Genomic DNA, 64,761 nt, shown 5'->3' with positions numbered 1-64,761 from the left:
AGAGTGTGTTCTTAAGGATAAAAATATTTGATGGCACTCATTCTTGTGTTTTGAGTCTTTTATTTCTGAAACAAACACCTTACAAAAGTGCTGAGTAGGTGACAGTGATCCAACTTGTTTGCTAAATAACTTTAAATCTGTACAGTTTCAAGTGTTTACTTATACAAAGAGTGTACATACTTTCAAATAATTTAAAATGCTTTATATTATTTGGCTAGAATTTGCTGTTTTTAATAAATGAATTTTTAAAAAATAAAGATTTTTGCTTCCTACTTTTTGTCCTCACGGGTCTGTTATGTGTGTGGATTCTTTAAAATTTTTTTAAGTTGAAATTAAAGATAACTTGTAGATTCACATGCAGTTGTGAGAAATAATACAGAGCGATCCTGTGTACCTTTACCCGATTTCTCCCAGTGGTGTCATCTTGCAGAACAATAACGTGTCCCAAGCAGGATCTTGACAGTGTTACCCTCCACCAACGTTATTCCGATTTCCCCAGTTTTACTTGTACTGTGCGGATTCTTTTGGCAAGATGATTATTGTGGAAAGACATTTTGAAGCATCTTAATGCTTCATTAGGTGACAGATAATTTTTCTTTATCTGCCAGTTTCCTGAGTACTATCAGCACAAATAGTTGTGCTGAAATTTATTGAAGTCACAATAAAAACAAATTTGTATTTTCACAACCCCATATCTTTATTTTTTATTTTTTTTGTAAAATGCTTGGCTTATTTATTTATTTTTGCTGTGTTGGGTCTTCGTTTCTGTGCGAGGGCTTTCTCAGTCATCCAATAAATACATATTGGGGGGGGTCTTAAAAACATTTTTTCCTGGTTATCAAAATATGTTCACTATTAGACATTTCTGTAGTGTTTGAATTTCAACATAAAATGTGAAAGTCTCATAAATGAACCTTGAAAGGTAAACGGCTGTTAAATGTTTGGCATATAACTTCTAGATTTTTTTCTATGTATATTCTAAAGTAACTTTTCTTACAAGATTGGGCTCTTTTACACTTTTCTTAATCAGGTGAGTTCATTTATTTATTTATTTATTTATTTATTTATTTAATTTATTTATTTTTTGGCTGTGCCGCACGGCTTGCAGGATCTTGCAGTTCCCCTACCAGGAATTGAACCTGGGCCCCGGCAGTAAAACCGAGTCCTAACCACTGGACCACCAGGGAATTCCCAGTCAGGTGAGTTTTAATTATCATTGCTTAGACACACACTCATTTGCTGAGCTATTTGAAGTAAGTTGCAGGCATCATGACATTTTACTCCTAAATACTTCAGCATCCATCTCCAAACAATAAGGACATTTTCCTACATAACCCTAATACCATTATCACACCTAAAAGAAAAAAAAGTCAGTAATATCTATTATGTAGCCCATATGCCACTTTCCTCGATTGTTCCCCAAAATGTTTCATAGCTTTTTCTTTTCCAGGTTCATACATGTTAACTTGATTGTTACATCTCTTTAGTCTCTTTTAATTTAGACAATTCATAAAGTTTTTGTTTGCTTGTTTTCATGGCAATGACTTTTTTTTTTTTTTTAAATAATGTATGGATTCCTTATAGAATGGGCCAGTCTACAGAATGCATTCTTTTCAAGTACATGGAACGTTTGCCAAGACAGATATATGCTGGGCCATAAAACAACAAAACAACCCAAATGTGATCTACAACAGTAGTTCTCAACAAGGGATGACCCCTGCCCCCTGCCACGAAAGGCGCATTTGGCAAGGCCTGTAGACATTTTTGGTTGTCATTACTGGTGTGTGGGGGGTATTACTGGCTTCTAGTTGGTAGAAGCAACTAGAACTGCCAAATATCTTATGCACAGGCCAGCCTCCCACTACACGTAATTATCCAGTCCAAAATGTGGATGGTGGCAAGGTTGCAGAACCCTGTGACATATACAGCAACCCCCAATTCCTAGCACTTGCCATCCCCTCACCTGGCTTAGGTGTGTTCATACCAACAAATGATGTCTTTTACTTATTTGGGTTTTTTTTTTTTTTTTTGGCAGCTCCGGGTCTTAGTTGCGGCATGCAAACTCTTGGTTCCCTGACCAGGGATCGAACCCGGGCCCCCTGCATTGGGAGTGAAGAGTCTTAGCCACCTGGCTACCAGGGAAGTCCCTACTTGTTTTATTTTTCTGCCTCCCCCAGTCTGGATTGTAAGCTGCCTGAGGGAGGAGCTTTGCTGTGTTTACAGCTGTATACCTAGTGCGTAGAACAGTGCCTGAGGTAGATGTTCAGTATCTGTTGAAAGAATCCACTTGGGCCCAAGTCACACAGCCTTCCCTTCCCCATCCCATTCCTACCAAGTCCTGCCTGTTCTCTACCTCCTCCTGCCCTCCTCTATTTCCTCCCCTCCGCTATTTCCAATGCCATTGCCCTGGGTCAAGACCCTCGTTTTCAATATTCCTTGCTGGGAATATTGAAGTATCTTTACTAAAAGAACCTCGTCTTTTTAAAAAAATATTTATTTATTTATTTATTTGGCTGCATCAGGTCTTAGTTGCGGCATGCAGGATCTCTGTTGCCGTGTGCGGGATCTTTAGTTGCAGCATGTGAACTCTTAGTTGCAGCATATGGGATCTAATGCCCTGACTAGGGATCGAACCCAGGCCCCCTGCATTGGGAGCATGGAGTCTTCGCCTCTGGACCACCAGGGAAGTACCCAGGAACCTAGTCTTATTAACACTCTCCTTCCCCTTTGCTAAAACTTTCAAACCCTGATGCACACGGGCTCTTCAGGCCCCTGCATATCTATCTGCCCACACTTGTCTCCTTACTACTCATCCTCTGTATCTCTCAGGGTCCTTGAGTGTAAGCAACAGAAGACATCATGTCTAACTTGAGCAGAAAAGGCTTTATTGGAAGGAAATGGGAGTGCCGGGGACAGACCAGAAACAGGAAGACCAGAGGAAGGAGAACAGGAAGCATTACAGGTGCAGGTTTTTACTTTTTCAAAGCAGAAAGTGTCGGTCCACTGCTGTGGCAGTGTCTTAGACTTGGCATCACTGCAACTGCTCTCATCTTGGCCAAGCTGACTTCGTGTGTGTGTGTGTGTGTGATTTTTCTGTGCTTCCCTGAGTGCTGGGGCAGGGAGGAGGAAGATTCTCTGTGCCAGTTAGCGATATAGTGCCCCTCAGCTCCAAATCCACATTTTGGGGCCCTGCTTTGAGATTCTGGAGCTGGACCCTGAGAACATTTCTCCATTGCCAGCTGGTGCAAAGTTCAGCTCTGTAGGGTGCTGGTGCTACACTGCAAGGCACAGGGGAAGGGCGTCTCTTTCCGTTTCTGGTGTGGGTTTTGCTTTCTACACTGCGCTGGCAGCCGTATGTGTGCCGGGGGGTGTCTGGTGGCACTTGCTCTCTAGTGAGTTTTCCTGGTATCCAAGCAGGAAGCGTCTTGTGAACCAGCTTGTTGTTGCAGGTGCAATTGGTTAAGATACTGGGGTTGGGTGGGCCCCTCATCCAGTATGACTGGTGTCCTTATAAAAAGGGCAAATTTGATACAGAGACATGCACACAGGGAGAGCACCATGTGAAAACTGCCAAAGACAAAGGAACTACTAGAATCTGGGAGATGGGCCTGGGCCACAACCTTCCCACGCTCTTGATCTTGGACTTAGGGCTTCCAGAATTGTGAGATGATAAATTTTTGTTGTGTAAGCCACCCAGTGTGTGGTCCTTTTTGTTACAGCAGCTCTACCAACCTAATACAGAGGATGGGGGCTGGATTTTTATAGTTCCCTGTCATCTGGCTACTTTCACTACTTCCTTCACAATCTGTGAGGTGACTCCCTTTTCCTTATGAAATAGTCCCTGGGTGCTGGGTAATTCTGTCCGGCCGGTGATAACACTCGAACAGAGAGCAGCAGCTACAAGAGAGGCTGGAAATGCCTAAAATCTACGTGAAATACTGTGTCTATGTAGACGTTGGCAATAGAATATTTAAACAGGGAGCTGACCAACCACAATGCCTCTGCGAGGCCACCTGCTGACAATCTCTGTGTTAACGGGGTGCAGGTTTCGTGGAAGGAGAAAGACCAGGGAGAGGCACGGGCGGATGATAATAAAGTGCCTACATCTGTGAAGCGCCACGCTGAGCACTTCACTGATGCCACCTGCCTTCATTCTCACTCTAACTCGGCGAGGTGTGTTGGTGATTGCCCTCCCGTTACAGAGGAGGAAACGGGGTCCCAGAGGAGCTCACTGCCGTGGCCAAGGTCGCACAGCTTAGCGGGTGGTGGCGCCAAGACCCCCACCAGGGCTGTCTGCTTCCAGGGCCCACGTGGGAGGAACGTCAGGTCTCTGAGATGCACGCAGGCTCGGGAGGATTTGTTTGCTGCGAGACGCGACTCCGGAGCTTCTTGTCTCCAGGGCCTGGTAAGAGAAGGGAGCTCTGCCCACACCAGCGGAGGGGTAAACTAACAAGGTCCCTAGAATGGCTGTGTCCTGGGTCAGCCAAAGCACTGTGTGGCCTGTGACGGTCTGCTCCCCAGCGGTCGCTACCTGGCCACAAAGTAACTGTTGTTTTAGCTGATGATGCTACTTGCCAACAAGGTGTGATAGTCACACAGGGCAAGTGACCGTGCCACACCCCGCTACTGCCAGCGTGACTGCCCTGGTCCCACCCCAGGCGCGCAGTTGTCGGGATTTGGGGTGAGCACGGGACTTGGGTGAGGGCGGTGTGGGATCGGCCGGAGAGCGGGGCCGCGAAGGTGGGGCTGGGCTGTCTGTTCACAGCCAGGATCAGCTGGTTAATTGCTAGGCTGAGCCGGGAAGGAGGCGTTTCCTATCCTCTTCTGGTTCGGGCTGCAGTTGAGGCCATCCTGGGAAGTTTGCAGTGTCCCAGGGACACTGGGCTATCGGGGATTGCCCAGCTCCTGAGTCCCCCTTTTCTAGAAACTACTGCCCCTCTCCATGCTTGACATCGACTAGGAGCCAAGGCATAACCCCACCCTCCCTTACCACCCTGGATCACACCAAGGGTGGCCTCCTGATCAAGCCAGGCCAATAGAGACCACTGGGATCTTTTGAGAAAGACCAGGAGACAAAGCCATGTGAACTGAGATGCATGGAAAACACGTCTTTGGAACAAGACTAGTGTCGCAGAGCTGAGAACGAGAGTCCTCCTGGCTCCCGGAGGCCTCCCACGTGCCAGTCCTTTCTGAGACCCATTGCATCTTCCATCCAGATTACACGTTTCCCACTTTACTCTACCTATTTGAGTTGGTGACTGTAACCAGTGACCAAAAGGGGCCCAGCTATCGAAGAGAGTTTAAGTGTGGGTCCTTTGGGGCTCCTGGTTTGGGGGACTGGCTGCAGGCTGGTGCTGCTTTGCTGACTGGGCGTCCCTCTGTCTTGGCGGGGGTGGAAGAGGGGGTGTTTGTGAAGCTACTATTTCTAGACCCATTTTACAGATGAGGAAACTGAGGCAGAGAGCTACTTGCCCAAGGTCACACAGCCAACAGTGGGCAGAGCTAAGCTTTGAGATAGTCTGTGTCCTGAGTCAACCCAAGCATGGGAAAGTCACAAAAGAACATCTGCATTCAGGTGATCAGTAGAAGCAAGCGGGACAGGTGTTGACATGTATTGTCTGCTGAAACAATTTGCTTCTAATGCTGGCAGGGCGCATGATTAAGTCTTTTCTGTGCCCAGCCACAGACTCTGTCAGCCCCTCTCTGCCCCTGAAAAACTTTTTTTTTTTTCCCTCCAAATCAAGGAGCTGTGATAGGTCCCAAATTACAAACCAGCTCTCACAAGATATTAACTAGGGCTTTGGGGGTTTCCTCGGGGCTTTGGACACCTCCACCTCCCCGAAACATTCAGCACGTGCCGAAGCAGCACAGTTTGGTGACTGCCCCAGCTTGGAAGATGAGAGTTCCTTCTCCAACTCATACTGTCTTGTTGGCAAGATCTTGATGCCCTGTATGAAGCATTCCAAATCAGAGGTGGTCAGTATATTCAGGATCTTACTCATTTTTCCCAGAAGGATCTGGATCTTCTGAGCTGTTGAACTGAATTCCATCTCCAGGACTGCTTTCTTCTTCATTTTGCTCAGCACCGCCGGGGTGATGTACTGTGGGAATTCACAGGCGGCTCTTGAGGATTAATGCTACCTGGGCACCAAGCTCCCCCCACGTCAGGATTAGGACCCTGTGGCCAGGACCGAGTCTTCCCTGGAAACATCACTCTCCAGGGCGAATCTGTGAACCCAGCCCTACCACCAGCAACCTTTCTGTTGCTTCCCCAAGACACTCACTTGGCCTGTGCCCGTGGCCACATCCCAACCTGACCCCAAACCAAAGGGTGGCCAGCTGCTGGGCCCTGTGGTGTGAACTGCCTTCCAAAGGCTGTGCCCTCCTGGGGGCGTCCAGCTTCTCCCTTTGGATTCCCTAGCACGGCAGGAGAGTGAGGCCCTCACGGTGTCTGCCTATGAGCCCCACATCTGTCTGGCGCACCCTTGGAGCATGTCTGGGTCTTGCTGGGATGAGAATGTCAGTTTCCTCAGCTCCGAATCTTACGTTAAATGATACGTGTTCGGAAGTTAAATGATTGCTTTGTATATGGTCAAGCATCGGGTCAGGGAAGGGGGCCTCGTTTCCCTAGGAGTTGGAGTGTTGAGGAACCTGGCCTGGAGGCCTGGGCACGGGCCAGTTCAAGCCAGCAGTGGCCTGTGTGTGGGTAGTTCCCCACCTGGCAGAAGATGTGGGGAGTTGAGACCTTACCTTGTACTTGGTGCCTAGGTTTAAGCAAATGTGCTTCTTTTTGTGGATGAAGCGGAAGATGATCTTATCCTGGCTCCTTATTTGTACCTTGATGTACTGGTTGATTTTCAAGGAGATGGGCTGGACGGGGGGTGCGTGGATGTGGAGGTTCAGATCCCACCAGTTCCAGGCCTTCTGGTACTTGTCTCTGGCGAAGTAGTATCCCAGGTTTTGGCTCAGGTTCAACCTAGACCAAGAAGGCATCAGGCAGCCACAGCACTGGGCCCCGGGGGCGAGGGCACAGCCTCTCCCAGGGGTGCAAGCCCGCCCCTCCTTCCTCCCCTCCCACCCTTGCTCCTTCCCCCCAACATGGGGCCTTGGCAGGTGGGAGAAATGCCAACAAGGAGGTGAACCCATCTAGGCGCAGCCCTTCGGCCCTGGCCTGTCCACGTTCAGTCGCCTCTGGTGCCCCTGGCCCCTCACACCCAATTGCTCCTTTCAGTTCCCGGGTCACGCATGCTCCTGAACTCCTCATGGCTTTGCCGTGCTGTTCCCTCTGGCTGAAGAGGTCTCCCCACCCTGCTTGGCGTGGTCGACTCCTGCTTATGCTTTAAGTCCCAGCTTAAATGTCACCTCCTCAGAGAGGCCCTTCCCGAAGCCCCCTGAGTCCCCTATATGACTATCTCCATCTCTTTGTTAATTTCTTTCCTATGATTTACTAATACACATTGATTCTCATTATTTGGTGTAGTTGGGTTCTATAAAGTTGCCTCAAACACAGAGTTAACGAATACTGAACCACTGCTCCCTGGGGAAATAGGTGTGTTTGTATATCACACATAGATAACCGTACATACTAGAAACAACCCATCCTGGTAGATTGCAGCCGGCGGCCCCAGAACTGAAGCTCCTGGCACCACGTGCCCTGCTCCTCCTGGCTCCATCCTCTGGTTCCCTCGTCAAAGCTGAATTAAGAAGGCAAAGCAGCTGGGAATGTGCCCATAAGGCAACTCACATCCTTCAGTGCTCTGTGCGTGTTTGTGACGCTATGTGAAATGTGTGCATTTGCTTCTTTCCCCTGGGAGCAATGGTTCAGGGTTTGCTAGTTTATGTTCTGGAGACCTTATAGAACAAAACTATCTCGAATAATGAGGATCGACTGGGCTTGCTTATCATCCGTCCGTCCCACTAAAATGGAAATGGAACCTGTGGTCTGGAGGGAAGGGTCCACCTCTGTCTGGCTCCCGGGTGGACCCTGCCCCACACCGCGCCTGGCGCCCGCGTAAACAGCTGTGGGTGAGGGAGGGGTGGTGGGCTCCTCCCTCATCCAGCCCAGGCCCCGCTCTCCGTTGAGCCGTCCTTTCCTGGCATTTCAAGCCCACCATACCCCTCTGCCCTGGCTTCTGCTTTTTGAATCCCACCAGTGCTGTCTTGAGAATTGGTGCTGAAGGGCAGCAACTTCTCTCAGGAACCAAATGCAGAAGGGAAGAGACTCTGGGACCTGGGTTGGTCAGGAGAAGGTAGGGTTTGGGGGAGCCTGGATTACTCAGACCACCTGCCAGGCCTCGTCTGGGGGTGTTCAGGGGCCTTGTAGGACGCTGGCAGGGAGAGGCCGGCTCAGGCCTGCTAACGGCTGCCTTGTTCACTTCCAATAAGGAGAACTTCTGGTCACTCCCCAACGCTAGGTCCTCCTGTTGCTTTCCACTGCCCACCGAGCCAAGTGTAAACGATTAAGTCCCTTCACCATGGGGCCCAGCCTGTCCAACCACATCCCTCTTTACCTAGACAAGAGGCTGTGATGCATGTAATGAATTAAAAACCTGGGCTCTGGAGCCAGACTTTCTACGTTCATAGCCTGGCTCTGCCACTTGCAAGCTGTGTGACCTTGGGCCAGTTACTTAACCTCTCTGTGCCTCAGTAAAATGCAGATAATAACAGTGCTTTACTCATAGGGTATTTGTGAGGATTAAGTGCCTGTACAAAGCAGTAAGTCAGTGAACATTAGGATCTCCTTATTATCACTGATGGAGAGGAGGGCAAAGAGGAGTCTTCTTTCACTCTGCAGGGGAGCGGATCCCCGCTAGCTTGTAACCCTTTAAATGGCTCCCATCAGAGTTTTTGCACGAGGCCCTCTCCACTTCCCAGGGTTAGGATCTGTCTCAGCCTGGAGGTATCCAGTTCTGGGCTAAGGCTCCCTCAAGAAATTGGGGTCTAGAACACCCAGAAATGGTGTGAAATTGAAGGCTTCTTCTAAGGGGGTGTAAAGATGCAAACTGTGGAGGTGGTGGGTCCCCGAGTTTAGGCAGGTCTGGGGCCCTTGCTGTGTGGGACCCTGAGCTCCAGAGGGAGGCCTGGTCTGCGGTTCCTCAAGCGTGGGCCTGGCGGGTGGAGGTGATGCTTAGTTTCCACACAGCCGGCAAACTTCAGCCTTGCCTTCTGCCTTCCCTGAGGAGATGGAATCAAAAAATGACCCAAGAAATAGTCAGTCCTCCAATCAGCTCGGGGCTCCATCCTTCCCAGGGCCTGTGATGCGAAGGAGGAGTGGGGGCGGGGCTGGACCAGGGGAGCCGTGGGATTCCCGGAAGTGACGAGGGTCTGCGGGGCGGGGGGGGGGGGGGGCCTGGTGCAGCAGCTGAATGTTCCCAAATGGCTAGGAGGGCGTTTGCCACAGGATCTCTCTCCCAGTGATGAGGGGCCTGCAGTTCTGACCGTGAAGCCCGTCAGGGGCCGAGTCCTTCTGCGGTGGGAGCTGTCTTCTCGGGTGCCGCCACCCGTGAGGGTGGAAGCAGCCTGGGGCGCTCTGCCCCGGGGTGTGAACTTTCAGGTGTGATGGGTGTGAGGCTTTACACAGGGACAGCCCCTCTCCCATCCAGGTCTCTGATGCCTGAAATGCGATCCGTGGCGCCACTTTGGTTGAAGTCAAATGAGATGAGAGCTGGACCCAGAGAGAGAAGATGCAGCTGCCCTTGGGAGAGGCAGTAAGAAAGCCTTGGCAATGAACTGCTTACAGCTGAGCGTGGAGGGGCTGCCTGGGGCCTCCCAGCCTGTGCGCAGAGCGGCCGGGCCCTGCCGGGGAAGCCGGGGCGGGAGCACTTCTCTTCGCCCACTCCGTCTGCTCGGCCAGCAGCAAGAAGGAAGGGCAACAAAAAGCAACAGCGACACGTCTGTGGAGGCTCTCCTGCCACGGGGGCCCCCGACAGGCGGTGGGTGAGAGCAGAGGCCCTCGGGGGGCCCGGGCCCTGGCCTGTGGCCCTGGGGGCAGGATGCTGCCCGGGCCCCTTGCCTAGACTTTCGGGGCCCGGTCTGAGCAGAACCGATTCTCTTTCAACATCCCACAGCCTCTTGGTTGCAAGCGGCCCAGTTTCTCCGTGAAGGAGGAGTCCAGGGTTCGAAAGGGAGGTATGTCTCCCGCTCTGGAGAATCGGGAGCTGTGGTCAGCAGAGTCTCCGAAAAACTTCCAAGGCAAGAGGTCTGCAGGTCCCAAGGAAAGAGACGGGAGATGAGAAGTTAGGGGCTCCTGGGCCAGGAGGGGACCACGAGGCGAGTGCCTGGGCCTGGAAGCTGGGCTGCCCAGAGGAAGAGAGGTTGAACCACTGGCCACTGCTCTCCCCCAGGACAGGACCTCTGGGCCCATTTCCTCATGGAGTTGAGGCTTTCCTGGAGTCCCAGGAACGGTCTGTGGTGTCACACAGCAGCCGCCTCCTGGAGGGGATGGGATGTATTGCCTCGGAGTCCCCTGTCTTTATCTTACAGCCCCGAGTGGGTGCCACAGCCCTGGGAGACGGGTGGGCACACCGGCCTGGGCTCCAGCACCAGCCAACCCCTACAATCCCCTGGGAAGCTTTTAAAGAATGCAGATCTCCAGGCCCCGCCCCAGACCTACAGAATCAGAATCTCGAGGCGGGGGACAGCCTTTCCCCACCTCTGAGCACCATCCTTCCCCTTGGTTTTTTTTTTTTGTTTGTTTGTTTGTTTTTTAACAGATTTTATTTATTTATGTTTTGGCTGCGTTAGGTCTTTCGTTGCTGTGTGCGGGCTTTCTCTAGCTGCGGCGAGTGGGGGCTTCTCATTGCGGTGGCTTCTCTTGTTGCGGAGCACAGGCTGTAGAGCACAGGATTCAGTAGTTGTGGCGCATGGGTTTAGTTGCTCTGCAGCAATGTGGGACCTTCCCGGACCAGGACTCGAACCCGTGTCCCCTGCATTGGCGGGCAGATTCCTAACCACTGCGCCACCAGGGAAGCCCCTCCCCTTGGGTTTTGATGCGCTAGGATAAGATGTTGTTTGTCTCGCAAACTTTATTTGATAATTTAAAAGAAAGCTTTACTTCAGGCTGAGTCAAAATTCCATAAAACTGCTCGCCTGTGATTTTACTATGGCTTGGGGCGAACGACCCATCATTTTCTCTGCACCTAAGTTTCCTCAACAAGAATATGAAAGTAGATTTTCCCTAGGTCTCTTGTGGCCGTAAAGTTTAAGTGTCATTAGGGAGAAGAGGCCCTACTGTATGTAGCAGATGCTATTAGAGGTAATTGACTGAGTTTCTGGTCCCCACTCCCAGATGCTTCTTGTATCCAGTACTTCCCCCCTTTAGACATCAATTTCCTTCTTTAAAAAACATTTTTTTTTAATTGACATACAGTTGATTTACAATATTGTGTTAGTTTCGGGTGTATAGCAAAGTGATTCCATTTTATATATTTTTTTCAGATTCTTTTCCATTATAGTTTATTACAAGATACTGAATATAGTTCCTTGGGCTATACAGTAAATCCTTGTTGTTTATCTATTTTATATATAGTAGTGTGTATCTGTTAATACAGTACTCCTAATTTGCCCCTGCCGCTACCCTTTCCCCTTTGGTAACCATAAGTTTGTTTTTTTGGTCTGTTTCTGTCTTGTAAATAAATTCATTTGTATTATTTTTTAGACTCCATATATAAGTGATATCATATAATATTTGTCTTTCTCTGACTTACTTCACTTGGTATGATAATCTCTAGGTCCATCCATGTTGCTGCAGATGGAATTATTTCATTCTTTTCTATGTCTAAGTAATATTCCATTGTATAAATGTGCCACATCTTCTTTATCCATTCTTCTGTTGATGGGCACTTGGTTTGCTTCCATGTCTTGGCTGTTGTAAACAGTGCTGCTATGAACATTGGGGTACATATTTCTTTTCGGATTAGAGTTTTCGTCTTTTCTGGATATATGCCCAGGAGTGGGATTGCTGAGTCATATGGTACCTCTATTTTTAGTTAGTTTTTTTGTCTTTAAGATGTTGGGGGTAGGAGCTTATTAATTAATTAATTAATTTATGGCTGTGTTGGGTCTTCGTTTCTGTGCGAGGGCTTTCTCTAGTTGTGGCAAGCAGGGGCCACTCTTCATCGCGGTGCGCGGGCCTCTCACTATCGCGGCCTCTCTTGTTGCGGAGCACAGGCTCCAGACGCGCAGGCTCAGTAGTTGTGGCTCATGGGCCTAGTTGCTCTGCAGCATGTGGGATCCTACCAGACCAGGGCTCGAACCCGTGTCCCCTGCATTAGCAGGCAGATTCTCAACCACTGCGCCACCAGGGAAGCACTATTTTTAGTTTTTTAAGGAACCTCCATACTGTTCTCCATAGTGGCTGCACCAGTGTACATTCCCACCAACAGTGCAGGAGAGTTCCCTTTTCTCCACACCCTCTCCAGTATTTACTGTTTGTAGGTTTTTAAATGATGGCCATTCTGATTGGTGTGAGGTGATACCTCATTGTAGTTTTGATTTTCATTTCTCTAATAATTAGTGATGTCGAGCATCTTTTCATGTGCCTGTTGGCCATCTGCATGTCTTCTTTAGAGAAATGTCTATTTAAGTCTTCTTCTTTTGATTGGGTTGTTTAATTTTTTGATATTGAGCTGTATGAGCTGTTTGTATATTTAAGATATTAAGCCCTTGTCGGCTGCATCGTTTGCAAGTATTTTCTCCCAGTCTGTAGGCTGTCATTTCATTTTGTTTATGGTTTCCTTTGCTGTGCAAAGGCTTATAGTTTGATTAGGTCCCTTTTGTTTATTTTGGCTTTTATTTCTTTTGCCTTGAGAGACTGATCTAAGAAAATATTGCTATGATTTATGTCAGAGAATGTTTTGCCTATGTTCTCTTCTAGGAGTTTTGTGGTGTCATGTCTTATATATAGGTCTTCAAGCCATTTTGAGTTTATTTTTGTGTATGGTGTGAAGGTGTGTTCTAACTTCATTGATTTACATGAGGCTCTCCAGCTTTCCCAACACCACTTGCTGAAGAGACTGTCTTTTCTCCATTGTATATTCTTGCCTCCTTTGTTGAAGATTAATTGACCATAGGTGTGTGGGTTTATTTCTGGGCTCTCTGTTCTGTTCCATTGATCCATACATCTGCTTATGTGCCAGTACCACACTGTTTTGATTACTGTAGCTTTGTAGTATTTCCAGACATCAATTTCTATACAAAGTGCCCTCCAGGAAGGGCAGATACCCCTGAGAACAAAGTAGTCAACCAGGAAATGGTGTTGAAGACCTCATAGCAGAGAAAATATTCTAAAAACCAAGGCCTGGAGAATGAAAATCTTTTTTGGAATTAAAAAAAATATATCAAGAAGTATAAAGTTGGTTCAAGACAATATGCATTTCCCACTCCATGACCATTTAGAACAGAAGGCAAGGGAGAAATCCTGAAAAGACAGAGTTCTTACACCAAAGAGGTGGAGAAAAATTCTGAAGCGACTGAATTACCTCGAATTGGTAAGATGAGGTTTCCCACCATTACCAGAAATGGGAACATAACAACTAAGTTAGTTACAATGAAATATTTAGAAGTTATATTTTTAAAGTACGATACATGCCCCTCCAAATCAATCACCATACCCTCCTCTCTGAGGAACCTGAAACACAGGGTCACTAGGTCTTTCTAAGGTAGTTCTGATGAAGTTTGATTCTTAAATGATATAGAGAGCTGAAACCAAAAGGGTCCCACCTTACTCCAGCTTTGAGTCCGTGATTGCTATTTCCTGGCGGGGAAGCAATGGTGCAAAAAGGATAGTGTGCCATCTGAGGTCAGGGACCTGTCTTACTGTTCCATCGTGATACCATCTCCCCAGGTGTGAGTCGGATGAATGAATTCATAAGTGAATGAGAGAGAGAGGGGGGGTGCTTAGCCAGAGAGAGGACAGCTGTGCAGACTGGGAATCAAAACCTTAATCACACTGCTTTTCCTCTGAAAGGGTTGTTTGAGACTCATGACCCAAGCTTACCAGATGTTTCCATTTTCATCATAGAAGGTGGCATGGCCAGAGTTGTTGATAAGCGCCCGGACACACATATTTTCACTGTCTTCCAGAATGATGTATGTGAACTTTCCCTCTTTTATACTGAGGATGAGCATAGCCAGGTGTCCTGATGGATAACTGGGAGATGGTTAAGGCTCAAGTCCCCTGGAGAGGGCAGAGCCCTGCGGAGGACGCAGGCCCCAGTAAAACCCATGCCCGGCCCCGAATCACAGACTTTTCAGGCATCATATGTGTCCCTGTGCTCCAGTGGATACTATATCTGGCCTGATCCATCGGGAAAGAGAATTTGGAAGACAGTCTCACTGGGGTAGAGAATGATTTTTCCATCACCTTGATGTACCTAGGAAGAAGAGACAAGCCTGTGAAAAGTTCGCAGGGGCTGATTGTCCTTAATCAGAGCATGGTGTTGTCACTAGAAGGTTTGAGATCAGTCTACTTACTCTGATTCCCGCATGCCACCCACCCATCACTCCCCCACCCATAACCACCACCAACTTGCTGTGGATTCCAGGTGGGAATCTTCTCAGGGCCTCAGTTTACCTGTCTATGTGACAAGCAGGCTGAAATGGATCTCTCTGTGCATGTGTGCGCGCAGATTTTATTTTATTTTAAAAAATTTATTTATTCATTATTTATTTTTGGCTGTGTTGGGTCTTTGTTGTTGCGTGCAGACTTTCTCTAGTTGCGGCGAGTGGGGGCTACTCTTCGTTGCGGTGTGCGGGTTTCTCATTGCGGTGGCTTCTCTTATTGTGGAGTGTGGGTGCTAGGCACGCGGGCTTCAGTAGCTGTGGTACGTGGGCTCAGTAGTTGTGGCATGAGGGCTCTAGAGCGCAGGCTCAGTAGTTGTGGTGCAGGGGCTTAGTTGCTCTGCGGCATGTGGGATCTTCCCGGACCAGGGCTCAAACCCGTGTCCCCTGCATTGGCAGGTGGATTCTTAACCACTGTGCCACCAGGGAAGTTCCGATATAAAGTTTTAAAAAAACCTCTACTGTCTCTTAGTCATGTCTTTGTCTTCATTCTTCATAGTATTTATACCTTTTCTTTTTTGTTTTTCTGGATCAACCTTGCCTGGAGATTTGCCTGTTTTACTAGTCTTTTTAAAGAGCCAGCTTTTTGGTTTGCTTATTCTATTTCTTTGTTTTCTGGTGTATCAATTTCTGTTCCTATCATTATTTTCTACACACGTCTTCTTTCTGTGAGTTTTCTGTATTAGTCTATTTTTCTACTAATTCCTTAAATTGAACATTGAGCTCATCGATTTCCATCTTTCTTCTTCTTCACAATCCTCTTCCTCCTCTTCTTTAATATAAGCATTTAAAGCTATAACATTTCTCTCAAAATACTGTTTTAGCTCTTTCTTCCAAGTGTAGATATTTACCTTTCATTTCATTCTGACTCCTTTCACATTTTCGATATGATTTCTCCTTTGACACACAGGTTATTTACAAGAGTGTTTTAAAATTTGGGGCTTCCTTGGTGGCGCAGTGGTTGAGAGTCCGCCTGCCAATGCAGAGGGCGCGGGTTCGTGCCCTGGTCCGGGAGGATCCCACGTGCCACGGAGCGGCTGGGCCCGTGAGGCATGGCCGCTGAGCCTGTGCGTCTGGAGCCTGTGCTCCGGCAGCGGGAGAGGCCACAACAGTGAAGGCCCGCGTACCACACACACACAAAAATAAATAAAATAAAAAATAAAACAAAATAAAATTTGCACATGTGCAAGTTCCTTTTGGCTATGTTATTATTATTACCAATTAAAATCCACAGGGTTAAGAGAGCAGAGTCTATATGGTATCAGCTCTTTAGTATTTTCTGTGACTTGTTTTGTGGCCGAGTGTGTTGTCACTTATTGTAGCTGTTTCACTTGTGCTTGAGAAGGACGCCTGTCCTCCAACTCCCTCGTGTCCCCATCAGGCATTAAAACCCAAGCCCTTGGGTTATCAGGACAGTTCTTCTCCTGCTTCCCACCCCTCCCCTCCACCAGGACACACCCACCTCACCCACACTTCTCGCTCTCACTCTTCTCTTTTTCCAGTTTCTATTTCTGGTATTACCTCCCGCACTTTCTTATACACTCTGCATTTCAAAGGATGCTTTTTACGTTTTGTCTAAATTTCCCAGGTGTTTGTAGCAGGACACCTTTTGAAATCATCTTGTGTCCCGTGTTACTCTAACTAGATGTCAGGTCAGTGGTTTTTGAGCTCTTATTTATTATTATTATTGTTATTTGTTTTCTGCGTTATGCGGACCTCTCCTGCTGCGGAGCACAGGCTCCGGACGCGCAGGCTCAGCGGCCATGGCTCACGGGCCCAGCCGCTCCGCGGCACGTGGGATCTTCCCGGACCGGGGCACGAACCCGCGTCCCCTGCATCGGCAGGTGGACTCCCAACCACTGCGCCACCAGGGAAGCCCTCTCTCTTTTTTTAAACCTAAAAAAAAAGTGCTTTATAAGGACATCCGTGGTTGGTTTCTTCCTTATCGATAGCTCGTAAGAAGCTTCTAGATAATGTTCACGGGAGAGGATTTTGCATTTTAGGTCTTATTTTCAAAAGCCACCTGAAAGCCAGAATTTCTCAAGATGCTTCCTTCTTGTCAAATTCACTCGTCATGGGATGACATTTTCCTAATGATAAGGACCCCACGGGCAAAGAAAAATCTCTGACACAGAGGTAGATTTGTCACATTTTCTCTCACTGGGAAATATATCACAAATAGCACATCTAAAAGCCCAAATCTCATCACTGTTGGCTTGCGGACAAAGTGTGAGGTTAAGAGCTAAAAGTTAAGAGAGAAGAGACTACATCTCTGGCCTTCCTTCACTTCTACTAGAGGGAAAACAGTGCCTTATAGGCAGGACCCTGAGCTATGAGAGAGCTGCTGTCTGTCTGTGATTTCTCCCTGTTGCTGTCTCTCTGTCTGCCCCTGAGCTCTCCCTGGCTCCTGTCTGTCTGTGATCTCTCCCTGACTGCTGCGGAGATGCTGGCTGGGCTGGATTTTGCCTGAACACGAGCACACACTTATAAACAATGCTACCTGACTCAGCAAACTACTTGGAATTTATCGCCCATTTGTAAAAACAAAAAACAACCAAATGTCCCACTCCTCATGGGCCTTTTGGGCAGTCTATGTGAATGGTGGGTTAGGCAGGATCCTTTGCTTAGAGATCTTGGGGAGAACCTTCCCCCTGGCTGCAGGAAGGACATTTAAGATTGGTTAGGAGACAGATGCTCCAGGAACAAAAGCTCTAGGGCAGGACAGGGTGGGGAATGGGGCTCTAGGCGCATGGGTTTCAGTACTTGTGGCACGCAGGCACACAGGCTTAGTTGCTCCGTGGCATATGGGATCTTCCCGGACCAGGGCTCGAACCTGTGACCCCTGCATTGGCAGGCGGATTCTTAACCACTGCGCCACCAGAGAAGTCCCTATGTGATTGCTTTTCCATATAGATTTTAAATTTGTTAGGGGAGGGACCTATATATTATAATATATATCTCCTTTACTCCCAACCCCACCCAATTGCTTAATGTAGGCCCTACAAGAAGAGTCTCAACGACCCCTAGTACAAGTCCTAGTCAGTCTGTGATAACCCACACACTCAGGTGTGCCTCTATACATGGGACATATTTTTCTTGTTTGTATTCATGTTGTGTATTGGTCCTGACAGCTCCCTGATGGTGTGTGTATATGTCTTACCTGGGCCAAAAAAAAAAAAAAAAAAGCAGCCCCGCGCAAAGTGCAAACACCAACTGCCACACTTACCTTAATCTTGTTCTTTATCCAGTCTGTGTGTATTTCTAACGTCTTCTTACGGCGAACAAGACGACGAGATTGTTTGACTACTTCTTTCTCAGACTCCTCATCTTGTGGTGGTAGATTACATAAGTGGAATGTGAAAGTAGTCTCTGTAGCCCTTTGGTTAAGTAAGTCTTTGGTAGAAAAGAGAAAGAAAACTTAGATCTGTTTCTCTCAGGGCACCAAAGAGAGCCTGAGGATTTGGGATATTGGCCCAAGCCAATATGAGAGCCCAAGCGCTCTCATTTTTTTCCATTCATTCATTCAGCAGACATTTATTAGGGGCCTATGATGTGCCAGCTTAGTGCCAGATGCCAGACACCACGGTGAAGGCCACCCGGTCCAGACTTGGGGATGTGAGGGGTGACACACCAGCCACATGCCAGTAACAAGTGTGGCTGCTGATTCTGTTAATGGGAAAAAAATAGGCTAAAGTGGGGCGTCATTAAAAAAAAGGAAACATGCCTTAAACATGCTTGTTTTAACTTAAAACAGAAATGTGTACTAACACATCATTTTTAAGTGCAGGGCTCTGTGATCATTTTTTGCTTAAACCCCATTCATAATTTATTATCTATAACTTTCAGTTTTGGCAATTTCTGCATAGTCTGAGTGCAGAATTGTAGATTTTGAAAGAATTTCTGTATATGCCCCAATCTTCTGTGTATGTTTGGTCCACATCTTGTTCAAAGCAGTTTTTTTAAAAGCTGTTTACTTATTGAGTCATCTTAAAAGCATTGCACTTAGTTTTCACAGCAACAGCAAGTTTCTTTTTATCTTCATTTTGGTCCATTTTTATAACAATTGAATTTGGGGAGTAAACCCGTAAGGACCAACCAGGGAACGATCCCCGCTCCCAGGGACCCTTGGCGGGTGTCCGACCACCAGGGGGCGCAGCGGTAGGAGGAGCTTCCGGCGCGGTCGGTATCAGCCAGGTTGCTCTTCCCGGAAGAGGGCCCGGTTCCTTCCGCAGCTAGGTTTGGGGGAGGTCAGTTAAGAAAGGTTGGTTGTCCCACCACTGGGGCCAGCACAGTGTTGGAGGAGGTCTCGGAGAGAACGTGACCGCCTCTTGACCAGCGAGCTGGACCGGGCAATGGAAGGCTTCCCACCCCCTCCCCGTCCTTGGAATGTACGTTCTGCCCATGGTTCCCACAGTGCGAGCCCTTTTCAAGGACGCAGCTTTGCGAGCAGTGTGCTGTTGAGCCCATCTGGAGGGATACGTGCCTGAAGCCAGGTAAGGCCTCCATGGAAACTTTTAAGGTTCTCGTGGGCGGGGGTGGAAATCTGCAAGTCTTGCGCCGCCCAAGACAAGCGTCGAATGTTAAGTTCTCTTGCTTATTAAACCTGCCACCTCCCAGTCTGGAGCGGGCTGCCTCTTTCTTCGGTCTCTCCTTGCCCTCTGCTTACGGGGGCTAATTTCGAATTTCACCCGGGGAACCCCGAGGTTGCGAACCAACACAGAGGGTGCCACGAGAGCTCACGGGGACCGTATCCAGGCCTGGCGGTTGAGGACACTCCTGGTGGAAGTTTCTAGTTTCTAGTTTCTCTAGTACGCCGGGCAGAATTCCTAGCAGAAGCACGACATGGTTGAAGGCTAGTCTGGGACCGGCTTAGTGATGACAGGCGACTCAGGAGAGGCAGGCAGGGCTAGAGCATTCCTTTATTCACTCACTCAGTAAATATCTATTGTGTACTTGTGTGCCAGAAACTGTCCTAGGTATCAGGGACGCCACATTCCCTGCTGCCTGTTCTAGTAGGGGAGATGTTGTTAAACAAGTGAACAGATAAAAACTTCACGTGCCAGTGGCTAGGAGTGCCCTGAAGAAACATTAAGCAGGTGAGAAGGATGGAAAATTATGTGTCTGTGTGTGTGTGTGTGTGCACTGGTTTGTAAAGGGTAGCCAAGGAAACTTTCTGAGAAGGTGACATTTAAGCAGAGACCTGAATAAAGTGAGGGAGCAAATCACAAGTATATTGGAATGAATAGTGCTCTAGGCAGAGGACAGCACGTCCAAAGGCCCTGTGGCAGGGATGCCTGGCCCTGATGAATAACCAAAAAGCCAGTGTGTCTGGAGAGGAAAAAGTGAGGGCCTTCTAAGCCACATGGGGAATGTGGGATTTTCCTGGAGCCAATGGAGGGCCAGTGAAGAGTTTTTAAAAAGATTTTGCTGGCAACAATATGAAGAAAGGACTGAGAAAGGAGAGGATGGGAGTCAGGGACACTAGGAAGGTGTCTGAGGTGGTGTCAGTGAGGATGGAGAGGTGGGGGTGGAAGGAGAACCACGCCTGTGCGCACCTGAGGAACTAAAGGGGCCGCTTATTAGAGCTCACAGGGGGAGCTTTTCCTCAGGAAAGTGAGAGAGAGGTGGGCAGGGGCAGAGTCAATAAAAGACCTTTGTGAGAAGCTTGGAAGGGGGCCTCAGTCTCCCTCCGAGGAGTCCTCCTCCAGTGCTTGCTTCCAGAGTGGAAATGATTTGTCCAGGGGAAAAAGCTGATGTGAGCCCAGTTGCTGTTCCTGAGTATCAATTAGAAATTAATATAAGGCATTTCTGAACTGGTAATGATAAAAGAGAACGTGAATGTGCTCATGGTTTTCTCCTGTCAGAATGCTAAACTCATGGATTTTCTGGTTTGTGCTGTTTATCCAGCTCAGTCTTTATTAGCGGGGAGGCTTTAGACTACCTTTCGGAGCCTCAGTTTTCTTAAAGTGGGATCATGCTGCCTGCAGAGACCCATCAGGTTACTCTGAAATGATGCTGCACGGAGCCCGCTGCCCCATAGAAGGGCAACAGACCTGTGTCCTCCACCCGGGGAGCTTTGGATTCTGCTGGCTCATGACACGAGCTGTGTAGTGATGGCCCACTTCTTTGCACCAGGCGAGCCGTCTCTGAATAGGAGAGGCTACGTAATCTGAGGGTCTCCGTGCAAAATGAAAGTGCAGGGGTCCTTGTTCGAAAATTGTTAAGGATTTCAAGATAGTGACAGCGGAGCATTAAAAGCAAGCGCAGGGCCCTAAGTGTGAGGACCTGTGTGCCTGCAGGTCATGTGCCTGCGACGCCAGCCTTGGCTTGGAAATCGCAGAGGTCAGAGACGTGGGGCTGTGTGCCTGGGGTGTCAGATAGTGGTCTGGATCCTGGAAGTAAATGAGTTTGTAGCTCAAAGGAGGCTGGGGGATTTCTTTGGGATTGGCTACAACCTGAACACGGAGGGGATGCCTCCTATCAGTTAGAAGTGTGTTGCTTTTCTGCATAAAAAGCTCAAACCTTGTAGGCCTCAGGTGTTCAGAGGAGCAGGGAGTGGGCAGGGGTGATGGTGAGGCACAAATGGGGAATCCGGTCATGTCAAATCTCACTCTCCAGTTAGAAGTCCTACCCGGGGCATGTGACGTAGAGTATCCTGAAAGGCCTTTATTTCCCAGAAGGAGCAAAAACTCATGCATACCTGCATCCATTTAAAAAACACTTATTGAGTGCCTACTGTGCGCCTTGCCAGGGAATGAAAGACACAGGTGTCTTTGGCCCAAAGGGAACAGAAATAACATAATAACAGGCATCTGTTGTGTTTCTGGCTGTTGAACATCTGAAACCCCCTCCTTGTTTGGGGGGTACCTCATTGTGTGGGTCTTGGTGGGAGGTAGGCCTGCCCTCTCTAGAAACCGAAGGTGGTAATTCCTTCTGCCTGCCTGCCTTCTAACTCCAGTGGGGACATGAGACTCAGGCTTAGAAGGCCCTTTACTTCCCCAGACACGCTTGCCTTTTGTTGCTCATTGAACATGTCATGGGGCTGAGCCCTGGGTCTGACCTGAGGGTCTTGAGCCTGAGTGTGGTTCACGCCCACACAATGGCTGGGTGATCTCAGGGAAGTCACTTATTCTCTTGGCCTAAGTTTCTTTACCCAACTTCACATGGTTTTGAAGCTGAATTTGAATCTGATAACTGGCCTGCAGCAGTTATTCCATAGGAGTTAGGTCAGGGGCCTGCACTGGTATGGGGACAGGAGCTCTTCCTTGAGAGGGAATCTGGGGCTGTGTCCTGGCTCAGCAAGAAAAAGCACCATGATTGATTAGGTGTGTCTGCCATGGGTATTGCTGCCATTTCTACGTTAGTTGGATCTGGTCGTCTGAAAGACGTTCCATATGGTGGTTTTGAGTTTCTGAATTAAGTAGCCTGATGGCTTAGGCTCTTGGCTCAAACTTTTTTGATTAGACGCAAAAAACTGGCAGCCTCCATGATTGGCACATCTTAACAGCTGGACCTCAAATGCCTTCCGTATCTGGTAAAGGGGCTCTTTCTTAAACTTTGTGTTAATGACTTCTTGGACACCCCCCACCCCCCGCAGGCAAATCTAGGTCAGATGCCTTCTTGTGTGGTCCTCCCACAGTATCCCCTTCCCACCATACTATTAACCGTTTTGTTTGTTTGTTTGTTTTTGGTACGCGGGCCTCTCTCACTGTTGTGGACTCTCCCGTTGCGGAGCACAGGCTCCGGACGCGCAGGCCCAGCGGCCATGGCTCACGGGCTTAGTTGCTCTGCCGCATGTGGGATCTTCCCGGACCAGGGCACGAACCCGCGTCTCCTGCATCGGCAGGCGGACTCTCAACCACTGCGCCACCAGGGAAGCCCCCATTAACCGTTTTATGTGCAAATTCCCTGATTTCTTGGCTGTCTTCACCTCTTGCCCTCCCTCTCACCTCCAGCACAAACAAAGGATGAACCCCTCGAGGTTTATCCTTTGTCTGGCTTGCTCTGTATTTTATCCCCAGCAGCTGAGACCGTACTAGCCCAGTAGATGCTCAGGTGAAGAAACAAGCATTTCTCCCTCCATTATGGACATGGCAGAAGGTGGGAGACACAGAGACGCACCCAGGAGAGCCGGGCAATGGGGGTGGAAGGTGGGAGAGGGTTCTTACTTTCATGTTTCTTCATAATCCAGAGGATTGCTTCCTTATATTTTGCAAAATTTTTCTTCAGCCTAAAAGGAATGTGACGCATCTTTAGTAGCTGAGACTAAATTCATGTTTCCAAGTCATGCTGCACAGTAGACAGTGCTAGAGCCTACTCAGCCTTTTCATAGGTGGAGGGCTGGCTGGCTGGCCGTGCTTTTGGACCCAGCTTTCGGACCCAGCTTTCTTCCAGTCTGTACTCAGGAATAAAGGGCCAGCACATGGGGTTGTGTGTCCCTCCTGGCCTCTAACTGGCCTTCAACTTGGGCACCTGGGCTGACCCCCAGACCTTTCAAAATGAATTCAGTGGGGGTCCTCCTGGGAGCGAGGCCAGGGCTGGGAGGTCCAAATGCACGGCTGGCTCTGTGAGTTAGGCTCGTGCAGCTTGCTTTCTCTGCGGCTTGTGCCTCTTTCAGCGAAGGCTATTTGGAAATAGCTTAGAGAAACAGCATTGTCTGCGAACCGGACAGAGCCACCTGAAACCCCTTTGCATTGAGTAGGAAAATTTCAAATAAACTCACTCAAAAATGACTTATCATGAAAGCCACATTAAGGCACAGCTCTTCAAAATGATCAAGCCCTCAACCCCCCTCTCATGTCAATATACAAAGGGAGTCATCCTGGCATTAAAGTGGCTTGGACTGTTTTACTTCCAAATAAGTGTGGTCTCCAGAGGCAGCTGCCTTTCCTGGTTCAAAGATCAGAGCCCTTTTGGAAGGGAATCTGCCGGAAGGAGTGAGCTTCCCAGGCTTAACTGGATCAGAGAAGAAGGCCTTTGACAAGACAGATTTTAAGTTCTCAGTTCAGTGTCCTTGAAGAGAGCATAATAATTTAACCCCAAGCAACCTTAGGAAGCACATACCCTTTGCTGGAAAGGGCTGGACTGTTTTGTCTGGTGGAAAATAGAGGTTTGCTCTTTGTACTTTAGGAGCAATTGCCGAACTGGAGAATGAGCTCTTCATGGCCCATTTGTACCAAGTGATATTTATTTGCAAGCACTTTGAATGGAATTGAAGCAGTTACCTTGCCTACCATCACCTGTGAAACAGTAAGGACCGAGGGGGGGTGAGGTGAAGCCTGTCCGGCCGGCTGAGAGCAGGATGCCACGTGTATACAAGAGTTAAATTCCAGTGAGGGGATCCAGCCAGAGGCATCCAGGGCCCTTTGGGGAAGTTTCCTCCCTTGGCTCTTTGCCCACCTTTGCAAGCTAGTGGAATCCTTACTAGCTAGCTCCTCAATGGTAGAGACTGGGTTACACACCACTGTACAGACCGGCACACAGGAGGTGCTCATGAGCTATTCATTGAGTGCAATTAGGTTAGAATGAGCCTCAGTTAATAGGCTTAAATGGGAAAGAAGGGGAGAAAATGTAACATATGAGAGAGGGTAACTTACAGGGATGTTATCTGGGATTTGTTTTTTGCTGCTGTATGAGGATCTGAAAGCTTGGATGTTCTTTGTGATTGGCATTGTGTATTTTGCCTTCCCTTTTCCTAGAGGAGCCTTAGGGGTCTCTGGCCCTAGGACTCTACTGAGCCCAGAGCAGAAGTTGCTGGCAGTCAATCTCTCCCTGATTTTTGTGGGAGTCTCCATTCACCAAGGAGGTTATGCAGGGCACCCCATCCTCGCAGCCTCTTCCTTGGTGCCACTGCTGGAGAGTCTGCCATAGACCCACTGGATGTCTGGCCATGTACCTTGTTCACCAAGGTTTCTGACAGCTGGATAAGTGAAAGTCCAGGCTTCCATGTACCCCAGTCTGGATGTACAAATGGGGTTCTGGAACATTTTGAGACCTGGAGTCATGCCAGCTAGAAAGATTGGGTGCCAGCAGCAGTCTGCAATAAACTTATCATTCCCCTTTCCCAATGGGGGCTCTTGCCGTGAATCCCAGGGCAGTGAAGCTCAGGGCTTTTCCCCCTCAAGAAGCATGATCTTGAGCCTCCGTTGTCCCCTCACTTCAAAGGCCCAGGGGTCTGAGCCTTGCTTCCCAGACTTTTGTACAATTCACAGTCCCTTCAAGGCTTTTCCTGTCCTGGATTTCCAACCCCTGTCACTGCCATCTTTGATCCTATCCTGCACATCCCCTGCTCACAGATTTCTTTGTTCTTGAGTTTTGGCAGGCAGCTGGGTCATCCTGTCCCCATGACCGCTAATCTTACCCTTGTCCTTGTGCCTGGCTTGTGCCTGCTCTTTGTCTCAGGGGACCAGTCCAACGCTGGCCTGACTCTATTCTCTGATGACCCAGTTTACACTTTCCCTGCTGCTACCACTGGCCTACCTGCACCTACTGACCAATAGCTCCATCTCTCCAGTCACTTACAGAATTCCCAGTTTCATTCTGGTCTCACTCTCCAGATGACCAGTCAGGGGAATGTTAATATCGTCCTCCAGTTCATCGTGAGCTGCCATTTCTTTGAGCACGGTCCTGAGCACTGACTGATACGACCTGGTCGCAACCTGCAAAAGGACCACAGAATGAAAGAGCCAGAAAATGGGAATCAACAGTTAGTTCATCATCACTTTTCTGACTCTCTGAGCTGCCGGAGGAGATTGCAAGACGTTATTCGAAAAAGACAAGCAATGGAACAGTAGGAAGGCTGTGGCAAGATCTGTTCCAAAGACTATGTCCGGGGCTTCCCTGGTGGCGCAGTGGTTGAGAGTCCGCCTGCCGATGCAGGGGACGCAGGTTCGTGCCCCGGTCCGGGAGGATCCCACATGCCGCGGAGCAGCTGGGCCCGTGAGCTATGGCTGCTGGACCTGCGCGTCCGGAGCCTGTGCTCCGCAACGGGAGAGGCCACAACAGTGAGAGGCCCGCGTACTACACACACACAAAAAAAACCCCCAAAAAAACAAAGACTATGTCCGCTACGGTCACACCCCCTTCTCATTCTCCAATTCCCTCAAGAACTTTTTTTAAATAGTAGCACACCAAGAAGTCGTTTGAGAGCATAAAATTACCCTCTTCTTCCAAATGTAGAGATGGCTCTAGAACGTAATAGTGCTTCCATGCCTTAAGAGCATCACAGCCTTTCTGAGTTCCAGGAATGGCCAAGCTCTCAGTGGTTGGTTATTTATTCATTGTGAAGGATAACAGTCTTGAGGAAAGCAGGGTAGCACCTAGCACGTTCTTGTAGAGGATGATGATTCTACCTTTCAAGACTCTTCCAAAGTAATGACATTGTAAGTTCCTTTTTTATTTTGTAGATTTGATCATTCTATCCCAAGTCCATGATGCTAACCAGCACTGACCCGTGGGTGGGTCCTCGCAAGAGTTTCTTCTTTTGGCTCCCTTTTGGTAGAAGGGGAAGTTTGACTTGCTGTCCAGGAGAACCATGGGTCTGGCCTGTTGCCCTGCTCACCTACAGGTCGAGGTTGTTATGGAGGTGGTTCTGCATCTGATAATTTACAGTCTCCCATTCCCTTACAAGCTTCTATCGTAAGTGGAAGACCCACAGATCCGAAGTTGCATGTGACCTGGGGCAGATACAAGAACGGAGCCTGTGATTGGCTGGTTTTTCTAGGTTGCGGAAAAGCTGGGGTGTCTCAGGTCTGCCTTGTCTGATTCCCAGCCTCTGCAACGCTCCTTTCCGCCTTGCTGGTCTTCAGTTAATTAAACCCGGAGACCATGGGACTGAGGAGGCTGTGAGGCCCTGATGCCCTAAGTAAGCAAACCAAAGCCTAAGGCCATAAATGCCTCAAGGTTAGGAAATCAAAACCCGAGGGCAATCAATCACAAGCAGCCAACTAGGCTTTAAGCTACGGCCAATCAATAATTTCCTTGCTTTGCTTCTGCTTTTTCCCTGTAAGTCTCTCCCGAGCTCCTGTTGGTGGAGGGCTCTTAACCACTTCCGGTTTGGTGCTGCCCGATTTGAATCCACACAGGCTCAGATAAACTCTTCGAATTTTTAATAGGCTTCAGTTTATCTTTTCATGCGGGGAATGAGTCAGGGCTTCAGGGCAGGCGGAGGCGGAGGCTCTGGTGCGGCCACCCCTGCCTCTAAGCTCTTCATTGTTGACCATCCCCGCCTTGAGGTGGAGTGATGGCCCGCTCACCCAGGCCAGTGGTCTCTCAACAGCCCCGTTGGATTCCATGGTCTCTTCACCAGGAGATATGGTTCCCGCTATGGTCCACCAGACAGCAGACCCGCTGGCGGGGCCTGGTCGAAGTGCTCGTCCCAACCGGGCTGAGCTACCCCACTCCAGCACATGTGCCCTCCTAGAAGGCCCCTCCCGTGTGCTTCTCCAGCCTCTGGAGAGCTATCCACATGGTCATGGTAGGGGTATTGGGCCCCCGAGTGATGAGTTCTCCCATGCCCTGTGACTGCTCCTGGGTGGGTCTTTGGTTTTTCCAACCAAGAGAGTTTGCACAGCAGGTGTGTGATGCACGCGTGTATCCTACAAACAATTCAGACATGTATAGGGAACTCAAAGCAGCCAAGAGATTGAATTGTCAGAATAACCAAAGTCTAGGTTGATAGCCCCATCCGAGTTCAAGGGCCTCAGCTGCCTCTCTCAGTGGTTTGCGGTGTTCCCCCTCCCAGCTGCGGGTACCATGTGGCATTGACTCCATTCCTTCTGTCCTGCCCTCTGGCTCCACTTGTCCACATCTGCCACCTATGGCATTGCTTAGAGAAGCAGTGCCTCCCAAGCTGGACAGCTGCCTATCCGCAGATTGCCACTAGCTGGGCCGCGGGTGCTGCCTCATTATCCTCCCAAGCATCCGAGCCTTGGAAGCAGAGTGGTATAGACAGCAAGGGGGAAAGTATCCCCCAACTCTTTGCCCTACTTTGTCACCTGGGCAAAGCCCCTGAGATGGCAAGGAACGGTGCTTGTGACCACGGCTCACCTGCACAGGCTGCCTGTCACACGGAACCCTCCCAGCGTCTGGTCTCATCCAGAACCTTGCACAGCTCCGTGGGAGATGTGCCCTCTGCCTGTGGCTGCAGCTCCGCCAGACACAGCAGAACCTCAGTTGACAGGCGCGCTGAAGGTTTCCGAATAATGTAAGTGTCTAATTAAAACAATTCCTTTCCATTTCAACTCTTGCTGAAAAATCTTTCTAAAATGCCTGAGCTTACTTTCCTGTCTCAGTAAATCCAGCGTGGTGAATCAAAGTTCAATAATCTTTTTTCCTCCCTTTGACATGGTATTTCAATATTTGAAAAGCAGTTCTTATTAACGTGTATAGGGGCATGTCTGGGAAGTAAGGAATTTAGGGCTAAATAGTAACTGAGACCAGAGAATTTTTCCAATTAAAATAAAAGCAAAAACTGTATAAATGCCTAGGGTTTTTTCCCCCCCTTTTCTTTTGTAAGTTTAGAAAAATGTATCTGCTTAATCTTGAGTTCCAGGGACCCAAGTTTTCACTCTTGCGATTGTAGTTAATACCTACAGTCCTGAGAAAGTTTGTTAGTTGTAGGGGAAAGGATGTATAACCAAAATCAACATGCACTGGAAGTCTTAGAGGTAAGTTGACACAGGAAATTAGAGCCACAAGCCTGTACAGGCAGGCAAAAAAAAATTGTGCAGTAAAGACAGTGCAACATTCTGTAGATGTAAGGCTTATTCAAACAATTGGGACTTCCCGTGGTGTCTCTGGTTATTGGATACAGCTGGGAAAGGACAGCCATTAAACTTCCAGGGCTGGTTCTGTGCCCCTCTGAAGAGTGTGGGAGCAGGACTCAGATTTGGGGGAGATGCTCCACTGCTCTTTGTTGCGGTGTTTGCACTGCAGACGCTGTTGTCCAAAGTTTCCGTCCTGCTGGGCTGCCCCGTGCCTGGTCCTTTAGTTGGAGACAGCAGGCTTTTCTTGGGGCTTTTGTTTGTGCCTGTTGGGGTTTCTGGTCGCTGTCTTTTCCAGCACCCAGTCAGGGGTAAATGAAGCAAAAAGAAAACTCATCGCCATGTCGTTCCTTGGGTCCCAAAGTCCCTAGCCAGTCTGCCTTCTTCTCTCCGTCTTTTAGAAGCTTCTTGTGTTTGTTTTATATATAATGTATAGGGTTTTAAGCTGTACTTAGTGGGAAACTTACATTTAGTCCACCTTTCCAGAATCCATTTTTTTTTTTTTTTTTGGCTGTGTTGGGTCTGCGCTGCCGCATATGGGCTCTCTCTAGTTGCGGTGCGCGGGCTTCTCTTGTTGTTGCGGAGCACGGGCTCTAGGCATGCTGGCTCAGTAGTTGTGGCTTGTGGGCTCAGTAGTTGTGGCTCATGGGCTCAGTAGTTGTGGCTCATGGGCTTAGTTGCTCCACGGCACGTGAGATCTTCCCAGACCAGGACTTGAATCCGTGTCCCCTGCATTGGCAGATAGATTCTTAACCACTGCGCCACCAGGGAAGTTCCAACTTCATTTTTACATAGGGTTTCTGCAAAGGACGATTTGCCTTGATATCTAGGTATCTAGGTAGCTTACGTGATTTGTTCTTAGCTTTGCTGCCTTCAGAATCAATGTTGAGGGTTTTTTATTCATATTACTGAAAGCAGGGCCTTGTGGTGCCATACTTGGCTTTCTTCTGACCCTCTTTGGTTTAATGTGTGTCATTTACACCTAGGCCCGTTTTAAGAAAAGCTCACGTCGGCTGTGCTAACAGTGTAGTGAAGCTGTGAATCCCAGGGCTCAAGAGGCAGTGTCTGGCTGGCCCTGGGCCACTCTGCTCTGACATTCAGAGCCAGGTGTTCTCCAGTTTTTATCCAACTTACATTGGCTTTGAAGTCTTCGGCTTCCAGTGTGCCAATGGGATCACTTAACATACAATCCCAAAAGCTCTCTTTTGAGTCAAACTCCTCAGCTTTCAATTTTGGAAGGCACAGCAACAGGAGAGGCATTTGGAAAAGGAAACAAAACAAGAAACGAACAAAAACAGAAAGAGAAATAGATTTATGGCATTTACACTTGCGCTTTTAAATAAAAATGCACATGTCATCAATAAGACTTTAAATAAATTCATCAAATCACTTAAAATTTGACTTGGGGATAGTAATAAAATCGGAATAAAAGGGTCAGTTTCAGTGGCGGACTTAAGAAAGTGAGTGTGTGTTTCTGGTGGCCAGTGAAGGTTCATCTGACAAAGTGACATTTGAGTGAGTCCTGCATGAAGCAAGGGAGCGAGCAGGCAGATGGCTAGGGAAGAGCATCCCTTCCAGGGGGCAAAGGAGGTGCAAAGGCCCTGAGGCAAGAGAGAGTGGGAGCATGTAGACATATCTGACAAACTGGAAGAGGCACAGTATGCCTGGAGAGGAGGGAGATGGGGAGGGGCAGGGCCAGCTCACAGAGGACCTTGTAGGCCGTGGGAAGGAATTTAGATTTTATTCCGAGAGAGATCTATTCTGAGTGTGATTTTTCTCTTGGAAATCCTGAGAAATATCCCTAGCGCCCGTCAATTTTGTCAAAAATTGCCCATTTCCAGAATTGCACATGGTTTGTAATTGCTAATCAAAGCCTAAGAGATGAATCGCCAAGCCAGTGAGCTAAAAAAAAAAAAAAAAAATCTCTCAGAGATAGCAGATGCCTTTGTTCTCAAGGTCAGCCACAGCCTGGTGACCCTGGGCCAGGAGAGGGCTGGAAACCTCCAATGTCGACGGGGTGCAGACCGAATGGAGGAGTTGATAATTACAACTTGGGCCTGGAGTCCCTGCTCCCGGGAAGGTGTGGCTCCTGAGGCAGAGCTGCGGGGAAGGGCTCCCACACAGTAATTGGGCCCCCGGGGAAATTACGGTGGCCTTTGTGTCAGCTTCAGGATGACACCAGCCCCTCCACGCTGGGCCATCCCGAGAGCCCTGAAAATCCACCGGGTTGGCACTGGGCCGACTGATTCTGTCTGATGTGTGTCCCTGTTGGGCCTCGGGGAGCAGAGAAGGGGCATCCTTTGTGATCTCCATACGCGCACGTTATTTTTGCACTTCTTCCCAACTTTGGTTCAATAATGAAAACGCTGACTCCTTTGGGCCGCTGGAGGGATGGAGAACTCCACTTAGCTGCGTCTGCCTGTACTGACACCAGGCCCAGGGGCCCCTCTGCCTGCAGACCTCCTACCCCAGCCTTGGCTTGTTCCTGGTGGAAACCTGCCTCCTTTCGGGGGCCCCTGTGTGGTGGGAGTCCCCCCACAGTTCCTTCCCGCCAGTTCCACCCGCCAGGCACTCACCACCCCGCTGGGATGCTCAGAGCTGGCAAAGGCACCGGGCCCTTTCCGCTCATTCCCAAACACTGTGTGTCCCCAGACTGTCTGCCAGGGATGCAGCCTAGAGAAGTTTTAAAACTTCTTGTTGGGATAACCCCACAATTCCCCCCTTGCCTCGGGAAGTCAGGCAAGAACCTCAGGAAGCTCCGTTTGGTTGTCACTGGAGAGAAATGGAGGAACTGGTAGAACAGGGGTCTGGGGAGACCGGGTGGCAGAGCCTCCCTGTAAGGGTCTCTGAGGATGTGCTGGCCTAACGTAGAGGAGTCTGGCTCTGGTCCTGATAGCTTAGCAAATCCCCATGATTTCTGAGCGCTGTATTTTAGTAAGCTTTCTTGAATCATAGATAGTTAATTCGAGAGAAAAAAAAGAAGTAGGTGTTTGTCAAAGGAAGAAGGGGTGTTGGCAGGAGTGAATGAATACAGAGCAGCAGCGTTCAGAGGCACTCGGTTCCACATCATCATTAACCTTATTAACATCAACAGGCACTGTCTGCGCGCGTCAAGAGGCGCCCAGTAAATCTGCAGGAACACAGCCACAACTGGGGAAGAATGAGAAGGGAGAGCTTTATTCCTAATTAACTTTCCCTTTGGGGATTTCTGTCAACCTCTACCTTTGTTCTAGTGAGATCATTATCTTCCCCTGGAGTTGCTTTATGGGGGGACTGGGGGAGGGGGCAGGTGTCAGGCCAGGTTCCTAAGTGGCGGCCCTGTTACCCAGGACCCGGGCCCCTCCCAGCTTGTCACTCAGTCCCCTCGCACCCTGGTCCCCTCATCTGTGTAATGGGGACCATAAGGCTTATCTTCAGGGTGGCTCAGGGGACCAGCGCTAATGCGGTGAACGCCGGGCACGCGGCACTCCCTGAAGTGGAGTGTGCTGGTCCCGGACTGATGAAGAACAAATCTATATTCTCCCCCATCCAATCAGTGGCTCTCCTGTAACCTTTTTTCTTGCCAGAAGCATACTTCCTGAATTGGGGCAGATGTTTGAGTCTGGTGTATTTGCCCTGCAGGGCAGATCCCCGCGTTATAAACGAGGAAGGGGAGGGGACATGCAGTAGCCGACTAACTCCGCCTCTGAGCAAAGAGCACACAGGTGAAACTCGGTCCTGTTTTCACCTCCTCCACCCTGCACGGAGTGCATTCCTTGTTGTCCTTAAATCAAGGATAAATGACGGGCCGGTCTGGCAGCTGCTGTGGGCACAAATCTGTAATCTGTTCTAAAGCCACTCCGTGTGCTTCATGGGTCGGCAGCCCGAGCTGCTGCCAGGAGCTTGTGAGAAATGCAGAGTCTTAGATCCGCGGAATCAGGATCTGCATTTTAACAAGATGCCCGGGTGGCCGCTCTGCACGTTAAAGTCTGAGCAGCACGGCTCTACCTCTACCTCCGCACCCCCCCCCCCGGAAATAAAATAAGATGAAGAAGATTTTATAGTCTGGAGTTGGAAGGAGTTTGATAAGCCACCTGTGTAGGTAACCCTGCTCCTCCCCTCTTCCCCCACCCGCACGCTGACAGACAGCAAGTAGATCATCAGCCCTACGTTGTTTCTAATAGGATGGGTCTGGTTAATCGCAGGGCTTTTGTGGAGTAATGTGTGCAGGTGGGATTCTGCCGCCAAAAGGCTTCTCCCCTGTCCTTCCCCCTCACAGAATTCAACTATCCCCTCCTTAATAAAAATTTAATCAGGCTTTAAGGGTACCATCTGAGGGGCTCTAATTCATTCCCTATCAAGTCACCATCAAATGAGTCTGTCTGGAGGGGCCCATGCCTCCCAGTCAAGCCCTGCTGACCAGACTTCAGGGAACCTAGCAGCTGACAGGCTGGACCCTCTTTAAATGTGGGCGTCCCTATACAGAGCTTGAGTAGAGAGATGGACTTCTGGGCCGTTCCCAAGTCATTCTGTCTCGCTCCCGAGACCCTCTCTCTGTTTCTCGTTCTAGCTCCCTTCTTCAGTTAAGAACAGAGACACATATCCAGGTTCAGGGACAGTGTGTCCAGCGTGTCCCTTGGCCCTCTCTAGGACTCAGCACCAGCTGGGCCAGCAAGGCACCCACCCACCCACCCGCCCGGGGCGCCATCCCCGGCCCCGGCTGCTCTGCGGGGAGCAGGGGTCTTTGGATAGGTTATGTGGGACTCTCACCATTTCCTGCCTTTTGCAGTTCTTCAGTGGGAACAAAGGCTGAAAACAAATAGGAAAAATGATGAATAGGATGTGGTATGGTGAACTGTTAACCCCTAAATGTCTGGGGAGACCAGGGTGGAGATTGCGTATTGTAGGGTAAGAGGCTCCCATGATGGTCAGTCGTTGGAGGCCTGTAGCTTACGTTCAGCACACATTGATTCCCCTCCGTTTGTTCATAGTTCATCTTTCCCACTAGAGTTTAAGTTCCAAGAGGGTAGGATGGCTTTGTCCATATAAGGATGGACAAACTACTGCCCAGTACACAGTAGGTATACAATAAATATCAGTAGATGCACAGTAAATGTCACAGAATGAACTGAGTATGGATAATTCATTATCTTCCCTCCTAATTCCAGTGGTAAATATTATTTCCTCCCCTTTCAAAACTCAATTTGAATTCAAAATTAAAAGCATTTTACCCTTTGGCCAAGTTTCTTCCCTGAGCCTTGACCCCCGACACCAAGTTCTAGAAATAATGCCTTGGCCACTGGCCTTAATGAAGGCTACCGTAATCTAAAATGGTCAAAAGAGGACTCTCTTTGGCTCAGGATGTGCTAATTCTGTGCTTCTTAACCGTCTCATAGATGGATTCGTAGCTTCCGCGAGTCATTTAAAATCATCGTAAAAGTGTAAAATTAAAATGATACCTTGTGAATCAGACTTTAAGGTGGTTCGCATCGTTGTTGATTCTTCCTCTGTTTGAGATTTTGATTTTAAAGGTACTGTTAAAAGACAGAAGAGGGTGGCCATTAACGATTTCAACCAGGGGGTTCATGTTGGAAGCTTAGGGTCTGAGGTTCTTTCTCGGCGCTCAGGGCTGATCCACAGAGGAGAAAACGGGTTGGAGGGCACTGCTGGCGTCTGCTGGCGTCTGCTGGATGCTGCCCCTACCAGCCTCCTCCGCTTAGCTCTGCTGACTTACTCTGGGCTTCAGTGAACAGCGGTTGGGAAAGGTGGGCCCTCTGTGGCCTTCTTCTCTGGTCCCAGGACAGAGAGGATGGCTGGGGTTGAGGGGAGACCTTAGGGATATTCCTCCTTCGGTAGGAGGAAGAGCTGCAGCAACCATAGAGCCAAGTGGCTTCAAGGCCGTGTAGACTCATAATGGCGTATGCCTGTCGCTGTAGGAAGTGGGCATCTCTGGTGTTCTGTTGTCAAGAGCTCCCGGAGGGGTGCATAACGGGGGGCTGGCGAGTACAGATGCACTGGGTTATGCCACGAGAGGCTACTGTGGTTTTTGAGAACTTTTGCAAAGTTCTTGGTTACCCATGTTTTATATTTTCTAGAATTTTGTGATCCCTGCTCCTTTTTGCTCCCTCACCCCTACCTGTCCTTCTCCCTGCTCCCAAACACACATGCGTGCGTGTGCGCGCGCACACACACACACACACTCTCTCTCTCCCTCTCTCCCCCTTCCCCCCTCTCCCCCTCCCCCTCCCCCTCTTCCCCTCCCCCTCCCCCTCTCCCCCTTCCCCTCTCCCCCTGTCCCCCTCTCCCTCTCTCTCCCTCTCTCCCTCCCTCCCTCTCCCTCTCTCTCTCTCTCCCCATCTCTCTCCATTCCTCATGGCAAGGAAGCAGAGGTGAGCTGCCCCCTCCCCTCTCATGGGAGCAGCAGGATTTGAGCTCGGTCTGTGATGAGAAGCCTCCCCACCTGGGCAGCATCAGTGCTGCCAGCACATCAGCTGAGCCTGAGCCCTCCGCAGCCAGGGAGCTCTCCAACTTCTAAGGACCCGCATGCTACCATAAACGGCCCCGACCGTTGGGAAATCATGTCTATTTCTTAACTAATTTTCCTCGAGCTGGCCCTGTTCTAGCCCCTCCGTGCAGATGGAGAGGTCAGGTCTCGGTTTTGTGTGTCAGATCATCAGATATTTGAAGGCAGTTATCCTGTCTCAGAGTCACGTGTCTTCCAGACTTCACGCCCTCATTTGCTTCAGCAGTGCTTTGTACGATGTGGTCTCCAGGTTGGCCTAACACCACCCTCTCCTCGAGCCCCGGCCAGTCTGCCTCTAACCCTCATAGAGGGTGGGATCCCCCAAAGTGAACAGCGGCCCCAGGGTTGCTTCTGCAGTGCAGGCTAGAGCAGGACCCATCTCCCTCTACATAACCTTTTATTTGTTCTTGGTTATATTAACTCTTCTGGCAGTCACACCAGTCATACCATTGACTTATTGAGCCTGTGGTTGAGCAGATCATCTACAGCAGACGGGGCATTCCCCCCTTGTCCTCCTCCATCCTGTTTTTGTGGGCCTAAGAGCAGGGTCTAATCTAAATTACCATTCTGTTTTATTTAGCCAGTCACGATCCAGTGTTTCTGCCTGTCAAGATCTTTTAGAATCTGATCACATTATTGTCATCGCCCAACAGCTGCCAGTCATGTACAGATATAAATATTCCTCCTACCTCTGTATCCGGGTCTGTGGATACAGGCTGGACAGAGCCCGCTGGCTCCTGACTGGACATTGGATTGACTCTGATCCTTAAACAGTATCTCTGGATGGTTATTCAGTAGCGATCATGCCGTTGTCTTGCACTAGCATCCACCTGGCATTTGTCTGTGTTGCCCATAGGAACATGAGGAAGACTTTGAAAAAGAAATGAGTTTTGGAGTTCGGGCCTCCAAATTCCACACTTCCCTGATCTAATAACCTTGTCAAAAAGTGACCTAAAAGCCCGTATTACTTGATCTGTTCTTACTGATCCTGTGCTGGTTCCTTGTGGTCATTTTGTTCTCAGTATTTGCCCCCAGATCGGTCACAGACTCATTTCCCCAGTTCTTCAAAAACCATAAACATGATTAAGCTATTCTCTCTCTGGAGATATTCTGGGGTATACTTTATCTCGGTCAGGACACAGCGGTTACCATTCTTTTCTGATCTTCTCACCAATCTTCTGTGTCTGCTATTTCTTGCCTAATTTTGCTGTATCCTTTTCAATCTGAAGATCATCTTCTTTCACAGAGAAGTCAAAATTCAACAGCAATGGAAGAACATGAATTTCTTTGCATCGTTCCTCAATAGGCACTAAACAGTGGCTCTGTGTGTCTTGATCTACTTTTTGCCTAAATCATACTTTAAAAGGGCCCCCCCCTTCTTTTGTTCCTGCCTGCAGTATTATTATTATTACTTTTTGGTAAGAATACATTTACCCTGGACTTCAGCTCTCCTGACACTTTTCTCAAAGTTCGAGACATTTTCCTACTTTTATCGTAGGTAACAATCATATCTTTTTTAACCTCTGCATGTGATCTTTCAATATCTGAGTCCACTGAAAGGAACTCTGTGCAAACACTACTTTGCACTTTGGGGAGCTTTCCAACCCCTCTTCTTCATCTGGCCAGGTGACTTGAAATAACTAGTCCACTGATAGCACTTGCCCCTCTCTGTTTATCCTCACCCACGTTTCTATACATAGTGTCTCCATGCGTACATATTTCTGTACACAGCTCCTTTCTAACCAAGACTGTCTCTTGGGAGAGGGATATACCTTCTCATCACCATAGCTGATCTTGAGTCAGATGAGGATTCAGCAGCAGTTTCGCAAGTATGTAACAATTTTTTTTTTTTTTTTTTTTTTTTGCCTTACGCGGGCCTCTCACTGTTGTGGCCTCTCCCGTTGCGGAGCACAGGCTCCGGTCGCGCAGGCTCAGCGGCCACGGCTCACGGGCCCAGCCGCTCCGCGGCATGTGGGATCTTCCCGGACCGGGGCACGAACCCGCATCCCCTGCATCGGCAGGCGGACTCCCAACCACCGCGCCACCAGGGAAGCCCTGTAACAAATATTTATAGGTGCTTACTGTGTGCAGGATGCCAAGTCTTGAGGATTTCTACAAGCAGGGTTATAATGCTCTGTGTTAGAATTTCTGGTACACTTTGTTGAAGACCCTGCTCTGTGCCTGGCTGGGTAGACACCTGAGGCCATAAATAGTCTTTCTGGTCTTCCACCTGCTTCCTCACATGAGCCACGAGACATTTCCAGTGCCTTTAGCCTTCGTTTCATGTCAAACCTGCCACTCTCTGTAGTAATAGGTTTCAAGGATTTATTTAGCTGGGTGTTATACCTCCATATTTGGTTCAAAGTGCTGTTTGTAGAGTCCATGTAAAATACTGTTTCTGCCGCACTGGAGTTGAATTGTCCCGTAATAAAAAATGCTTTAGAAATAGGCAACTAGTACCCATGAAATCTGTTCTACCCTAGAGGTTCTCTGGTTCTCCACCATTCCTGTGCCCGGAATCCTCAGGGATCTTGTTAAGGATGAGGCAGGGATCGTGATAAGAAAGCCTGGGAATCTGCATCTTTACAGGCACCGGGTGCTGGGGATGCACAGTCCTGGACCCCGGGAAGCAGCACTGCCAAAGCCCTCACCTCCGCTCGCTCCTGGGGGCCCTCAGCCAGCACTTTGAATTGCTTTTGCCTTGATTGACTGTGTTTCTCCAACAAGTGGATGGGTGGCTTCCGCCCTGGGCTAAAAGCAGGTTCTCTTTTGCATCCACTGTGCTCGGGAACCCTTAGTGTTCTGTCCTCCAGCTGCAGGAGGACTGGTTTTTCTTCGCGGCAGGGGCCCTCTGCCTCCTCTTACCTCGATTCTGAGCTCCTTCCTGGGGCTCCGTGCTTCCTGGGTTCCCCTTGCCCCACTGCCCCCGCCCCGGTTACCTCCTCTTACAACTGTTCACTCTTCCAGAGGAGTCTCTTAATGAGCCTCTTTGCCCCATTCCACTGTCCAGACACAGTCAGTTACCTGTTGCCAGCAAATTCTGTCCAATTATTATGAACACTCTCCAAAAGACTGATTGTAAACCATAGGGAAAAGAAAACCCACGAATTTTAGGGAGTTGCTTACTTTTCCTTGTGTTCCAATCTCTGCTGTAGCCACCATCCCCTCATGTCTCTGCAGGAGCCTGGGGTATGACATTGACCCTGGCTTTAGTGGCTCCAAATTGTCCACACCTTTGGTCCAGGCCACCAACGTCACAGGATCTGATCAGTAGGTATTGCTGCGGGTGGCTAGACTTTTGGTAAACACTAAATACACGTTGGCTTTAAGGAACTCAGTACTGGAAAAGACTTAGCTACAGAACATGCCCCTACAGACCAGATAGGCAGAGCGCTTAAAACCTAAATTAGATCCAGACATGACTGGCTGTGTAAATTAAGCTTGGGGACCAAAAGGATGGTGAATGAACACGGCAAACGAAGCAGTGCTTTCCGGAGGGTCTCTCTCTGGAGGTGGGCGCATAGTGGTATGAACAGGCTCTGGTGACTCCCTTCCCACACCCCAGGCTTCTCCTATCTCTTTCTCCTCTCCCACATCCTTTCAAGCTTAGCGTTGGCACTTTACAGGCGATTACCCAGTAAATGACTTCGAGAATCCTGCTTATGAATATTTAGATAAACGCTCAGATTTTTTTCCACCTGTCACGCTTACTGACTCTGAAACGGTTCCTGTTCTCAGGGCTCCGTCAGAGCACACACACTAATAAAAATCCCACATGAACCGATTTAGCCTGTAAAAGACTCCTCATCATGTGCTGGCAGCCGGCACCATGCAACTCCTGGCTTGTGTGGGCCTGCCCCTGGCGCTCCATTCTCCCTCATAGGGCTTCTGGCTCCTAATTTCATTGAACCACATTTGAGCTACAAAATTTAGTAGGCACGGATGGGGGCAGGGGAGTGAGGTGCCGGTCGGGAATCTCATTTACCGCTGCCATGACTACAGATGTGAAACGCACGTGTGAATCTGTGATGGATCAGTCTCACTAAGGCTGGGTGTAAATTATTAACAATGGCGAGAAATGCCATTCGGTGTTGCACCCCCAGGACCCTAGGGCGAGGAACCTTTGGGCTTCACGGGGCAGAGGATTCAGATCCTCAGTGCAATCTTGCCCAACTGTCTCTTGAGCGTCTCCTAGTTGTGGCCGCAGAAGTTCCCCCTGTGGATGGTCCTGTCTCGTTCCGAACCAGGGCTGGCTTTGACTGCACCCTGAGATGGAGGGTCTGGGGTGGGTCCCAGTCCCTTCACCATGTGATCGTTCGGAGATGGCCTCTCTCTGCAGGGAACCAGCCTGTAATCTGGGGAGGAAATGGCCTGTGTCCCCGAGGGAAGTAGGGCCTGTGTTCACGTAGAACAAGAACAGGAAAACTAATGAAGGGACGAGGAGAAGATCGAAGAAGCTGTTTGTCTTAGCACTTTGCTGATGCTTTTTCTCTGGGGGGGGTCCGGGATGAGGAAGGGGGTCCCAGGGTTAGGGTGGCACAGGAAGCAGTATGCATCATCAGCCTCATGGCGACTACTCCAGCCTCCATATTCCACATCCATGGAACGCCCGCAAGGACACATCTCCCCGAGCCCCCAGGAGCCCGGCTGCGAGGTGGGTGCCGGATGTGGGGTCCCTTACCCTGCCGGCTTTCACAGATCCACTCCATCTGCATGCTCTGGTCCTGCGAGCCCAGGAACTCTCCGTCGCGCTTCACCAAGGATGTAGACGGCATCGTGTCGCCAAGGAGAAGCCTGCTGCTGGCAGGTTCAGGGGGTGGGGTGGGGGGACAGCAAAGAAGGTGGTCACCCGAGGGACACCAGCAGCAGAGGGGAGCAGGGGCCGGTCCACCTCCAGACAGGGGCCGGGTTAGGAACCCCGAGCTGTGGCCTGCGGGGAGGTTGTGGTGGCGGCGGCTGCTTCCCGGTCCCCGCGGACTTCGACCTGTCCCTGGTGGTGGCTGTCACCGGTTGGAAGGCACCGGCTTGTGGACCGTGGAAAATAGGCCTGTGTGCCATTCTGGGTGCCAACCGCAGCTTCACTTAGAGTGACAGGCTCTGGGGGGTGCCTTCAAAGGCCGATGAATGGGCCAGGGCTCCGTGCCGGACAGTCTAACCTTCCAGAACATTCTGTGTCCCTGCTGGCTCACCACCCTCCTCATTCCAGTCGTCCTTCTTGCCTCAGAGCTGCCTGAGGCAGAGCGGAAAAAAATCAGCAGCCGCTTCAAACCAAGCAGCGACGTCTGTCCCTGCTCGTCTGCCCACTGCACACACCACCACCTTCGAGAAAGGTTTCCGCGGGGCCTGATGGCAGGGCGCTGGGTGTGAGGCGCAGGCCCTGCTTACCCAGGAGCTCAGGATCAAAAGGGGTGACCCAGCACCCCGACCTACATCGTGTCCTTCCTCAGCGATCTCTGCCTTTTAACTGGGGCAAGAACCTGTGATTCAGAGGGACGGGAGGGGCTTTTGGCCCTGAAGCCATCTCGTGGAAACTGGCCCAATGGGCAGGGATAGGCCTGCGGGGAGATGCCCGGCCTGTCAGTGGGCAGAGACTGTGGCGGCAGAAAGAACCTAGACTTCGGTGTCAGGTGGTCCGAGCTGAAGTCCTGGCTCTTGCGCTAGAGTGGAGTAACCCTGGGTGAGCCACCTAACTTCTCTGTGCCTCGGTTTCCGCACCTTTGCGATAATTGTACCTCCTCCCCCAGGTCCGCACAGGTGAGGACAAAAGAGGGTGGGCGGTGTTGGCTGTCGTTGTCCGTAGAGGGAAGGTGAGAAGTTCAGTGGCCCTTCATGAGACGGGCCTGTTCCCTGTCGGGGGTCAGCGTTCCCTGCTGCGGCGGTGGGGGGCGGGGCGCGCAGAGGGGCCGCAGTCTGAGGCTGGGGGCGAAGAGTTGAGGAAGAGAGGAGGAGGTGGCTTGCTCTAGCCAGAAAGCTGTTCTCCCTTCAGCGTTGCTGGGAGTTCCAGGCAGATCTGTGCCACTTCTAGGGGACCCGGGGGAGGGTCAGTGCCAGCCTGCGGGCTGGGGCAGAGCAGCTGTGTTCTCAGGATGCAGCACTAGCAAGGGGTCCCGGGGGCAGGTGGCAGGATGCTCTGGTCGTAGGTCAGGTGACCACAGGGCGCAAGAACTCGTGGAGAAGGGTGAGCTTTTTAGGCAAGTGTCAATCCTTGCCCTGCTCCAGGCCTCGAGGCCACGTCAGGAGACCCCCTGGGGCTCAGTGTCCTTATCCTTCTGGTGGGATAATGCCTGTCCTACCTCACTCACCAGCGGCCCACGGGGACCCAAGGAGATAATGCAGGTCCCCGTGGATGGACTTTGACAAATCAAAGCCGTCGACAAACACAGGAATTATACTTAAGGTCATGGAGGGCCGCTCGGGTCATTTCCATGCTCATGTACACTTGCCCAGCACCCTCCCCGTCACACGCCTGCCCCGGGCTGGGACGTTGCAGGGCTTCTGGGGTGCCTGCCAGAGCTGTGCTGTGGCCTCAGCACCCGGGAAGCGGGACTGGGGCTCCGGCCTGCGTGGCCAAACACCACCTCCCTGCTCCGTCGGCAATGCGGAGGTGTTGCAAGGAGGAGCCCCTGTCCCGAGATCCCAGGCCTCCTCCTGCAGCCGCTTCAGAGCGGGGAAGGGGCCTGGCGCGTGCCTGGGGACCTTGGGCACGCATGCGGAAGAGGGGGGCCTTCCCGTTTACGAGGGACCCGTGAAACGCTTGACCTGAATCTGCTCCCCTCCCATCCCCCCTGCCTCAGCAAAGAAACACGCACGAGTGGGACACTTCTTGCCCAAAGGGGTTTGTGGAGGGTTTGGTCTCTCAGCAGCCTGGTGTGAGGAGAATCCAGGGCCTCTCTGAGCAGCCCCAGGCCCAGACCTGAACTCGGGGGAGGCAAGCCGAACTGCTCGGGGACAGACCCAGGTCAGACCCCAGGCTCCCCGCAGGGCCCCGGGAAAGAACAGGAAACAAACTCAGCTGCGATACGAATAAAAGATTGCACAGGTGCTTGTGTTTGGAATAAAGCTGACCAGGAATCACGCCCCTTGTTCTGCATGTACTAAGTTTTCCACCTGGTGGCTCGTGGGCGCAGGATGAAGGATAACAGAGATCCACAGCCCTTGCTGCACGAGCCCCGCGTGCTAAGCTCTGCTCCACGCGCGCCCCGCCAGTTAGTACACTTACTCCTCTCCACAGCCCCGGGCGTCGGAAACTCTTCCTGTGCCCATTTCACAGATGGGAAAACCGAGGCAGAAGGTTAAGTGGCTGCCCTGTGGCACACAGCTGGCTGGGTGGAGCAGCTGCCATTCACACCCAGGCAGGTGTGGATCCCTGGCTCCAGGGTCCCTGTTCTCCATCACAGCTTTCCAGAGGGTCACTTCACCATCAGGCCCCTGCAGTGCCACGTTGCTCGCTCCTCTGTGGGTATCAGTAGCTGAGGTGGAGGGCCCTCGGGAAAGCACTCCCTCTTAGGGATTGCCTTAGTAGGGGTGGACCTGGCAGATACATGGTGCTGAGCCTCTGGAAGCGTGAAGCGCGGAACGGAGGGGCCGGTAGAGGGCGGGGGTGGGGAGCTGGCCTCTCCAGGTGGAGGGGGAGCCCCGTGCAGAGTACTGTGCCCTCAGATCGTAGCCTGTGTCTTTCCTGCGCAGAAGAGCTGGGGTTTCGTTGCTGCTTCTCAGCGTAAGCCAGCTGGCCTTGGGCTTTCTCTGTAGCTATAGTGTCAACCCACTTTCACCAGCGGAGGTCAATGACTGCCTTCCCCCAGTCATCCTTTGGGGCAGATGTAGGGGATGAGGACTGAATCAGAGCTCTTGAGTCCCCTGCCCCACATGGGTTTCCACAGAGCTGAGCACCCAGAGGCTTCTGTCCACAGCTGTGTCAGTGACCGTCTAGCGTGGGCCGAGCCCTGTGGCGGGAGTTTCATGAACACTCACTGCGTGATTATTTAGAGCTTGGAATATGCCTGAGCAAGCAAGACGGCAGCTGCCTCGCGGGCGTTCGCTCATCTCTTCACCACGAGCGCTGCCCAGGGCCCTTGGCCATTTCGAAACCCAGCTCAACCTTCTCTCCAGACTCGGCTGTCCCCTGCCCTTTCCTCTCCGTAGTTCTGGGCGCCCAGGTCGCTGATGCTGGGACTCGTCCCTCAGCTTGTGAGCGGCTGAACAGCAGAGGAAAGCAGTATCGGGAGGTCCTTTGTGTGTGACTTCTAGGAGACCCCCGCCTGGACTGCACCTTCCTCGGGGGTCCTGCTCCCTGCAGCCCACCCCACTCTCGCCCCTACTTCCCGCCTTTGGGACTGCAAAGGCTCCTGAAGCATCATCCCTAAGCATGAATTTCCACCTAACTTACCAGAAAAAAAACATCAAAAACTTTTACCTTGCTTTAAGGCTAGGCAGGGTTTGCAATGAACGAGCCTTGAATTCTGTTGGAAAAAAAGAACAGAAAGACAATGTTGGAAAAAAAAAAAGAATTTTTCTTTCTATTAAAAAATCTGTTGTTAAGTATGTGATGCCAGGATTGGGGTGGAGAGACCCCGATTTACAGAATTTTTCTGTTTTTACTTTTCGTTAGTGTTGTCTCTCTTCATGGTTTCCTTTAGAAATTATGAGGTTGAAATTTGATACCATTAGAGAGAACTCACGAAGGTAATTTTCATGAAATCATGGATTTGGGACATTTAGGTTTGCTTTGTTAATCTTTTGAGTTATTACAGAGGCCTCCCTCTGTCACAGGATGAAGGACATCTATCTATACAGGAGAGGTGGCTGAGGTTCAGAGGATATAAATATTTTAAAAATTATTTTTCGTGTGTTTGTTGGCAATCTGTGTATCTTCTTTGGAGAAATGCCTATTTAGGTCGTATGCCCATTTTTGGATTGGGCTGTTTGTTTTTTTGATACTGAGTTGCTTGTAAAGACTCTATTTGTGTCATTTAATCACCTGACCGTTGGCTTTGAATGATATGACATGAAGAATTTCAGGTACAATTGGAACAAAATAGAGTATAGATTCTAGAGAATGGCACAGTTGAAGTAGTAAAGAAATGACAGTCAGAAACTTTGAGCTTGAAACTTGAATGTTCAACACTTATCCATAGTTTACCCATGAGACAGACTATTATCGAGGAATATTACTTGGCTATTAAAAGTGATGTCTACAGAAATTAAGCAATATAGGCAAATATGGAAGTCACGATACTAAGTTACAAAAGTAAAATACAAACTTATTTTATATACAGCATATTTAAAGTGGTAAAAACAGGACAAAACAAGGACCACAACCACCAAACATGCAAAAAACGAGGGCAGGAGGAACAGAGTAAAAATGATAAAATGTGAATCAGCTTTACTTATATTTGGATGTTGGTAGGTTGGGTGTTATTTTTCTACTTTTCAAATTTTCCACTAAAAAAATGAACAAAAGTAGATTTTGCTTCTTTTTATGTTACTCTTCTCAAATTAAAATATGCATGTAATTTATTAAAAAGCAGAAACAAAGGGTGAAAGGAGGGAAGAAAGGAGAAAAGGAAGAGAAGTGACTAGAAGAGAAAGAAGAGAAGGCTTGGGAGCCTGTCTTGGCCCCTCTAATTATTTTCCATGACCTTGGAGAAGTCACATACCCTCTCTCAAACTCCAGGATCCTCCTCTGTGAAGGGGGCGGGGGGTAAAGAGTGGCTGGAAGATGGAAGGAAACAGATTGTGAAATATACACTATACACCCTATGCCACTGGACTGTGCTCCCGACCTTCAGGCCAAGACACACACAGAAATGATACTGTTTGTACAGGAGCAGAGTGGAGGCTCGGGCGACTGGTCTTGGGGCTCAGCATCTCCCCCCAATAGTGACCGACCCATGGCACCCTGATGGGGAAGCTCTGCCACTATCTGTGAACTTTCCTGCTGGACCGGTTGTCTGGCTCTCCCATCTCTGCCTTATCGGTGTATCTCAAACCTTTCTTATTAAATACACAGAATTGCTAGGTTCCCCATTTGGAAATGGTACTCGGGGAACCACCTCTCAACTGGAAATGGCGACCAAATTGTAGCATTTAGGCCAAACAGCATTTGGAGCCTCCAAAGAGGAGCTAGCAAGGGGAAAGAAAATCAAATCCAGCAGATATATTATATACATTACGAATCAAAATGAATATACTGTGACATCTCTGCGGCATTATTTGCCACAGAGCAGAATTCATCTTTAGGAAGGTCTTGGGTTCTAAATAAACAAAAGGGGCCTCATTGTGGGGTGGTTTCCTGTTCTGTGACAGCATGGCAGAAATGTAGATCGTACTTCTTCCTTCTAGAGCCTTCCTGCACCTTGTGAGATCAGAAAAGCATTTTTACACGTGACAGTTGTATGGGGTGGGAGAGCTTTCAAAGCATTTTCAGAATGTTCTTTCATTTAATTGCTACAATCACAAGGAATTTTTTCACGTGGGGAAAGGGAAACTTGGAGGAGGTAGTTGACATGCCCAAGGTCAAAGGCCCACCCTTGTGCTGGATCTTCTGACTCTGACACCACAGGGTTTACACCCATGTTTCACAGAAATGATTTGGAACCTCCCAGTTCAAATCTGGGGAGATCAGTCACATGTGGCTATTGATTATTCCGTGACAGTCGGTGGCGCATTTACATTCAAGTTGCTCATCTAATTTTATTGGGTTTCCTCACAAATCATGGAGAAGATCATCCCTTCTTTTAAAGAAGAGAGGGGGTGAGGGTTGTTAGTCTGACGTACCCTGATTGGTCCAGGGCAATGGGAGACTCTGACCTTCCTGCAGAATGCTGGGTGGGGGCCATAGATTCCTCCCACACCCTAGTTCATTGCATCTTCTCTTGTGTTTTTGTTCTGTCCATTTCACAAAAGAGGAAAATGTGGCCAGGGGATGTAATTTACCCTTCACAAATCAATGGTAAGGAAATAATAAAATATAAGAATAACAACAATAATAGCTAACACTTACATAGTCTTAAAATGCTATGTGCCTGGCATAGCTCAAAATGCTTTACATAATTTAACCCCTTTCATCCTCACAAACATCCTATAAGGTAGGCCTACTGTTACTCCTAATTTACAGCTAAGAAAACTAAGACAGAGGTTAAGTGACTTGTCCAAGCTCATGCAACTAATAAGTGGGAGAGAGTGGTGTTCAAACCTATGCAGTCAAGGTCTTGAGAGAGGAAGAAAAAAGTGTTCTTTGTGACACGTTCATATCTGCCACCAAATGGACAAGTAAATAGCGTGCATGCTCCTTTCTCCTCTCCTGATCCTGTGGCAGACATCACTGGTGGATCGTGGCACACTTTTCCTGCTGAGCCCAAACGAGGTCTCAAAATCCTTCTCATTACAGTGCTTCACCACTAACCTCTAATAATTAATCCATCAGCATGCGAGATGGAAGCCCATTTGTCATTTCTTGGGCTCATTTTATAGGGGCCGATTAATTCATAATGCTGTTTTTAAAAATAAGTATGGGTGATTGGGATTGACATATGCACACTACTATATATAAAATAGATAACTAATAAGGACCTACCGTATAGCACAGGGAACTTGACTCAATACTCTGTAATGGCCTATATGGGAAAAGAATCTAAAAAAGAGTGGACATATGTGTATGTATGACTGATTCACTTTGTGGTACGCCTGAAACTAACACAACATTGTAAATCAATTATACGCCAATAAAAATTTAAAAAAAACCAAAAAAACCACAAAAAACAAGAAAAAAGGTGTGTGTGTGCATGTGTGTGTCTCTATAGATGGCTGGCTTTGTGAAATGAATGAAATTGAATTTGATTCAGTTTGCTTTTACTGAGGATCTGAGTCCGGAAAGCACTCTTGTTAGGCTCTGAGGTTCAAAACAAGAGATAAACAAAGTTACATCATAAAGGTATTGGGGAGAAATTATACATAAAGAAATCATGATGTAAATTCTTTTGGAGATTTAAGATCCTCTTGTAAACTCCTTCTTAACTTAATCTGTTTTGTACAGCCTGGCTTGGTACCCTGGGTTTTCGCAGACTCAGACATGCTCCCATGTGCCTTCAAAGGCGTCCTGGTATTCCCCTACAGGTTTTTCAGTGCCTCTCCAATTTCTGCTAGCAGGGCGTTTATTTTCAAAGCCTTTGCTTTATACACAGTTCCATTCACTTGACAGCACTGTATCTGTCCTGTTCTAGCGGGGTAAGGTATTTACAAAGGTCCAACACATAGCAGGGACACGTTAAGAATGCTTGATTCATACTGTGCAAAAGAAATGGCTATTTTTCAGTATTAGAATTACACTTGGTACTTGAACAGCAGTGTTATTAGGATTCTGAGAGGGAGCTCAGTGGTAGAGGCACACAGAAGCGAGAATTTCCCAGCAACAGAGGAATGAGCGCTCCAACGTACTAACTTTTGTGAGGGCAATAGGAATGTAGGATGATACATCTGATTGAATGGAGAGGAGGTAAAGGTAAAACACCTGTGTGGCTGCCGAATCCACCCAGCTTTTAGGTTGTAGGTAGTGTGCAGTCAGACTGGGATTTAAAAATTCAAGCTCCCCGAGACGCTGGCGGTTGGTAACAGAACGGGATCCAGAAAAAATAGTTTAGTTCTGTTTCTAGGTCAACATTAAGATGATGCAGATGACCTGGATTTTTAACTTTCCGTTCCTGGCTGGATATGTCCATTTAGTCATAACATCGAGGGAAGACACTGTGTGGGCCTGTGAATAAATGCATATTAGCCACTTGGGGCAACAGCACAAGGAGACCACTGCCAAATAATAAAACCCAACTTAAGGAAAAGTTGCCAATTGCAGAAACAGCATTGGAAAAGTGTCAGCTCTAGGATGAGAGCAATCGCTCCAAAGTTAAATACCCTCCAGCAGGGTAAGATGATGCCTTCCAGGGACTGAAAGGGCACCCTGGGAAGTGTACTAGTCTCTGCTGACTTAGTAACAGATGGTGGAAATGTATTCTAGGAAATAATTAGAGCTCATTAATGAAATTTAGCTCTAAGGGTGTTTATCAAAGTGCTGTTTTAAAAAGTAACAAAAAAATCAGAAGCAATAAATGATCAATAATAGGAAATCAATTAAAATATTATGGTTTGGGCTTCCCTGGTGGCGCAGTGGTTGCGAGTCCGCCTGCCGATGCAGGGGACGCGGGTTCGTGCCCCGGTCCGGGAAGATCCCACACGCCGCGGAGTGGCTGGGTCCGCGAGCCATGGCCGCTGAGCCTGCGCGTCCGGAGCCTGTGCTCCGCAACGGGAGAGGCCACGGCAGTGAGAGGCCCGCGTATCACACACACACACACACAAAAATTATGGTTTGAAAATATAATACAATGTGATGCAGCCATTAAAATGACTTGTAGAAAATTGAAAGCATGAAATGACATTCCTATAAGTATGTAATATTTATATGTAATTATAATACAGAAATAAATATACCTTAAAGGGCAGGTTGCAAGCACTATATAGTGTCTGGGGAGGACATAACCAAAGTGTAAAAGCGATTATCATCTCTGAATGGGAGTGATTTTTGCTTTCTTCTTTTTACGAATATACAGTTTCTCAAACATCTACCATGCACATGTATTACTTGTGCAACTAGGAAAAAGAAAAGATACAAGTTAGGGGGTGTTTTCTGTTTGTCTTATTTTGTTTTTTACGAACAGGCGCTTCCCGTTCATCAGGTCTCCTTGTCTGCTCCGTAGGCTCAGTGCCTGGGGGCACAGCTCTTGAACTTGTGAGTAGGACTTGGTCAGAAATGATTCATGAGTCTGCCAGCGCAGTGTGTAGGGTCGATCGTTTGCGCTTTGGCTGTATCTCAAGCCTGTTCTTTTTTCCCGGACATTGTGATGAACTAGAACCACCATCTATGGGACGTCCTCCCCAGATACTCACCCTCTTCCAGAAACTTTTCATACAGAAACATTTTTCCTTCCAGCAGCTCTTTCTTCTGTAGATACTTTTCCTCCTTCAGATGCTCCTTTCCTTTCAGATAATTTTCCTCCTCCTCTAGGTACTGGTCTTCCTCTGGGCTCTTTTCCTCTTGAAGAAATAAAAATTCTTCCATTGAACTCTTCTCATCTCCCTTGGTACCTTCTTCCTGTGAAGATAAGGTCTGCGTGGAGTGGTGGAAAGTTGTGGAAGGGTGAGGAGGTGATGTTCCCGATGGCTGAAGATTTCTAGCAGACATGCTGGGAGGCATTTAGCAGAGGAAAGCCTTCTGCAGCAGGCAGAGTCACTACTTCATCACCCTGGTAACCGAGAAAGGAATAAGACCCCATTAGTTAGGAATTACCTACTGCATGTTGTTCACTCATTGCATTCCGTGGTCTTGGGATGGCCCTTTGAGTATGCATATCAGTACATGGTGGCCTGTGAAAAGGCACAAAAAGAGAAGGCAGAGGTTTTACCCTCCAGAAGTGGGTTGGAGAGACCACATCTGAAGGCAGCACCTTTGAAATGACTGCACAATATGAAGTCAGTGAGGAGAGCTGGAAAGTGAAGGAGCCATCGGTGTTTAGTGGTGCAGTCATTAGAGAAGACTTTTACTTACTCATCAAGAAATATTTATTGCTACAGTAATCAGGACATAGACTGTCTTCCAGGAGCTTCAAACTGGGGAGAGAAACAGACATTCCAACAGATTTCTGTACACAGAGTGGCAAGTGCAATGCAAGAGGTCCAGGCGGGTCCAGCTTGTGGGGCCTTGGTCAGTGAAGGTCCCTGTGGTTGGACGTCTGCCAGGCACGTGCTCCTGGCCGCGACCCCTGCTGGAAGCACCACCCACTGGGCAAAGTGTTAGTTCACTCAGCAAACACCTATTTTTACTCCCCAGATTTAGCACAGCTGTGAGTACCTACATTCCCCCGGGGCATGGAACATTCCGTGTTCCACCCTATGCTCCATCTGTACCTTCTGTATTTTCATTAAAGTAACGATTTTGCTATATTACATAGTTTGTTTGCACATCTGTCTTTCCAACAGAGTGTGAACTTCTCGATGGCGGGAAGGATTGATTCTCATTTGCAAATCGATTTCAAATCCTTCCTCTCTTCTCTGCTCTACTGTCACTACCCGCAGTGAACTGTACCATCTCTAGTCTGGATTATTGCCGCGTGCTCTTAACTGGCCTTCCTGTCACCACTGCTGCTGTCCTGTAGTCATTCTCCACGAGGAGTGTTCTTGGGAAAATATAACTCACATCAGGATATGCATTGCTTAACAATCCCCCGGTGGCTTTCTCTGGCACGGAGAATAAAATGTGAACCCCACTCCAGGGCTCCCAGGGCCCTGGAGATCTGGCACCTGCCAGTCTCTCTGACTTCCTCTCTTATTGTTCCTTCTCTATTCTCCTACTCTGTTATTCTCTCCTAGAGCACTTACCCTGTTTCTATTTATGGTTCTGTTTCCATGTTTACTTGCTCAATATTTCTTGTCCACTATATCTACATGTCTCAATGACAGTGACCTTATGTGGCCTGTCCCCTGCTCTCTCTCCCATGGTTGGCTCAGTGCCTGATGCATCATAAAGATACCCAAAGTAAACGATCAGTGACTGAATGAAGGACCAAGAATAGATGCCTCTAGAGCAGGGCATCCCACAATTTAAAAAATGTTGGGGCTTCCCTGGTGGCGCAGTGGTTGAGAATCCGCCTGCCGATGCAGGGGACACGGGTTCGTGCCCCGGTCCGGGAAGATCCCACATGCCGCGGAGCGGCTGGGCCCGTGAGCCATGGCCGCTGAGCCTGTGCGTCTGGAGCCTATGCTCCTCAATGGGAAAGGCCACAACAGTGAGAGGCCCGCATACCACAAAAAAAAAAAAAAAAAAAAAAAAAAAAAAAAAATGTTAATAGTTATTCTGCACAATGGGATAAACTGCAGATAACTGGCCCAGAACCCTCCTGTTTGCTCTAAGGGCTTAAGAGGTACATCTCTTGGCCTCCCTTTTCCCAGATCTCTGATTGGGAAGCTCTGTTCTAGGGAACCAGCCAGATGAGGTCATGAGGATCACTCTCTAGCATACGTGCACCCTGATGCCTGAGATGACGGGTGTGAGGTCAAAGACATTCATAATGAGACAGTCTGGGACCTGGGACCCTTTACTGCAGTGCTTACACCTGGACCAACGTCTCCTCAAGCAACAGAATACGAAGGAACTATAAGGGACTAAAAATAGTTGCACGCATGTGCAGTTGGGGCAAATTATGAACAACAAAGCTCCCAAAAGGTCAAGCCCAGCTGCCACTGCTGAGGTGCCGGGAATCAAAGGAGGGAACCGCACAGGATCCCTTCACGCAGCGCGCCACCGAGGGGGCGGGCAGACGGTGTAAGCCACTCCTCCCACCCGACCTCACTCCGTTCAAGGGACCAGCTCACGCCTGCCTCGGGGAGCGAGCAGGGGCCCCTCTTACTTGTTTTGGCTCTTGACGCTGCAGCACGAGTCCCAGTAAGGTCTTGCCTGCATTTCTCGTCTGGCCTCGTATCAATTTCTACTGATTAAAGAGTCCAGGAACACGGGTCGGTATCAATAATGGGCCGTATTTGTGCACCTGCAGGGTTGCTAGGGCCCTTGGATTCCCGGATTCCCGTAGGATTAGCCTGGGTCGCTGTGGTGAACATAGAAGTGCGCTGCCCGGAGCTCTTTTCCCAGAACGGCTTGCTGCCCAGCGGTGGGGCGTGGTCAGCACCCAGTCCCGGGCCCCAGCGGCCTCAGGGTCTGCCTCATCTGCCAGGAGCCGCCTTCTGGAAGCCACGCCCCTCTTGGGGCACCCACATCTGGTGACAAGGCAAGATGGGGGTGGAAAAGTGCAGCCGAGCCCAGGCGGCACACCTCTGAGAGGTCGTAGTCACCCACGAGCCTCCTCCAGGCGGGCCGGGCTCACCAAGCCTGCTCCACTGCACCGTCTCCCTCGGCCTGTCCTGCATCCTTGCCCTTGCTTTCTCAGGGGTTTGTCCCTAATACACATTTCACATCTCAACAGGTTTCCTCTCAACAGTTTGCATCTTAGAGTCTATTTGCAGAGAACCCAGCTCCTGACAGGCAGCTTCACAAAATGTAAATCCGGAGAAGAACTGAGGGCTTCCCTGGTGGCGCAGTGGTTAAGAACCCACCTGTCAATGCAGGGGACACGGGTTCGAACCCTGGTCCGGGAAGATCCCACATGCCGCGGAGCAACTAAGCCCATGCGCCACAACTACTGAGCCTGCGAGCCACAACTACTGAGCCTGTCCTCCGCAACTACCAAGCCTGTGCTCCGCAACTACCGAAGCCCGCGTGCTTAGAGCCTGTGCTCCACAACAAGAGAAGCCACCGCAGTGAGAAGCCCACGCCCGACACAACTAGAGAAAAGCCCACATGAGCAACGAAGACCCAACGCAGCCAAGAAGAAATTTAAAAAAAAAGATTGCGAGATCCGGGAAAGAGAAGGGGAAGGGCCTGGTGGGTAGCTTGACAGTTTAGAGGGTGGGAGGGTGAGGAGTAACTAGACCTGCCGGGGCAGGGAAGACTGACCTGGCAGAGAGATGACAAGGCAGTACAAGTAAAGACAGAGCTAGGGGCCCGATATTGAGCATCTTGTGTTGGGAGGTGACCAGGAAGGCGATACGATTAAAGTAACTCCGGAGCAGGAGTATTCTTGTGGCCGCTCACCAACACTTAGGAAATAGAGCCTGGGAGCTCGGCCTGCAGTTGACTTGCTCTTTCTCCATCACTTTACAGCTCTGTAGTTTACACAAGTCCTTTCATATAGGCTACCTCGAGTGCTTTTTGGAGGAGGTGAAGTGTAGATCATACATGAGATGAGCATGGAGGACGTTGCCTTTGCGGCAAAGGGTGAGCCGTGGGAAAGCTTTGGGGCTTATATATCTGTCTTTGGGAGCCCCATCTGTTTTAAAGGAACCTCTCCAACCTTATTCTGATTTAAAACCTAAACACACTACCTACTATAGCTGTCCGTGCCGAGCCCCTGCTTGCTGCTGACGCCCCTGATGTTTAAGCCACAGGAAGAGGTCGGGGATGGGAAGAGCCCGAGGAGAGGGGTGTGTGTCCAGCCGTGCCCTGGGAGCTGTGAAGGCGCACACGCAGCCACCAGCCACTCCGTCAAAGGTCTGCTTGCACTGCAGAGACCCCCTGCCTTTCATAGTTTTTAGCTGCTCAAGATAAAAGATCAAAATCAGCTGGTCCCCTGAGCAGCCCAGAATGCAAGTGGCATGCTGTCCCTCAGGGTTGAGCCTTTCTGTTTTCTCATCGGGCCTTGTAAAAAGGCTCCAGGCGGCTGCATTCTCGTTCCAAAGGTCAGAAAAGAAACTGCATTCTAGACACTGTCCCTTTAATTCTCCTGGAAATTTATAAGAAGAGCTGTCAGGCAGAAATAAACGGTAATGGCAACCTGATACCCAGTGTCTGAGGCAAATGTCTAGGTTTTGACTTGTGATTCGGATCTTGACTCTTTTTGACCCTGGTTTCTGAGAGATTGCAGGTGAATTTCTGTGGTCACACAGGAAACATCAACTTTATAAGAGCTGATTATAATCAGCCGATTATAGCTCATTCATCCCTAGACTAGCTTCACAAAATGGCTGCGTCAATCAAAGCAGGCTGCCAGAGGTATTTTATTCAAGTTAAATAATTAAAAAGAAAAATTAGAGCGGGGACTTCCCTGGCGGCCCAGTGGTTAAGACTCCACGCTTCCACCACAGGGGGCGCGGGTTCGATCCCACGTGCTGTGCGGTGCAGCCAAAAATAAATATATAATAATTTTTGAAAACTTCTATTTAAAAAATTAAAAATTAGAGTGAATATTTAGAATTGGCAGAATTCACACACAAAAAATCAAGAGTTCTGGCTTCTCTTGGAAATGGGGGGTCTCGGGGACCCTGAGCTGGCTTCCCCTCGTGGGAACGGGGATGCTGAGTGCAGGCTGCCCTCTCTGAACGGGACCGCTCTCTCCATTTCTGCTTCTCTCCGCACCACTGCCTGGAACCTGCTTGATTCTCAGGCAGGCTTATCATCACACGTGTCCTGTTGTTTTCTTGTAGGAAAGCCACAGTTCTCTGTCTCTATCAGAAAACAGAGCCAGGTCTCTGTCCAAAGCAGGGAAACAAAAGCTACCCTGAGAGGTCTGCTCTTGCCCCTTGGCCTCCTCCTGCCTTGGCTTGATCTTTCCGGCCCCTGTGGAGGGTGGGACCTTTGATGGAGGCTGTGTGGTGGCGGCTGGGACCGCGTTTGCACAGTTCACCACTGCACATCCGCAGCCAGCATGGCGTTTGGCACGTGATAGGCACTCAGTGATACCTGCTGAATGATGAGGGAAGAAAAGCTTGAATAGTGTGCTAAGTGCTTTGCCAAGTGTGCTCACTGAGGATGTGCTTATTTAGTGAAGAGGGGTAACACTTTATGCCAGAGGTCAACGTAGAAATCTACCCTAGGCTTGTAGATTTCTATCTGCATGACTCCTTCCACAGGGTGCTGTGAGTGAAAGGCTGACTGAGTTCCCTATGGTGAGGTTTTCTTTGGATCCCTTTTGTCATTCTGAGGGGCTGAGGCCAGGATCCCTGAGATATTCTTACTTGAGATAAAGAGGAAGACACAAGTAACTGAAGCAAACAAACAAACCAGAGCACTCCCTCTGTAAAGAGCTGATTTGATGACTAGACTGAATGGATGGGGCTGCTTGTTCAGTCTTGTTCAGTCTCTGAATGGTTCACAAGTCCTGGCACTGAATCAGAGCCTTCCTCACTTTGACTCCCACCCCTTCATCGGCCCTTTTCAGCCCTGGGGGAACCTCAGTGACGAGCTCTCACTCCTCTTCCACTTGACAGCTGCTTTATTGTCTGAAGGTAGCGATCAGACCTTTTCCCAGGACTCCGGGCTCAGCTCTCCAACTGCCTTCTTAGCATCTCCGCGCAGACATCTTACCCGCTGTGCCCAAAATGAGATCCTGCTCTTCCTCCCCGGCTGACAACAAAGCCCTTGAAGTCACGTGACGCTTCTCTGTCCTTCTCACCTTACTTCAGTCCACCGGCAAATCTGGCTGGTTCAAAGGACCTCCTCACTTCTCACCCTCTGCACACCCCATCACTTCTCCTCCTGGTCCGAGCCACCATAACAGCTTGCCTGGGTTACTGCGGTGGCCTCCTAGCACATCTGTTCTTCACAGGGTAGCCAGCTTTCGAAACACAAGTCACCTCACTCCCCCAGGCAAACCCTAGGAGGGCTCCCATCTCTCAGATTAAAGGCCAAGACCTACAAGCTCCTTCCTGATCGGCCCCATCACCTCTTCCAGCTCCTTCTCACTGCTCTCTCCCCCTCCCTCCCTCCACTTTTGCAACACTGGTCTCAGTGCTGTTCCTCACATGCCAGGCATGTCCCACCTGAGGCCTTTGCTCTCCCCGTCCCGTGGGCCTGCTCCGCAGGTGTCTGCCTGGTTCACTCCCTCACCTCCTTCCCACCACCGCCTCAATGAATCCTGTCCCCCCGACCTGTTTACTGTCACCTGCCCAGTCATGGCATCTCCCATCTCCCTTAAGCTTCTCCACTTTCCCTTTTTTTCTTTCTTTCTTTTTTTATTGTGGTACGCGGGCCTCTCACCGCTGTGGCCTCTCCCGTTGCGGAGCACAGGCTCCGGACGCACAGGCTCAGCGGCCATGGCCCATGGGTCCAGCCGCTCCGCGGCACGTGGGATCCTCCCGGACCGGGGCTCGATCCCGCGTGCCCTGCATCCGCGGGCGGACTCTCAACCACTGCGCCACCAGGGAAGCCCACTTTCCCTTTTTTTCCAGAGCATTTATCACTTTCCTAACACACTGAATGCTTTGTTCATTTGTTAATGTGTTGTCTGTCTCCTCTCACTAGGATGCCTTCACCGAGGGCAGGGGTCTTTGTTTTATTCACTGATTAGCCCAAGTGCCTAGAACAATTACCATAGTAGGTAATTCTACGTATTTATTGAATGAGGAGTGACTCATGGCCCCTCCCTTTTGCGGTTCCTTCCACCACTCACTAGGTGGTGTAGTTTCTAGGTCCTTCTCTGAAGTGCTGTAGGGTGTCAAGAGCCCCCTAAGACGCATGGCTTAGCCCAGAGCCCAAGGCCAGGCCTGAGCGTGTAGCCATCTTCCCGCCGTGTCGGGTCTGAGAACGCTCAACCCTGTCGGCTCTGTTAAGGCTTTCTGAGCACCCACTCCAAAGGGCCAGGTCGTCCCTTTACCCTCTAACTGGGACTTCACATTTTCTCCAGCTCCTCCCAATAAGTTTTGATTGGACAGCCAGCCATTTCCGATTAACTGGGTCCTCATCCAAATCATAGATATAAATGTCAAGCCAGAAAGCCCTGAGGACATGGCCCTGAGACCCCTCCCCTCTGCTCTGTGAGACCCTCCCTCTCAGCTCCCTGAGGCTTCTCCTTCTTGGCTCTCAGAGCCCCGCCCCCTTGACACTGAGGCCCCTCCCCCTCTGCTCACCGAGGCCCCTCCCCCCTCACTTTTCTGCGGCCCCTCCTCTTTGGCTCCCTGAGACTTATGCCCCCCTCAAGGTTTACCCCTTTCTCTAAGGCAGGGGTTTCCCTCACCACCGGTTTGCTGCCTGTTAGGAACCGGCCGCACAGCAGGAGGTGAGCTGCGGGTCAGCCAGCGAAGCTTCCCCCTGCTGCTCCGCAACGCTCCCCCCCCCCCCCCCGCCCCGCATGGCTCGCATTACCGCCTGGACCATTCCCCGCCCCCCCGCCAAAAAAAATTGTCTTCCACCACAGCAGTCCCTGGTGCCGAAAAGGTTGGGGACCGCTGCTCTAAGGGGTGGATGGAGAAGTCCCACCCTATATGACCTGGCCTTCCAGGAATCCATGCAGCCTGTCACCTCTCCCAAGTACTCCCAAACCATCACAGGAAATGTCCTGGAATTCTGCCCGGCACCAATATCAAACTCACTGGGTTATAAGTTTCCACATCTGCCTTCTCTTCTCCTTTTATTTAAATCAGGAAAATGTTCTCCTGTTTCCAGATTTGGGGTCCAACTCTCAGTCTTCAGCAATTTGTATAATACTTTGAGTTGTAAAAACAATTAAATGTGCCCTATTGAATGCATGCATCATAGCCGTCTTGTGCAGCAAACACTGTTCACTTCAATTTACAGATGACAACACTGAGGTTCAGAGAAATCAAATGACTTGGTTAAAGTCAGACAGTTACTAAGTGGCCAAGCTAGGACCTGGACCCAGGTCTGCTGCCCTCAAGAACAGTGTTCTTTCCCAACACCGGCTACTGAGAGGGAGGGCTGAGAGGCTGGCATTGTTTGGAGGGGAGCTCTTAGGGCACTAGCCTCTTCTTCACACTCTAGTTAAACACGCTTTCTCCATGATGAAGGAAGGAGGGTGAGGAGAAGGAGGGAGGGGAAAGTTGGGCTTCTGTCATTTACTGAGCATTTACTATGTACCTAGAACAAAGCATATTACTTTTTTTTTTTAACTTTAAAGATTCACAAAAGTCTGGTAAAGTATTATTATCCTTTTTTTCAATGAGGAAAACCAGGGCTCATAGAAATTGGATAACTGGCCTTAGGCAATGGCTACTAAGCGCTATATTTGGGATTCAGACCAGGACTCTTCCAGTTCCAAGTCTAGACCACCCTGTAACAGAGGGGATGAGCAAGAGATGTCATCCTTCCAGCCTTTACAACTCAAGTTCTTAGTGATTCCTTCAAATATTCCGCGAACAAAGAAACTATTTAAAAGAACAAAGAGGGGGCTTCCCTGGTGGCGCAGTGGTTGAGAGTCCGCCTGCCGATGCAGGGGACACGAGTTCGTGCCCCGGTCTGGGAGGATCCCACATGCCGAGGAGCGGCTGGGCCCGTGAGCCATGGCCGCTGAGCCTGTGCTCCGCAACGGGAGAGGCCACAACAGTGAGAGGCCCGCGTACCGCAAAAAAAAAAAAAAAAAAAAACACACAAAAAACCAAAGAAATAATATTTAGAATTTCTAATTGCTAAAAGGAAATTCATTCAGATGAAAAGACATCGCTAGTTAAAAGTTTACTGCACTAATTTTCAAGAGGCATATAGAATGGCTTTGAATTAACCTCCTTCAAACCTTCAATATTGTCTGAAACAAAGCAGGTAACTGTTATAAGCGATGACATATTCATTTTCAAATGGCTCAGTTGAGCATTTCAGTGGAAGCGTGTATCTTGGGTGTGTCTGTCCACACTAACGGTGTGCTGAGGCACCCGTGTTCTTAACACGTACGAGCACACGCACAGGCTGCCTTCCGGGGCAGCAGGTGGTAGGAGAAGTAGCACTGTCTTGGCTGAGCTCCAAACTGAATATGTGATTTTGAACACGTTCCCAGCTCCTCCCACACATGTGTCTAGGCTTCTTTTCTCACTTCTAATATTAATGGATTGACCTAGAAGAGATCCGGATTCCTTCCTGAACTATGTTTCTAAAGATGAACTTATCACTTATTCAAAACGCCTGGGGCCAGTGTTGCGGAATTCAGACTTTTTCCTGATTTAGACTGGCCTTATGGTGAATACATCATAGATATATAACAACCCTAGAGGGGTCTGGGGCAGCACCCTGTAGTGAATCTTATTAGTATTTCTGCTGCAAAACACGTAACTGTTCGCAATAAGTGGGATAAAGAGAAATTTTAAATAGCCTCCATCAGTTTAGGCCGGATTTTGCTTCCAGCTGAGTTCTAGCAGGTCAGGTTTTGTGTCCAGATGAGTTTGCCACAAACTTCTCATGAAGACTTGCAGTTTTTAGAACTTTGTGGATTACAGATTTTGTGCATCAGGGATTGTAATCCTCTGTCTGTGTTTCTCTGGATGCCCTTTTGGTGGTCACATCTAGTATTTATCTAATGTTATGCTCTTTTTTTTTTTTTTTTTTTTTTTTTTTGTGGTACGCGGGCCTCTCACCGTTGTGGCCTCTCCCGTTGTGGAGCACAGGCTCCGGACGCGCAGGCCCAGCGGCCACGGCTCACGGGCCCAGCCGCTCCGCGGCATGTGGGATCTTCCCGGACCGGGGCACGAACCCGTATCCCCTGCATCGGCAGGCGGATTCTCAACCACTGCGCCACCAGGGAAGCCCTAATGTTATGCTCTTGATGGGCAACAAGGCATTTAAAATAAAACTAATTTCATGGAGATCCATTTTGCCATTGCTGTTTCTGGGATCACAGAGTGGCTCACAGGGAGGGCAGTAGAGATTATTTGCAGTCAGGACTGTGCAGCCTTCAAGAGCTGGAAGATGCAGCAGCAGTTACACCCAGTTACGCTCATGGGCAATACTTACAATGTCAGGGAGAGAACTGAGTCCAAGCCAAGAGATTCTTCAACAGTAACAGCTGAAAAAAAAAGTTTCCTGGTTAGCTCTTAGGGACCCAGAAAATTAGCCAGAGAACTCCTCATTTCCCGAGCATACTGGATAATGGATAATTTTTCTAAGCTAAGATTAAATGGAATTTGTTTTTGTAGTAATGTTTCTTCCTTAACCTTCCTTGGTCAGTACGTCTCCCTGAACATCCACCATGGAAATCCAAGCCAAGCAGCCCTCGCTTATATACCTCTCCTGCCATTCCACACCCCTGTCCTGTCACTAAATGGTCTGACCAATCTTAGCACTGTGGCTCCCCGGATACTGCAGAGAACTCACAGGTATGCTGCAGTGGACTTAAAAGTTTTGAGGAAAACAGCCATAGTCAACATCTGTTGGCTATTGTATGAACTACTAATTTAGATTACACTGCATTCCTTTCAACACATGGCATATTTTGCAAAGTTGGATTTTTGGCAGTTGTTGAGACAAAAAGCAAGTCCCATGCAAAAATCAGTGTGGAACAGGAAACAAGGGTGGCTGTGTGCAGTCTGATTCCAAGACTGAAGTCGTGCAATGCCCAGTGGACACACACATTCCATAAGTAACTAACTGTGGCTATTTAAGAATGAAGTAAAAACATTATTTTATTTCTTTCAATTTTTATGTATTAAGTTGTGACATAAATATATGACATAAGGATGCAACACAAGTGTTTATTAAGTTATTTGGATATAACTAATGAATGAAAACCATTGCAGACTTCTTTGTGCTTAGGGGGCACCATGAAAAATTCACTGAGATACTGGGAGTGCCATGAGCTGAGAAAGTTTGGGACCCTCTGGTATAATTCATGAAGTGGCTCAGACGTAGAAACTTGGAGCCATCCTTGATTCCTCTCTCTTTCATCCTCCCAAACCTGCTAATCAGTAAGTCCCCTCCACGCCATCTTCCAAAAATTGTCCTGAATCCATTCTTCTTTCTATCACCACTGTGATCACTCTTGTCTAATCTACCATCTTCTACAATAGCCTCCCTGCTTTGGCTCTTGCTTTCTAATCATTCTTCAGAGGTGACCTTTTTTTTTTTTTTTTTTTTTTTTTTTTGCGGTACGCGGGCCTCTCACTGTTGTGGCCTCTCCCGTTGCGCGCAGGCTCAGCGGCCATGGCTCACGGGCCCAGCCGCTCCGCGGCATGTGGGGTCCTCCCGGACCGGGGCACGAACCCGTGTCCCCTGCATAGGCAGGCGGATTCTCAACCACCGCGCCACCAGGGAAGCCCAAGAGGTGACCTTTTTTACACATAAATTAGATCGTGTCTTAATGACCTTGCATGAAACCCTCCAGTGGTTTCCACTTCACTTTGAAAGGCCTCCAAGGCCTGCCCTGTTGGTTCCTGTTTCCTTTCTGGCCCTCCTGGAACCTCACTCCTCCCCTTGAGCGCCACACTACAGCCTGTTCCCGCCTCAGGGCTCTCCCGTTAGTCCCGTTGTCTGCAAAGTTCTTCATCTGGATCTTCAGATGCCTGGCTCCTCTGCCTCAAGTGTTAGTTCAAATGTCACCTCCTCCGCGAGGCCCTAATTGATCTAAAATAGCCCCTCACCCCCCAGGCACTATATATTTCATTATGTTGTTTTATTTTCTTCGTAACATTTGTATCACATTCATTGATCTGTATATCTGAGAATAGGAACTTTGCTCTCTTGTTTGCCGTTGTATTCCTGCCACCTAGAATAATGCCTGGCACATAGTAGGAGGTCATAAATATGTGTTGAAATTAATAAATGCATAATTATTTCATACGGTTGCATGTTTGGATCACTCACTGATGGCTCCTAATGGAGAAGATCCAGAAGTTTGTTGGGAGGGAGGAAGTTGTAATTTCATTTGACTGATACATATGTGTGTGTGTGTATATATACATTTTATATATACATGTATATATACATTTTATATATGTATATATATATGCACATACTGATATATAGGTATATAAAATATACATTTATATGGAAACATACATTGTACAAACTAGGTAGTCTAATCAGCGGTGTCCTGTATTCTTTGGGAAGAGACAACAGATAGTAACCTTATATGAACTCCATCTTTCTTAGCAATATTAGCAGCACTGGTTTATCATATGTAATTATATTGAGTTGATCAATGAGGCATCTCATTATTCCATTTGTTATTCTTCACAACAGGCAAGTCCTCTGACCCCTTCCTTTCTTTCATTAAGAAATTGCGATAAAAGTTGTATAAAGGGGGCTTCCCTGGTTGAGAGTCCGCCTGCCGATGCAGCGGACGCGGGTTCGTGCCCCGGTCCGGGAAGATCCCACGTGCCGCGGAGCGGCTGGGCCCGTGAGCCATGGCCGCTGAGCCTGTGCTCCGCAACGGGAGAGGCCACAACGGTTGAGAGGCCCGCGTACCACAAAAAAAAAAAAAAAAAAAAAAGTTGTATAAAGGAACATTTCTACAACTACAGCACTGAACTCAAAGTGGGAATGCCATTGTCCAGCCTAAACTGGCGGATGTGTTCTCTTGGACAACACTAAGTCCTGGAAGGGGGCGTGGCAAAGCGGCTATAGGTGTGGAATGATTCAGCATCTCGGGCAAACAGCAATGGGAACTAAACAGAGCTTTCTTCAATAAGATTAATTCTGAAACACTACGAGCGATTTGGCATATCCCCAAAGATACAAGGCATTTGTATCTATATAAGATTAAAGGAGCTTTCACACAAAGCAATTTTATTTTTCAGCATCAAAGAGATGCTTCGAGGGATTGCTGGAAGGAGGCACACTGCAGCAAATGCACGCACTGCAAAAGCTTCTCTGTATAAAAGACAGTTTGCTCAGCCAGGAATTGTATCTACCCAGGACATACTGTTCTTCGAATCACAGGATTAAGGAGAAGGCGAGGCCAGGGGTTAGGAATCAGGTCGACAAACTCCCCAGACAGGTGGCTACCCAGTGATAACCTTGGATTTCCATGGAAGAGAGATCAGTGCTTCTTGAGGCAGACTGTTGGACAGCTCTTATAAATAATAAATAATGACGATGATGCTGGTAATAATAATGATAAGAAAGATCACCACAATAAGTGTGGAATTATTCAGCCACCATTTCTACACGCCAGGCACTGTATTTAGCACGTAACAAATTACACAGACTTCTGCTGCTAAATCTTCCTCCTTTGGGCTTTTAACCAGCCCGCCCCCCGAGGTCTGCTGTCTGGAGCTACACACAACAGATTTGCCCCACAGTGGCTGCAAATATTTGAAGGTAGCTTTTACGTTCTTTACTTTTTTTTTTTTTTTAAGTGCTAAACTTAGGTTTAGTTTTGGAACCCGATGCAGGAATTTACATGGATCAGTATTACATTTCAGCTTGCTGCCTTTGCCTCCCCCTTCCAGGCTGCTCAAATATTTGTGAATCTGATTCTGTCACTCGGTGCATTAACCAGACCTTATAAAATTTGCTGCTGAAAAGGATAAGTTTCCAAGGCTCCCTCCTATCCTTTTCCCTTTCTTCTTTTCCTCTTTCTTTCTGCAGACATTTGTTGAGGACTTTCTATGTGCCAGACACTGTCGGGCACGGGGGCTGCAGCGTTGCAGAAGGCACACCTATAGACCTCAAGAAAGCTGCTTGCTTAAGCAGGCAGACCGAAAAATAAATTACGGTACAGTATAGTGTGCTTATGTCATGAATGAAAGAGGGGGAGGGAATTTTAGCAGGAGTTGGAAGAGTAATCATCGGTAAGGGGGGAAAGTAGGGAGCTAGGAAGATGCCGGCACCACCTCTGGCTTCTGGGGTGTGGGACCCGTCAGGGACAGGGACCGTCCCCGTGTAATTCAAAGCTAGCCAGAGGATGTCCCAGGGCTGGGGGAGGGGGAGAGGCTTTAGCCACCATGAGGAACTGGAAAGAGAATTGAAATGGAAAGGAATGGAAAGAGGATGGAGGTGAGGGGCGCCTACTTACAGAGGGGGCTGGGCTATTACTGCCTGGTGTTACAGCCTTTGCTCCTCTCTGCTACCTGCCTGCCCAGTGGGGCTCCTCCCCCCCGCCCCCGTGGGCCTCCCTAAAGAATCAAGTTCAGCTGCCTTGGCTAGTGGGGCTAAGTTTTCACATGGCGGACTAGAGAATCAGGGGGCATTTTATTGTTTTTTTTTTTTACCTTTTTTTAAATTTTATTTTTGACTGTGTTGGGTCTTGGTTGCTGCTCGCGGGCTTTCTCTAGTTGCGGCGAGCGGGGGCTACTCTTCATTGTGGTGCGCGGGCTTCTCATTGCAGTGGCTTCTTGTTGTGGAGCATGGGCTCTAGGTGTGTGGGCTCCTAGTAGTTGCAGCATGTGGGCTCAGTAGTTGTGGCTCACAGGTTCTAGAGCGCAGGCTCAGTAGCTGTGGCGCATGGTCTTTAGTTGCTCCACGGCATGTGGGATCTTCCTGGACCAGGGCTCGAACCCGTGTCCCCTGCATGGGCAGGCGGATTCTTAACCACTGCACCACCAGGGAAGCCCCTTAACTTTTCATTTTATGTCGGAGTATGTAGTTGATTAACAATGTTGTGATAGTTTCAGGTATAGAGCAAAGTGATTCAGTTATACATATACATGTATCTATTCTTTTGCAAATTCTTTTCCCGTTAAGGTTGTTACATAATATTGAGCAGAGTTCTCAGAGGGCATTTTGGATTTCAATGAGAGACCAGGGAGGGACAAAATGAGAGAGGAAGGGGGTCACTTGTGATCTGAAAATGCCCAGTTACTCACTGGGAAGGCTGATAAGACCAAGAGCAAAGGGACTTTTTGTTAACAGCCGCTCGTGGGGTTCTTCCAAGAGGAATTCTCCTGTCGCCTAGAGGCCGACCTCCATGTGAAGACTGCAATCCTCAGGAGTCCAGGCAGAAGGGCTCATCTGCCCACGTTGCAGACCCCAGGATGGTGCTGGGAGCCTGCAGGTTCCCAGGTGTTAGGAATTTTATAGGACAGAGAATAGGTGACCTTGGTAGACCCGTCATCCCATGTTGGACCCGCGTCCTTGTTCAAAGAGGGATACCTCGAGGCAGTGAGCCCCTCCTAAAGGAAGAAACCTCTGTAGCCAAGAGGTGCCAGAGTCCTGGGAATGAGTGGGTTCTGGGCCCCTGCCACCTGCCGCCTGGGAACTGTCCCTGCACCTCTCCTCAGGCTTCCTGAAATCCCTGAAAGCCTCTTGCACACACTGATTTGATTAGGCCTGCTGGGCTCCACCTGTTGCCAGGAGTTCAGAAAATCATGATCTGGGTGAGGAGTGCTGATCGTGTTTATTTCCTTACAGAGCGTGACCATGAACATGGTCAGGGGTAGTCCCTGGGGCACTGAGTGTGTGGCCATGAGTGGGTGCAAACCATGCACATATAGCTGAGCTCCAGAAGCACGGCTCGTAGCTGGGAACCAACATAAAGCTGAAGTTGATCACAACCATTGGTGGAAGCAGGACTGGTCTTCAATGATTTGGAGCTGAGAGGCAGGTCAGGACTTGGGGTGTGCTGCCTAAGCACCCCTTTTTTCTAAAAGGCTAAGACATCAGTCTAAAATGGCACAGGTTGGGCTTCC

General features: G+C 49.1%; 1 protein-coding gene across 1 annotated transcript; it reads right to left on the bottom strand.

The window, feature by feature from the left end:
* Positions 1–5,792: 5,792 nt before the first annotated feature.
* ERICH6B (glutamate rich 6B) lies at positions 5,793–49,054 on the bottom strand. Its single transcript, XM_067016900.1, has 9 exons — positions 48,760–49,054; positions 26,814–26,881; positions 25,081–25,217; positions 22,728–22,789; positions 17,786–17,952; positions 14,287–14,372; positions 13,997–14,149; positions 6,751–6,976; positions 5,793–6,101 (listed from the first exon to the last, which is right to left on the bottom strand). Exons 1-9 carry the CDS (start codon positions 49,052–49,054, stop codon positions 5,793–5,795), a joined length of 1,503 nt encoding a protein of 500 aa, XP_066873001.1.
* Between the last annotated feature and the right edge of the window lie 15,707 nt (positions 49,055–64,761).

This window comes from Kogia breviceps, chromosome 16 (assembly GCF_026419965.1).
Source record: "Kogia breviceps isolate mKogBre1 chromosome 16, mKogBre1 haplotype 1, whole genome shotgun sequence".
Taxonomy (NCBI): Eukaryota; Metazoa; Chordata; class Mammalia; order Artiodactyla; family Physeteridae; genus Kogia; species Kogia breviceps.
This window is presented reverse-complemented; position numbering and strand designations above follow the sequence as displayed.

Coding starts and splice junctions, on each gene's coding strand:
- ERICH6B (XM_067016900.1), bottom strand. CDS start 49,054: ATGTCTGCTAGAAATCTTCAGCCATCGGGAACATCACCTCCTCACCCT. Junction 26,882..48,759: donor TGAAAAGTTTCTGGAAGAGG/GTGAGTATCTGG, acceptor GGTGGACCATAG/CGGGAACCATATCTCCTGGT. Junction 17,953..22,727: donor GATTATGAAGAAACATGAAA/GTAAGAACCCTC, acceptor TTTCTACCAAAG/ACTTACTTAACCAAAGGGCT.